Below are 68,776 nucleotides of genomic sequence, written 5' to 3'. Positions count from 1 at the left end.
AGCGGAGTGGAGTGGGGGGGAGCACATGCTAAGGCTTTGGCTCGGATTCACAGCCTCATCTGGGGGAGATAGACCAGGGACCAACAAACTGAGAGAATGTACTCCTCGTTTGAAATGGGGAGGAGGGGGGTTCTCCATATGAGGTGGTGGTGTAGGGTAGATCCCAACTCTCCCCACCACCACCTCCTTTTTCCAGGGGTGCCCCCTCTGCTTCGCCGTGCCACATGTCTTTTTCTGAAGGGCTTACATTAACCCAGCGGTGCGCCGCGCACAACCCCAACTGGTTTACCTGATTAGGGAGGACTCCCCCACCCCATCCCACCCCGCCCCTCATCGGAGGGGAGAACAAAGGCGCTGCGATGCCGTTACACGCTGCTGTTGAGATTAAGGGCAGATGTGTGCAGATGTGTGAGGCTTCTCACCCGGGCCCCACATCTCTCCCCTCTCCTTTTACGGCCACATAAATTCACCGCGCTCCGATCCGTTTGATGTCGATAGCGCTACGATATATATTTTCTTGTTTTTTTGCGCGCCAGTGTTTGACCTTTGAAGTCTGTCTGTGTGAGACGGCCACGTCGCTGTACTGGAGGAGGAACTGCAGCGTTATCGGATGTTTCTGTGAGCAGGTTTGCGTTGGGAATGTGCGGGGGCGATGAGGGGCTCGACGGTCACCGTGATACGACCGGGGGGGGGGGGGGGGGGGTGAATCCTCCCCGTCCCGTTATCCACCCAAGATCTGTTTTAAATGACTGACCCCTACGACCCCTGAGAGAGCGGCCCTTCTTTTACGAGAGGCCAAACTATACACTCACCACGTGCGTTTGGTTTGCGTGGGACGCTGACTCGCGTTGCTATGCTATAGCGCCCTCAACAGGGCGCTATAGGAGCCAAGGAAAATCGTATCAACATGAATGGAGTGAAATGACTGACGAGTGACTTGAGCGAAATCAAAATGTGTACTGTAAACCGATTAGGGATAAGAGGAAGGATAATTTATTACACAACGTATTTCCGTGACCCCTCATGTCGCGGTGTGTGCAACAAAAGGCCTTTGTGTGGCCTCACCATATGAAAAGTGTTTAGCGGGGGGGGGGGGGGCGGTTAAAGTTGTTCAGGGGTGGTCTTCCTTCATTAGGGTTTCAACGCCCCATGTAGATTTAGTGTGCTTCACACAAATCTCCCATGGCAGCAGACGAGGGCCCACAGGCCTGTGGTGCGGTGTAGTAGTGGGCAAGGTGAGTAGGAGACTAACACGGGTGGAAAGAAAGAAGGCTTTGGGTGGTGCATTCGATTTGCAGCAATCCAAACATCGATTTCTTGGGAGCAGGGGGCGGGGGTAGATGTTTCCCGCCTCTGATCTCATGTATTCCCTATTACAAGCCTTGGTTTGTTTTAAGACTCAAGTACTTTGACTGACAATGTGCAAGCTTTGGAGCGCCCTGCACATGCATTGGTTTAGACATTGAATGGACCGGCTGAAAATACAGATGATTACGATCACTCACAAGCTGCAGATAAGGTGTCCCTAGTAGAGCTGTTTTGGCGTCTGAATGTGTTAAAAACCCTTCAAAGCTGTCGTGCAGAGGGCAGGATAATAAAGTGGTTAGGGTCTTTGACTCATAGCCTCAAGGTTGTGAGTTTGAACCCCGACGTCCACAGTCTACTCAGCTGACACCTTTGAGCGAATGCTTAAAGGGTTTACACAACTTTGACCCCTGTTGCCGCTGACCTCTTGATGTTCGTCCAATCAGATGACAGCTTTGTTTGGCGTACTGAACAGGGTTTTAAAAGCCACGGCTTTCTACTTTTTCTAACAAATACACATTTTGTGAGTTCGATGCACTGTACTCCTGTCGGTTGGCTTGCTATACTCTGATCGCCTAACCTACCACTCAGCGCTTTGCTTCGCTTTTGCTCATCTTGTGTCGGCGGCTTATCCCCTAAGGCTCATTCTAAAAAATAAATCAGTGTAAATCCCTATGCATTAAAGTGTTCTGCTTGGAGGCGAAACGGTAAATAGTGCATAAAGCAGCGCAGAAGGGAACAATAACTCCTCCTCCTCCTCCTCCCCCCCCCACCCCCCAGAGAGGTAGGGAGGGGAGGGGCAGTCGCTCCCAGTCGCTCCGATGCTAAAACCCCGGTGGAAAACTTGCTGGTGAAGAAAAAAAAAAATGCTGGTGAAGCACAAATGGTACTGAGGCTCTTAGCCTGCACTCCGTAACCAACACCAGGAAATAGACATTTCAGAATAGAATAGGATAAAGAAATGTGCCAGTTGAGTTAAAATAACCCTGTGAGAAAAGTATACAATGTGGTGCTACGGAGTGGACTGACCCACGTTTACCAAGAATGCAGTAATGAACCAATTAAACGAAGGAACGCTGTTGAGCTCGACCAATTGACCTTGAACGAAACACAGTCATTAGAGACTGAAAATGACAATAAGAGTTGATAGTGTGAAGATGGATCCCACAATTGTTTTTGGGGGGCTTAGAGGTATGCAAACCAAGAAGAGAGTGAGCTGAACACAATCAGGGAACTATGCCACATTGCTTGATCACTTCTTTTATTTGACAAAATTGATTTTAGTGTTTGGTTTCCCATTCAACACTTAAAACACTACACAAAACACGTTTAAGTTTTAGATGTATATACATTTAGGTTTTTTAAAGATTCTGCACCTATCTTGTGTTTAGAATCTGGGTCAGAATAACAGAGCAGCATAAAGAGTATGCGTATCATCCATCTGCTCTACTCGTAATAAATTAAAGTTGTGCCATACATTATATGAGCAGAAATCTCCCACTAATCAGCCAGCCAATTAATTTTGCCCCTTCTCCCAAAAACCAACTATTTAATATCTATGATCTTAACTCTCTGGAAAGCTGAGCTAAGAAGCAGCAAACCGCCAATAAAATGCAAGACATTTAGGTTTGACCTTATTTTCCTCTCTCTCTCTCTCAAACCACGAAAAGGGTTTCTTGCAGACCTTAGAAGTAGATTGTATTAATGTATGGTACAGTGTCTGCATGATTTGTGTTTTCTTTTGTTTTTACACCTGCATTAGTCCTACTACTAGCAGGAGTGGGTGTAGTGGCAGCCCAGACCCCTTGGGTGAGCCATAAAATCTGGCCACAGTTTGCACTCATTGTACCGCAGGAAAAAGCCTGACACAGGGATTCCGTCGCAGTAAATGGGAAAAAGATGCAGGGTTTCAAAGAAAAAAAGAAAAGAAAAAAATCCAAATTAAAAAGAGGGTTTCTACGGTGACAACAAATGGTGTCAGAAATGTGCCCATATGGTTGATTGATTAAGACCAGCGACGGCACAAAGAGATGACATTGGATTTCTAGAAAGGTCTGTGCCTGAGGCGCAAAACCTGTGTTGTTAAAAAGGCCCAAGCAGAGAAGCAGTGGGGAAAGTCTTACGGTACCACATGAGCTCTCTGGTTCAAATTTACTCAGTGAATAAGACCATGCTCATCCCCTCAAACCCTGATTTGGGGGGCAGGTCTGCCACCTCACTAGGCCAGATTCGGCCGGCCGAGACGCGATAAGATGTTGCAAATGCATTATTGTGCCATTCATTAGCCTCCATCATAAATTCTGCACTGTCGAATATACACTGGATACTCCTATCCTTCTTAGCTTATGTTCTTATGTATTATTCTGAGCTTAACGGGGAGAAGAGCGTTGCTGTGTGGGAGTTTTGATAATGGCATCTCATTGGCTAAGGGCTAGGGGTCCATGTACACTGGGCATTGCGTTTGTTTCCTGATTTAGTCCTTGGCACATAGACAATGATCAGTTGGTTCAAGCATGATCTGGGATTTTCTTAATATCCTTACAATGTTCAGAGAAAGGCAATAGCCCCTGACCCTAAACAGGAAGGAAAGCGAGTTAAGCTACAATCTGTGTTTGGTATGGACTACAAAAACGATATATATTTTGTTTGGCGTAGACCTACCATCAAACAGGTTATCTTATAACAGAGGACCGAGGTTGGTGAGGGCAACAACACGATTATTTTCCTCATACCTCTGCAAGGGATTAGTAATTGATGCCTATTTATGGGCAAGGGGTGCCACAAGATAAACACAGATCACCATGATGAACCATTGTCTTCATGCTTCCTGTGATGCCTCCACCTACCTGGGCCTCCCTCGGGCCAACGCAACAAGGAAATGGTTACGTTTTTTAATAAAAATAACTAAAAATAATAACAATAAAAATAAATATAGTTGCAAGCAACCGTGACGGGGTCCTACTGTGTGACCGGTTGACTGTATGACCGACAGAATGACCGACAGTATGACCGTATGACTGACCGTATGACCGACAGTATGACCGACAGTATGACCGACAGTATGACCGTATGACTGACCGTATGACCGACAGTATGACCGTATGACCGACAGTATGACCGACAGTATGACCGTATGACTGACAGTATGACCATATGACCGACAGAATGACCGTATGACCGACAGTATGACCATATGACCGACAGTATGACAGTATGACTGACAGTATGACCGTATGACTGACAGTATGACCGACAGTATGACCGTATGACTGACAGTATGACCATATGACCGACAGAATGACCGTATGACCGACAGTATGACCATATGACCGACAGTATGACAGTATGACTGACAGTATGACCGTATGACTGACAGTATGACCGACAGTATGACCGTATGACTGACAGTATGACCGACAGTATGACCGTATGACCGACAGTATGACCGTATGACTGACAGTATGACCAAATGACCGACAGTATGACCATATGACCGACAGTATGACAGTATGACTGACAGTATGACCGTATGACCGACAGTATGACCGTCAGAATGACCGTATGACCAACAGTATGACAGTATGATAGACAGAATGAACGTATGACCGACAGTATGACAGTATGACCGACACTATGCCAGTATGACCGACAGTTTGACAAACAGTATCACCGCCTATCTGCGGTGATACTGCCAAGGGCAGACTGCCAAGGGCAGATTAGAGTATATTTTAAGAAATAGATGTCTTCCGTACGTGGAGGTATGGTGAGCTTGGTCGCTATGGTAATATGGCATTGGTATGCCTTAAAACCTAAACAATCACCAACCATGTTTCTAAAGCATACTGTGTCAAAATCCACTGTCAAACGGATGTTAGCAAAATTACGCGTGTACCGCTTAAAGGCCCAGCCTGCATTGTAGAGGGACGGGTTCAGAAGGGAGAACTTCAAAAAAATGTTTTGTTATTTTTTCAGATATAGTCTTCATGGCATGGGTACTCTATGGAATCTCCTCTTAATAGCCATATTCAACAACTGAGCCTACGTGTTTTGAATGCAATGTTAGAGCTGTTTAAACATCGGAGGTATGCATGTTTTTCACTTTAAAATGTATATCTCTGCCGTCTTTGGCCTTATTGCTATGAATTTAACACTATATAGTCCCACAGTCACCTGGTATATGTGTACTGAGTTTGCAGCTTTTACCACTTTCAGCACCAAATAAGTTAATGTGTGGGTGTTTGGTCAAGTTGTGGTCACTGCATTATATCCAAAAAGTCTGACCGTATGGGTTGCGGTGTGAAAGTTGTTCATCATGACAAATGGTGCATATACAACAAATTTAATGCAAATTACACCTTCCTAGTGGTAATGGCAGCCTGTTGAAATGCTGAACTTCAAGGCCTTGTTATAGCGCCACCTATGTGTTAGTCTTGCCCATCTTTTGATTCCATTATTAATTTGACGAGTTTTATGAGCCCGCCATTTCTATAACTTTAGAGCCAAAAAGTCAGGCAAATAATAATAATACTAACGTTTACAATAGGGTTCCTACGGATTTCATAGGACCCCTAATAATAATAATAGTCATCAAATAATCATTATGTTGAAATAAGTTTGACGATTGTTTTGCCTTGAGACATGAGAATGGAACTTGCCCGACAGCCCATTTTGCTCTGTACCAGAGTTACACAACATACACATGTCTAACTGGTCTAACTGACGTTGAATGCACAAAAACAGAATTAATGATTGCATATCTACGGGTAAGAGGTACGACATGTTAATTATCAGATCACTGATTGCAGGGATGTTTTCCTGCTTCAGGAGTCAATCACCGATGTACCACAAACTACGGCCAGATGCAGAAACTGAGTGGTGCCGTTTTGAACAATTCGGCCATGTCTTTATTAACATAATAATAATTATAACGACAATGTCAGTGAAGAATGGCATTGGTCCTTGTTGAATAATTTAAGTTCAATGCATTTCAGAACCACACCCCAACATAGAGACAGTATAACTATTGCAGTGTTGACTCTCAGGTCAACTCTTGTAATATATGCAACATTGCATTATCGATAAATAACATAAATATCTCATTCTAATCTCCACTCTATCCCACTGATGTCTTCTCTCTCTCTCTCTCCAGTGCCAGCGGTTATTAAAAAAACAACAGCTCAAACCTAAAGGCCCCCACACATCTGTTCAGCAGCTGCTCCATCATCATCCTCATAGTCATTTTTCGACTTCTAGTTTCTCATTGTCCTGTTGTTGATTTTACTATAACTGGGGAAAAGTTAAATCTGTGACCCAATAACCGTATATTAATACTATAATAATGAAGACAAAGTACTCAGTTCAGCATAATATTGAGACAGTGTGCTGTAACATGTAGTGCTGCTGTTACGCATTGGAACCGCAAAACTCTTTAAAATGGAGACTTGCGCACATCTGTGCAGACTTCAAATGATATGAATCTACGCTCTCCCCCCAACCCAGACATAGCTGACTAATCACAAGGTCAATACAACTGTGCAATGGAGAACACATGGAATTATGATGCATTATAACTGTAGGGTTCATAGCCGGAACAACAACATTTGACCAGGTATGGTCGTAACGAATACATAAAAAATGGAATTCTATAATCAAATGTGACGGCTATGTCTGTGGCTCAATGGATTATGGTCAGTTATTTAAAACAGAACGATTTGAATAATACAAAAATAATATATATAATCATAAATATATATATTATAAATATGAACAGTATCATGGCTTGTCATTATTTCAAATGTTTTCGTGCATTCCATTTCGTGTTTTCCATTGCAATGTTTTCCACTGATGTACCGTATTAAATTGGGTATGCTCAAAAACGTGGCATAGTGGGCACCACTGCCCTAGAGGGAAAACTTCCCAATGTTGAGGACCTTCCTCGAGAAGACAAGGACATTCACCAATGGTGGAAAGGTGAGAGAAGTTCCACAGCCAGCGTTGCCTCAGAGTGAAGCGTTAATTAAACGTTTGCTTCGTCTTTGATGAGATGGCGATGCCAAAGTTGACGGAAAAAGTTCTAACCCCAAGCCAACGAAGGGTTGGACTAAAGACTCGTTAAAATGCAGAGTGCAAAGGGAATCTCCCTGCCAACCGCATCGTTTTGTGCATGCACATTATCTCCGACCAGAAGGAAGTCAGAGTCGTTACAGAAACAAGTTGTTATATGCATTATATGTTGAGGAATGCTCAGCAAAACTGGTCTAACTGGTGGACCTGTCACATACATTGAAGGCACATAAGGAATTGACCTCTGAAGAATAAGTCCCACCTTCGAGTCTCCCGGTTCCATCGGTCAAAAGTCTATGGGGAATAACATGCCGTTTTTGAACGATCGCACATAAGAAACTCTGTAGGTGGCGAAGAATTAAAAGCTTCAGTCACGTTTTGAACTACACACTTTTTCCATTTAGTTTCCACTGGGGTTTTGGATTGTCGGTGCCGTTAAAGTAGTTAACTATTATGAAAAGCATTATGCTAAAGCTGATCTGCGCAGACTTAGGACGCCATGACTCTCCCAGTCAAGGTTGCATAGCAACAGCAATGTTTCATAGTTTGTCTTCACCGAAATGGAGTTCAGTGGCACCAGAGCCGGCCTACGGAGGTGGCACCAACGCTTCGCGTTCATGTGTGAAATCGATCAAAACGATCTAAATCTCAATAAAAGCCAACAAACTCTTATCACGGTCGAACCAAAAGGTTAAGTTGTGGAGAAAAGAGGCTGAACATTGCCAGCGTTTAAGTTTTATAGAACACTGAAATCACGCGTGAAATTACCATCATGTTAGGTTGTGACTGGTTGCACGCAAGGACATCTACTCCCGCCTCCCTAAGAAGTATGACGTATGATTGGTACCAGCTCCCGGTTAACATTAATAATCGTTTACTACTTTAACGGCAACAGAAATCCAAAACCCCAGTGGAAACTAGATGGAAAAAGTGTGTAGTTCAAAACATGAGGCAGCTTTTACTTCTTCGCCACCTAAAGAGTTTGTTATGTACGATCATTCAAAAACCCCATGTTATTTCCCATTAACATTTGACTGAGGGAACCGGGAGCCTCGGAGGCGGGACTTATTCTTCAGAGGTCTATCGGTAATCGTCGCCCTATTCACGGTAAGCGGTGCGACAAGTAATACATATCACACATCGACTGTCCTGACCTTGAGCTTCACTCAGGCCTACGCAACAAGAAAATGGTTGGCAAAAAAACAGCAATACGAAATTAAAGTGAAGTTAGAAGAAGTGCACAAACAGCTGCAATGTTAGAATCCCTCAAGAATGGTGTTGCACCCCATTTCGGTTCATTAATATAATGCATTTTGGCACCACACCCCAACACAGACCCAGTATCACTGATCCAGTGTTAACTCTCAGGTAAACTCTTGACAATAAATGACATCATGTCATTCCTGACAAACTGTTTCTCCTTATTAAACATAGCTCAAGTCATTGGGCATTTGAACAGCTTTCCTGTGTCTCTATGCACACATTGAATAAACCATGACAGGCTTTCCCGTTATTGAAAAATAATGGTTTCTGATCGATTGACCCAACGGCAAAATACATTATTTTCCAGTAACAGAAATAAGGAGTGGTTAATTATGTTTATACCAGTTACCCACAATGATTAAAATAAAAGTTATTTTCATAACTTAATTAAAATATTCTTCTGCAGCACTTCATGATAGATTTGTAACGAATGATTCAACACTGTTATTGTTCCGTAAACGTATACCATGTTAGAAAAATATTGCACTCCCATGGTACATCATTGACCGATGCAATAAATATGTACAAAAAATAGCCCCACAAAAACAGCCTGAAGGATGAGAGGGAGATCTAAATAAATCCCCAGTCTTTCACAGGTTAAAGGGGTCAACGGAAAAGCCAAAGAACATTTCTGCTGAATACTGAAAATATTCATGTCATCACTTCCATCTAGTGGTCAAATTTAACAATGACTTAATAGAGCTATGGCTCAGCTCAGGGGCCCATAGCCCGACCTACCAAAGTGGTTGATAAAGTGCTTCATTTATATAATGATTCCTCCATTGATCACTCCACCCAAGTTAAAGTATTGTAGTTTTTAGTAATGAATGCCTTGAACTATCAAAAGCTAGTTCATATATCAGGATCAACAATAGTTCTAAAACAATTTAAATCTTAATGTAAAAAAAATTTGTTGGTTAGGCAAAGAGGATCCAGATTTGGTTGGCCCTAGAATTTAATGTTTTATGACTGTATTATATATTATCTAAAAGTGAGAAAAGTAAAAGTATCTTTAAGTGAGAACACTGAAGAGAAGCATAGCCAGTAGCCATAAGTAAAAAAGTTAAGGTATAGTGCTTCAAACTTGAAACCACTCAATAATAAGTAGGCCTACCTCATTATGTACTTGAAGTGTTTGAGTACATTCATCCCGGAAAATCATTTGAAACTGAAATTGGATGTGCTAGCACGCATATCCCTGGGGTAGCGTTTCCCATATCATATTATCTCACACACAAAAAGTGCTGTTCTACTTGATGTTAAGCTCGCTTTGTTTGTGAAAGTGTATAATGTACAGTTTGAATGCAAATCATTGTCCAAATCCTTGCATTTTATTGTGCAATTATAAGGCCTTTATCACAGAGATGCAGTAGTAGAGGTGAACTTAGGTGTATCCCATGACTTTAACTAAAGCAATGGCCCCTTAATTTACGTAGTGAGCTACACGTCTTCGCCCTTAAAGGCATATTGGGTTACAAGGTGAGCACCACATTGTGAAGTTGCACAAGGGAACTTTATCTGTATAGTGTGTGTGGATGGTGGTTTAAGCAGCCTCACCTGGCCTGAATCAGACTTGACTGCAGGGCTGGGTGAGACTGCACACATGTGCACAGGTTAAACAAGCCATCACCACACACTGAGGAAGAGATCTCCTGCCTGGCAACATGGAGCACCGTTGTCATGGATCACTGTCTGCAAACTTTTCAATAAACCGGCTTTCCAAATCACCATCCGTCGTCCGGGTTATGGAGAAGCACAGAAGGGCCATCTAGGTGGCTTGTAGCACAGGCATTGCTACATAGTTTCTGCTGGGATCAATGTTAGAGGAACATGATCTGATTTATGTATCTATCGTAGACACATAAGGGTTAATGTCCTTACAATGTTCAGAGAAAGGTAAGTGCAAACACAGTGTTCTGAATGATTGGTGGCAAAAAAAGCAAATGGGGGGGGGGGAGGGTGGGCTTTTTATTTGGAAAGAACGTCTGTACCTTCGAGGTATATCATAGGGTAGGGGGCACAAAAAAACACATGAATGTCGCCAAAGAATACAGAAGTTTTCATTATCATGCATATTTTTTTGTACACTTTCAAGCAGGGCTTTCGCAGCACTGTTGAAGATTGGCCTTTTGAGCAACAATTGAACAACCCCGAAACGCTTGTGATGATAATAGAAATGCGTCTTGTGCCATGTTGTTAATGTCAAGTGCTGACGATGCTGTGGTATACCTGGTGGTAAGGTTACCCAACAAAGGAGTCCAGGCATATGCTTACGGCAAACAGTGAAATGAATTGCAGTTCAATCATAGTTTAGACCAATGTCGAGGGCCGCGACAAACAACACCAGATCATCAGACACACATCGCCTTTAGACTGAATAAAGCGATTATAAACCTTATGTTCATGTCATAGATGCAGGGAAGATATGTGAATTACTTCCAAGTGAACAAAGAAAAGTTACATTATGTCATTTGCATAGTACACAATATATTGTGTGTACCCCTTGAATCATGTTTTGTTTTTTTTGTGATCCAAAAAAGTTCTTTATTTGACTGGTTAACAGCAAGCTAGCATAATAGTGACCATTTCACATTTTTGTAGAGTTAAATGGTGGTACAATATTTGGGTGTCTAGCATGCTTCACAAGCCAGGTTTAATACGAGAAAACAGAGGTAGTATAGTTACGGCTCTTGTGAGAGGGTGCCAGTTCAGTCTTAAGCGTGGATGAAGCCATGTTCCCAAAGTCTGTGAATCCTACTGATGTCAAATCAGACCCCATCACCGAGGATCATCCTCTTTAAAATCACCCCATCATCTTTCCCATGAGCGGAAAGAAAACCAAACCCCAAACCAGCGTACATATGGACTTCGACCAAAAAAATAAATAAAAGTATACAAAGTGAATTCACAAGCAGGGCAGAAACTGCATCGTAGCGTGCAACATGAGCCTACAGAGAACGGCCGCCTTGGCTCAGGGCAGGGGGGGCGGGGAGCCGGCGTTCCTACGGTCCTTTGAGGAGCGTACCACACCCGCGGAGGCGGCACGGGTCGCGCCGGGGCCGTCCAGAGCGGAGCGGGCCCCCCGGTGAGTTCGTTTGGGGTGGGCTTTGGCGTTGTGATGGGTGTGGGTGTCGGCCGTGGCGTGGGGCGGTGCCCCGCGGCCAGCCGTACGGTGGTCCCTGGCGGGGTCAGAGTTCACCGCAGAGTTGTGTCCCGTGCGCTCGCCGCCGCCACCACGGCGGCGGTCGGCCGGGGGCAGCGTGGGCGGGGCTCGCGGGCGGGAGGCGGGGCGTGCGGGCGACTCCTCGGACACACATTTGGATCCCTGTGACACACCGGGGGGGGGTGATGAGACGGTGATGGGTGGCGATGGGAAGGTCGGAGTTGAGTGAGGAAACAGGAAGGGGAAAGAGAGAGCGAGGGAGAGGGTTACTTCCGTGCGAGGCAGCTGAAGCCGAAGTGAAAGGCCCCCCCCCCCCCCCCGCAGAGAGAGAGATCAGGGCGAGAGGGCCGGGCGAACGGCGTGTGCTGGGGAGACGACTGAGACACTGCCCAGATCACACACACACGCTCGGCGGGAGGTTGAACTTTGAAATGTGAACAACAACAAAGAAAAATAGAATAATAATGAATCGTCTTGTCTTCAAGGAAGATGTCTGGCCGGGGTGGAAGACTGAGAAGCAGGGGATCAGACACGGCCTGCACCGCTTATAACTTGGTGCTGAACAGCTCTGTTCCGGCCCAGATGAAAACACATTCCAACACTGTGAGCCGTACAAACAGACCGGACTTGAATAACATAGCAGAGATTCAAGACCTAAACTAATCGTTTACTTGCCAAGGACATGATGGATATGAAAATATCCATCGGACCTTGACATGCATGCAGAGAACAAAACGGCGAGCTTCTACCAACAAGCGGTTAACATGCCAGGGTTACGTCTGCCCAATGAGATGGGAGGATTGGTGTGGCGGTAAACACACTGATAGGCAGCCAGCCAAACACACATTCCATGAACAGCTCGTGCAGAAACAACTGCAGTCAAAGCACACGCACACACAGACAAAAACAAAGACACACTTTTTTTCCATCCTGTCTTAGAGATTTACTGGCTTGACTAAAAGCAGGCTCCTCAATCATACAGGACAGAGCAAAGTTCAGACATTCTCCTCGTAGTAGAGACGGATGGCAGGACATAGATATAGACACGCATGCATAGACAGACACACACACATAGACATACACAAGACACCAAAGGTCACCAGTGGTGGACAGGACTTTATTTTGACGACGTTACACATTTTGTCATGTAAATCAAGTGCATACACAACCAAAACCCACTGATTCTTCCCTGCTGTGTTTCCAGGTTATTTATGTTTGACTATTACTATAATCTAGCGATTACCAGAAGTCATTGACTTTTCACAAGAATGCAGAACCCTAAATGCAAGCACCGAGACCAACAGCCTAGCTATTCAACCCACGTTGAGTATAATTTTGATTTAAAGTGACATAGTTATATTGTGGTTCTATGGGTTGATTCTGGGCGAAACCATTACTTAAATGCAGCTTTAAAAACATAGAACAATATGGACAAATGCACCCACATTTCTTGAAAGATATTGCTTGTCCCCGTTACTGGTTGTTTGGGGTTAGCAGGTCAATAAAAAAAAAGAATAACATAGCCCTGCACTTAAATAAAAAAAGCTGTTTTTCAGAAGCTTTTGTTCTCATTTGATTGTGTGTTATGTTTTTCCTTAATGCAACACTGATGCCTGTCTGTTTCCTCTCAGGCCAATGGATGAAGAGACATGAACATCCTCCCCAGTCCCCCGATAGTGGGACCTGGCCTTCGTCGCGAGGACGCACATGATCGCTCATCTGCCCTTTCATCCTCTGCTCTCATTTGAATAACGGACTAACGGCCGTCTTTAGCTCATTAAGCACGTCTGGTGCACCTGTTGCTGGTTGGTCAGTGCGGTGCATGTTATTCCCCATACTGCATGGCGTCTTTAATCGCTCTCGCCCGTGTTTGCAGAACCTTCTGAGCTAAGGCGAGACCACGACGTTGCATTGGAACCATCAACCTCTCACCAAGTATATCGGAGTGTGAAACTGAAGTGTGGACTAAAGACTCTTAGCAGTGCATAGGGGTCAATTTAAACCAAGCTTTGATTCTAAGAATTCTTTTTAATAACCACATGGAGGCTCGGCAGGCCGCAGTCAAGAGGTCAGGATGGGGTCGGCTATGCTAGGGAACCAGGCTCTCCTTACGATGAAGACGTTTTTTTGCTGTGGATGGGGTTAGGGGGTTGTTCAAGCGAAAAGAGATTCCTGCAAACCATAAGCCACATTCCTACCACATTTATGTCCTTCTTGGAGGCCAGGACGGGCAGCTCCACCTCTCCGCCGGTAGCCTGTGCCGCCTCCTCCTCCGCTGATAGGAAGCCCCGCCTGTCAATCAGACTGTGAGAGCAGGGTACAGGAAGAAAGGTGTCTCAGAGGGGACGTCGTTACCAAGGAGACTCAGTGAGCATCGAGGCTGTTGTTCCTCGTGACAAAATCGTTAGTGACAGGTGGTCTCACACAGCCAGACCACATTCCCTTCATCGTGTCTGGGAGGTCTGCCGCAGCATTTACTGTGGAGAGTTCAGTTCAACCGACTTTGCAGCCGACTGGGCGAGCTTCAGCCAGGACCGCGCAAGGAAATAAGTGGTTTATTTCGACAGTGATCCCCACTTGCGAGCGTTACCGGTACCGTTTTAATTCTGAAGTAAAAAGATATCGTGTTCAAATAAAACAAATTACAAAAAGGAGCACTTTTATACACAAATAAAAATATATCATTATATTAATTCAGCCATTGTTGTCATCTACCAACTCACTGGTGTGTGCCTAATAATGACCAATGGTGAGTTTGCAGGATAAGACTGGCTTGTTGGGTGACTGCAGGTAGATGTCCCAATGTATTTCCTACCGTCTTCACAACACAAAATAAATACTTGTTTATTGACTTGTTTATTCAATATCAATTGATATCAGTGTTGCTTTGGAAAGCTGGCAGAAGGGGCTTCATAATAAAACATTCATTCTGTTGCCGCTTCTGCACACTCTAGTTTCCCTCAGTGTGCAGTAGGAAGAAACGACTACTACTAATACTGTTTATATATAAACATGCAGGTGACACCAACACAGACTCCCATTGAAATGTGTGTTGTGGACCCCATACCTAGGGGGCATGGGTCCACAGAGAACAGAGCAGCAGTTGACAAAGATGTTTCTGTGGCTGTATGGATTGGTGGCCGCCTCGGCACCACTCTTCCCCGTCCACGAGCCTTTGATCTGTCACACAGCCAATCAGGACGCAGGATTACGTTAATGTGGGTGACAGGGTCTCTGTCACCTTGAAGTGAGGATTTTTAGAGGCCAGTTCTTTGAATGTTATACCTTTAAAACAAATAAAGCAAAACAATGATTGGTGGAGTGACCCATCCAGGGGAGGGACCAGATACTCACGTCTTCGTTGGTGGTCAGATTGGAAGCAACCAGGTAGGTATGGAAGCCCGAGAGGCCCAGGATGGACCAGACGGAGAAGAAGCAGATGACCAGCTCCACCGCAGTGCAGAGGGACGTTAAGGCCACACACAGCATTTCACAAGACACACAGTATGCATTATCTCGACGCATTCACATACAACCCTATTGGATCCAGCAGTTGCAAGTTTCAGACTATTGCTAACAACAGCTTTTCAGGACTATGAATGATTTTTTTTTTTTTTTACAGACAGAGGAGGAATTTTGAAAGTGAACAATGTATATATAGATGATGACGAAATGCTGGTTAAGGGGATTGGAAGGAAGCCTCTGGCTGAAAGGATATCTGCCAGGACTCTCCTGAAGTGCGAACACCAGGCCTTTTCCATCCTGAGCCCCTTAAGCCAGAGAGAGACAAAACACACATAGGTCCATACACCATGAGACCTGTAAACACTGCTTAGGACCTGGAAACATATCAGAATAAAAGACGACTTTGAAAAGTTTGTTTCGCTTTATTTGCTTGAGCTAGCAACCCAATTGAGCACCTGAATAATAATCCCTTCTTGTTCACTTGCTGATACATTTGTCATGGGGAACTGCTTAGCCCGAGCGTGTGGGTTTTGTGGCGCGGTCTGACCGGGCCTGTTCTTTTGCAGTGCGGCTACAGTGTAGTAATTCCATGCAGAAGGAAGGGGGGGGGGAAGGCTTACTCAGTGCGAGGTGGGTGGTCACGCAGCCGAAGATGAACGCCGTCAGGAAGGAGAGCGACACGATGAAGGTGTAGAAGAAGCGGTAGTTGCGCTTGCCGACGCAGTTGCCCACCCAGGGGCAGTGGTGGTCGAAGCGCTCTGGCAGGGGGAACGGGCCCAGGTTAGGGGACACAAGTCTGAACGATGCCAGAGATTAATCAGCAATAAACATCGTTTTTATTATAGGTATTGAGCAATTCTTACATTTAGAAGTAATAGCAGTAGTAGTAGTAGTAGTAGTAGTATATTAATAATATTATTATTATTTATATAGCACCTTTCAATACAGGAAGAGGTGGGTGTTTGGTAAAAGTGCAAAGAATTATAATGTCCCTGGCTATATGAACAGTAGAAAAAACACTAGAGTCCATCTCCATCCAACGCCCGCTCAATGTGGCACCCGGTCTTTACAGAGGGTGGTGGCGTGGGGGGTCGTCTCTCATTACCACCACCACCGCCATCCACCGGGTTACGTGAGTTAATGATCCGGGCGGTTAAATGTCAGCCGTCACACCCACCTACGCAGTTGTCACACAGACTGCAGTGGGAGGTGCGCGGGGGCCGGAACATCTTGCAGGTGAAGCAGTACTTGAGCTTCACCGCCTGCTGGTTGATGAGCACCTCCCTGGTGCGCGGCGGCGGGCGGTAGGTGGTGTTGCCGGCGTCGTCTGCACCCAAGACAGAGAGAAGGGGAGAGAGAGAAGGGGTGAGAGAGAGAGGGAAGGGGTGAGAGAGAGAGGGAAGGGGTGAGAGAGAGAGAAGGGGTAAGAGAGAGAAGGGGTGAGAGAGAGAGAAGGGGAGAGAGAGAGAAGGGGTGAGAGAGAGAGGGAAGGGGTGAGAGAGAGAGAAGGGGTGAGAGAGAGAAGGGGTGAGAGAGAGAGAGAAGGGGAGAGAGAGAGCAGGGGTGAGAGAGAGAAGGGGAGAGAGAGAGAGAAGGGGAGAGAGAGAGAGAGAGAAGGGGAGAGAGAGAGAGGGGGTGAGAGAGAGAGAGAGAAGGGGGAAAGAGAGAGCGAGGAGGGGTGAGAGAGAGAGCAGGGGTGAGAGAGAGAGAAGGGGAGAGAGAGAGAGAGAGAGAAGGGGAGAGAGAGAGAAGGGGTGAGAGAGAGAGAGGAGGGGAGAGAGAGAAGGGGTTAGAGAGAGAGAGAAGGGGAGAGAAAGAGAGAAGGGGTGAGAGAGAGATAAGGGGTGAGAGAGAGAGAGAAGGGATGAGAGAGAGAGAGCGAGCGAGAACCAGAGCGGTATAACAGTGACTAGAAATATAATTGGATATATCGATGAGGGAAGTGTGACTGTCCCATTTAGTCAATAGTGGTCACTATTAGTCAATAGTGACCACGTTTTGTTTTTTTTTCAGGTGGCGTTGTTTAAAAAGTGACAGGCAAGGTGTTTGTTTATTTTGGACAAATATGGAGAGACATTGTTAGACATTTAGCGAGGCATCCTAACTCGTCATCACTTAAACAAAAAGTGCCTGGGGTTGTTTGGCTGGGCCTGACTTACCGATCTGCTTCTCCACATCAGCAGCTTCGTCAGGGGTGGCTCTGGGCAGGATGCCGGGGTCGCTGAAGCTGGTCTGCACCAGTGTGATGATCACGAACACAAACAGGGCTCCACCAATCACAGGGATGCACACGGTCAGGTGCTGGACCAGGAAGGGGCAACTGGAAAGGAAACACAGCCGCAGACAAAACTGAGTTCCACTTACAAACGTGAAAATAATTACATTTGTATTTAAAAGGGTGAAACTAGAGCTCTGTCAATGTAGCAATTCAGATTTCCTATGCTTTTCTTTGACTTTGAAGGACAAAAAGGGTTGTTTTTATACTAGATCCTCAAGTTTGATTTGATATATAAAATTGCAGTAGCTATTATAGACCTTTTTTCATTACCACGATGGACTACATGCACCTAATTTACATTTAGCAGATGCTTTAGTTCAAAGCGACTTCAAACCATCCATACACACATTCACACACCGACGGCGGTGTCAACCATTCAAGGCGACAGCAAGCTCGTCGGCAGCAGTTAGGGTCGCTTGCTCAGGGACTCAATAAATAAAGTAACAGGGTTATGTTTGAACCAAGTGTGGCAACAACAACAAAGAGGTGACATAATGGATGCAGTAACCACTTGTGTCCACAACGTTGCTCTACTGCATGTTTGACCCCTGAGGTCGAGGGTGGTTCTTCATTTAGTCAAGCCGCAACTTTGGCAAAGGAAGAAGCATTTAGCGTCATCTTAGCCATCCAATTACTAAATCTGTCTCACAGACCTAATGCGTTTCATTCCCAGCAGGGATCTGCTTTTAATCAAAGTTCAATAGCTGTAATCACCATCCTAATCCCTAGGCACCATGGGCCTATTCACTTACAGTGAAATTGAGAGTGGCAGACTTTGCTCCAAGACATTGCAGGAACACAGTTCATCGGTTAAGAATATCTAGGCTACGCAATGACCACATACCGTTACACATTTGTTCACCACATGTGGAACATGTCCCTTAACGTAGTAGGAATAGTAAATCAAAGAGAACAATAACAACTTACTCAAATATGAAGAATAACACACTGGTGAGTAGGATGAGGCCCAGGGTGAGGGGTAGCACCCCACTCTGCCGGGCCATAATGATCCTCCCATCGCAACAAAAGCGATTCTTCCCCTGGAAAACTTCCCACTTTCTTCGCTGTTTTTTCGCCGTCTTCTCCTCCTCCTTCCCATTGTCAGTGACGGGTTGGGGTGAAGGGGTGGGGGCGGGTGTTGACAGTGCCTCCAGATCGATTTGCTGGTATTCGCAATTTTTCATCATTTCTTCCGTAGGAGGGCCGATCTGCTACTTTGGGAAGCCAAAGCATCTGGACAGCAGCTGTCAGCATCACTGACACGCTCTTCGTGGAGGCTCAGCGAAGGCATCGGGTCCTCAGCACAGCGACCTGGCGTCCCCAGTCACACCCGTCTGGAGATAACGTTGCATCACTTCGCCTGGGTGCACCATCCATTAAGCTAAGCTTGAACCCGAGCCGCATCAGGTTGATTCTGCATCGTTTTATGTGCGGTGCATGTTTACCTCCAGCGTTAGCGGCTAACCCCCCAGCCAGCGACTCACTAGCTTGGTTAGCGGACTCAACACACTGCTTTGAGCAAGCACGTCAACGTTAAGCGTTATAAGGTTAAACCGTACCAGTGTGTATCGGTGTTTGGTCTATGACTTGGCGATAGTGTCTCTATCTCACTTTGATAATTCTGAAGCAATGAGCGACGACGCCAAAGCGCACGATGTGTCTGCAAGTAACGGTGTTTAGCCGGACAAACATACATTACCCGTTCTCTGTAGCCCAGCTATGCTAAGCTAACGCTGACAACAGCGACCCCCCCCCCCCCGTGGTGAATATGAATACAAAAGACGTCAGATCCCGTCGGTTAGCGGTTACATGCAGAGTGCACATATTTAGCCCAATACAATCTGAATCTTACACAATTGTGGATTACACTCCTTTAGTAAATATATGTTCCTCCTCTATGAGGTGGATGCTCGGAGCTTCACAGATGTGTGTGTGTGTGTGTGTGTGAGAGAGAGAGAGAATGTCGCCACCTACAATGAACTGTATTTGTTTAATTATAAACGAACGTCATTTAGAAAAGCGCAATGAAGCTCGATAATTCCTTTGTTCTTCTTGTGAACATTTGTTATATTTTTAGCCTAGCACATAAAAAATGAAAGGATATTGAAGGGATATCATGACAGGTTATACCAATCCTGAAGCCATGCAGGATAGGGTCAAAGAATAATTATCATGTTGACTTGGAAGACAGAGTTATTCTGTCTATCTACTTATAATTGTATTAACTTATTACATGTTACTATGGCATTGCATTAGGTATATATTGTACATCACAGTCACATACTAATATTCAAGTTATTCTTTAATCTATTGGAACAATGGAACATATTCAATCTCGTTTTACTATACTAGTGTTGGAAGTTACTGTTTTTAATTGTTATATTAATTTACTGCCTGTATGTAGCTGCTGACCAATCATGGGTCACGCAGGACCCGTTCACCGCGGTTGCTATGGTGATACTGACTTTCTCTGAATGACCACTAGAGGGCACAAGGAGCATTTGTAATTGCTAAACGTGTTGACGTCTAATTAATGAGTTCAGTTGCAAGGGTATTGTACCTATAACGCTTTTTCTTTGTAGGTTCATGAATGGGGATATAATATTGAAACCATTACTTCTGATCAGTGCTCCATATATGCTGGAAAGAGGTTGAAAGACTGATGAAAATGGACCTTTGAGTAATCACCTGCCCCTGTGAAAGGAATACCATTATTCAGGAAGATATTTGCCACCAAACTTCAGTTCTGCCTAAAAACAGGTTCAAAACAAACCTAGAAATCTGATCCATGTGTAGTAAATCGTGTTTGTCACGTTCGTATGGTTAACGGTTTCCCACTGGTCTATACAACATGCTCATAAATAATCAGCATTTGTGATCTGGCGGCAAGCTGATAAGCTACATTGTGGCAGGAAGTCAGTTGAATACGTTGGCTGTGCATGCGATAAGGAGAGCGCCTTCACCTCGGTACTTTCCATTATCAAGTCCATCCAGGTTTATGTGATGCAATCCACGGGGCTCGTTTGAGACGTGAACCGGATGATCGCAATTTTTCATAATGCAACTACCGTGATATCCGTGTGAATTATTTCAAACATTTAAGGACTTGATTGTGAGGTTTAATTTTTATGAATGGTGATTAGATGTAGACGTTTATGAATAAATCCACAGCAGACGTCTTAAGAAGATTTAATGTACATTTATTCTTAACACGTGGAACATATAGTATAAAGATTTCATACTGAATAAATGATATTCATTAAGCCAAAAAAGGAAAAAAGGAATTTACATCAAGTTTTAGCTACATCGTCTGAAATACAAATATGCAGAATCCGCATCACTGGAAAAAAAATAAAAATAAAGAATCAGTTTCTTTTCTCTCCGTCGGGGTAAGTGGGTTTCATTTTTCGCAGGAGCTCAACCGTTTACTATGGTATTTTCTGTTTGTTGTACGTTTGTTTATATTCTCTACAGCTTGGACCAGAGTCAAACAGAAACAGGGTTTGTGCATGGAGACGGTGAGGGGGGTGAGGGGAGAAATCGATGTCAAGTCATTCCTTGACGACGCCCGGGAAAGAGTGTAAGTAACGTTTTTCATTGTCACAGATAAAAAAAAAATAAAGGAAAAAAAACCTATAAAAAAAAGTGAAGAGTAACAGAGGTTTCGGGTTGGGGGGAGGAAGAAGGGTGAGGTGTGTGGTGGTGGGATGTTAGGAGAATAGGGGGAGTGTAATGTACAACATCTTAATATATATATACACGCTGCAGCTTCGACTGCAACCAGAGTCGAGGACCAGTCCTACAAGGAGGAAGGTAGGGGGAGGGAGGGTGACTTTCTTTTACAAAGGGTCAAGTCATTACAATCAAGAGGGACAAAGAGAAGAGGTCAAGGTGTTGTCGCTTCACCCTACTTTGGAGGGGCGGGAAGGTGGGTGGGTGGGGCTCGCTCTCTCGCTCGCTCTCTTTCTTTCGTTCATTCTTTCTCTCTCTCGCTCTCTCTCTCTTTCTCGCTCTCTCAACATTAGCTAAAATTTTTGCTTTTAAAAACTACAGTTTGCTGCCAAGCCAGCATTTTTATCTCAGTGTGAAACAGTATTATTACAGTATGTTTACAGTTTTGTCGTTTTTTTTTTTTTTACTTTTTCCAAAAAAGGTGTACAGTACAGAAAAGAAATAAAAAGAACCGTCCTACAAGTCTACTGCGCAGGGCCCCCTGTCGACGAGAAGACCGTCCTGGGGCTTGAGGAGCAGGCTCCTGCATGTAGGAAGAGGGGCTGGGCTGGGGGGGGGGGGGGGGGGGGGGTGAGTATATAATATCCAAGGTTACAGCAATTAGAACCACACTGCGAGTCTTATTTAGCTTCCAAAACATGAACTAACAAGACCTCCCCCCTGCGTCCCCACCCCCCTGCAAGGCCCCCCCTCTTCTGGAGGGGGAGGGGGGGGAACCCCGGGCACATGAATCCCCCAAACTCACTGTAAACGAGACAGCAACTTTGGTTACAGTTTACGTATTCATTTTTTATGTCTTTTTGTTTCATTTTCATTAAAAAACTGTTCATTTATTTCCTTTGAGAGGGGGAGGGGGAGGGGGGGGAACCCGTTCTCCTAGGCTCGGTTCTCCGCTTAGCCGCGGTTCTCGCGCTAGCATCTTTCTTCCTGCCTTTAGGTCTTCCAGACGTTTAAAATCCACAGCTTCTTCATGATAGTCCTTCCTTTAGTGAGAAGCGGGGGGGGGCGGGAGGGAGGGGACAGTGGAATCCGAGGTGATTTTTGCATAAATTAAAAAAAGAAAGAAAGAAATGAAAGGACAGTCCGTATTAGCTCTTTAAGTTCTCTGCACTCGCTCGCAACAGACACGCAAACACACAAAAAAATCTTGGTGGGGGGGGGGGGGGGGGGGGGGTGGGGGGAGGAGGAGGGAGGGAGGAGGAGGGGGGGAGGGGGGGGGCAAAGAGAAGAGAGTGGTGGCTTCAGCAGTCCCCCTCATGGCTGTCATAAGCGGCCGATCAGAAAGAGTACGTCGCAGATCACGTGCGACACCAGCGAGTTCATGAGCGGCGACACCGAGATGTCGAGCAGCCGCGACTCGTACAGCGTGAACTCGGCGTGGTTCTCCTCCACGCGGGCCATGGCGTGCAGCGCGCGCGCCGCCCGCCGCATCATGTCCACGCTGGTGGGCTCGAAGGGCGCCGCGCCGCCGCCCTGCATGTGGTGCAGCGGACCCTGGCTCTGCTGGTACTGCGTGGCCGCCAGGCTGTCCTCCAGGAAGCCCAGCAGGTTGCCCACGCTGGCCTTCTGCACGGCGATGGCGCGCGCCGCCAGCCCGTCGCCCTGCGCCAGGTTGGCCAGCAGCACCACCGCCATCTCCCGGCACACCGCCACCTTGCGCTCGCCCACCAGCCGCACCAGGGCGCCGTACAGCTTCTCCAGCCGGCCGAAGGGCGGCGTGGCCAGGATGAGGTCCACGTTGTTGTCCTGGATGCTCAGCTTGCTGAGGGTCTCCAGCACCAGCCGCTGCGGCGACAGCGAGCCGTGGGGCCCCAGCGTGGGGAAGGGGTCCAGGGCCTCGGCCGAGGGGCACACGGCCCAGTGGAGCAGGCCGTCCAGCAGCGGCAGGCAGATGCTCTCGGGGTAGAGCGAGAGGTCCAGCTGGCCCGAGATGTTGGCCAGCGTCACCAGGCAGTTCTCCCGCAGCGCCTCCAGGCAGTCCCACCACCACTCGTCGCGCTCGCAGCTCACGCCCTCGTCCTCCTCCTCCTCCTTCTCGTAGGTGACGGGCGCCTGCTTGCGCTCGGGGTGCCGGTGGTGCAGCAGCACCAGCCGGCCCAGCAGCAGCAACAGCCCCGGGTGCCGGGACATCTCCTGGTCGTTGCCCGGGACGAAGGAGAGGCTGCGCACGATGTTGGACACGCAGACGCAGCGGCGCGCCAGCGAGTCCTGCCAGTCCGACAGCGTGCTGAGCGGCGTCTCGTCCTTGCTGTGCGGCTCGTCCTCCAGGATCTTCAGGTGGCGCCGGCCCTGCAGGCCCAGCAGGAACTTGCCGCCGCCGTCCTTCTGGTCCGCCGGCACGGAGGCCGGCCGAGCCAACAGCACGTCATCGATGGTGGCCACGACGGGGCGGGCCGGGGATGCCGCCGCCGCCGCTGCCGTCTTCGTCGTCGTCGTCGTCGTCGTCGTCTCGCTCTTCTCTTCCGAGTCGCGGGGGGGCTCCGAGGAGGGCCGGGGCGAGGACTGCAGACTCCCCTCCTTGGCGCTCCGGGCCGTCTTGCTCTGGGGGGTTTCCGTCGTCGTCGTTGCCGTCGGCGTCGCGGCGTCCGTCGTCATGGTCACCTCCTCGACGGCCGTCTTCCTGCTCTGCGCCTTGACGGGCGTCCACTGGCGCGGCCGGTGGAGCAGATCCACCCGGCTCTCCAGGTGGGTCTGGATGTGTTCGGTGGTGTCTCCGCCGCCGATGCTCCAGTGTATGAGGCCGCTGTCGAAGCTCTGCCGCTGGCCCGAGCGGGCCGAGCGGTCGCGCAGGGGGTTCTTCTTGCGCACCACCTTGATGGGCAGCTTGTCAAACTTGCTGGCCTGCTTGGGCCGGTCGAACGAGGGCAGGGCCGGGGTTTCTTGGGCGGCGGCGGCGGTCGTTTCCGGTACAGAGGCTCCTCCGTCTTTGGTCGAGGCCATCCCTTCAACGTCCTTCTTCTCCTCCTTCACCTCCTCCACCTCCTCTTCTTCCTCCTCCGATGAAGGCCGGTCTTTCTGCGAGCACACCTCCTCCACCTCCTGCTTCACCCGGACCTCCGAGGAACTCTTCTTCTCCTTCTGCTCCTCCTCCTCCTCCTTGGGCTTCTCCTCCTCCTCCTCCTCCTCGTCTTCGTCCTCCTCCTCGTCTGTGTCCATGTTGTCCGTGTCGGTGGGGGGCAGGTCCTCGTCGCAGCTGTCCTCGGCGGCCGCGGGGTCGATCAGCGTGCGCTGGCCCGGGTCGCCCACCTCGTACTCCTTCAGGATGCCGAAGATCTCGATCAGGCACCGCCGGAAGTACTCCACCACCAGCTCCAGGAAGCCAGGCAGCTGGAGACACAAAAGGTTCAAGAAGGTTTATTTTTCGTTTCACGCAGTTAGAACTCTGAATCCAGCTGTTAACGGTAAACACCATCAACATAAATGACTACGATCAATTAATAGTTAGTGTCGGCCGTCTAGACTTTCCTATGCAAAGAAAACCCTCTGTGAGCGCGTGGTCTCGCTGGGCGTACCTGGCAGAGGTTGAAAGTAGAGATGCTGTTGTCGTCGTACAACAGAATGTTAATGGTGTCCAGGGCCCAGGTGCTCTCGGCTAGCAAACCCGACTTGAGCGACATCATCACCCTCCAAGCCTCGGGCGTGCCTGTCGTCAGAGAGAGCATCAAACAAGGGAAGGGGGTCAAGTGAGGGGGGGGGGGCAGAGGACCAAATGCGGTCAGTAAATCAGGCGAACGGACAAAGCAACAGCTCTAGGACACACTAAACAGAGAGAGAGGTGTGTGTGCGTACCGATGTCCTTCATGGTCAGTCTCCTCCGGGGTTTCAGGTGGGGCTGGCTGGCCTCGATGGAGCCAGGGGGGAAGGCAATGTCCCTCCTGATCAGGGGCGACTGCACGGGGGCCTGGCCGATATGGGAAGCGGGCACCGGAGGGCCGGCTTTCTGCATCTTGGTGCCCGAGTGCATAAAAGGGGACTTGCTGGGGGACGTGCGGATGTCCATGCGGGGCATGGGCGCTGGGCTGGGGACCTGCGGAATGTGGTTCTGGGAGTTCTGGTAGTTGGACGGCAGGGGCCTGGACATGGGGGGCCCCGAGGCGCCGGGGCCGTACGGCGGCTGCCTCTGGTTGACGTGGCCGGGCCAGGGGCCCTCGTGGTTCATGCGCTGGTCGGCCGGCAGCATCTCCTCCGAGCGGTTCATGGCGTGGTAGCCGGGCCCCTGGCCGGGGACCGGGGCCCCCTGCCGGTTGGGGTAGTTGGGGTAGCCCATCTCGTTGCGGCCCTGCCACATGGGCCCCTGGGGGCCGTCTGGACCCGAGGGCATGGCGCTGCCCATCAACTGGGGCGGCATGGGGGACTGGGAGTTGGGGCCCCCAGAGGTCGGGCCCCGCTCTCGGCCGAACCCGAAGGGGAACTGGCCCCCGGGGCCGGGCGGCCTGCGCTCACCGGGGCCCTGGTAGGCGTTGTACTGGTTGTACATGTCTGGCTGGCCCTGGGGGCCCGACGGCTGGGGCCCCGGCTGCTGGGGGCCGCTGTAGGGGACGTTGTACATCTCGCCCTCGTGGCGCTTGGCTGGGGGGCCGTAGGCTCCGTCCACAGGACGCTTGTAGTTCTGAACAGACAGGGAGGAGCAGGAGGGCCCGTCAGTGAAGGCCCCAGGCACTCAGGGGTTAACAAATGTCATTGGCGATGACAGACTTTGTGGATTTTCCTTTATCACTACATAAAAGCGTGTGTGAGTGTGAATTGGTATTTTTTATAAAGTGTGTGAGACTTGGAGAGCGAGCGGCGGCGGCGTGGCGGGAGGACCACGGTGTGCGTGCTCACCGGCTGCTGCTGGGGATACATTCCTGGCTGCTGGTTGGGGTACGGGCCACCAGGGGGAGCTCCTTGGCCGGGGTACTGATTAGCATAGGGCTCATGCCTGCGAACACAAAAGTCACCAGGGTTGGTTCGGCCGTCCTTCTACCTCCCACCAGAGTGTGCTTTCGCTCAGGAATGAAACGAGAACACCACGACGGACTTCAGAGTCCACGGGGGCGGGGTTTTATATTTACGCCGATGGTGAGGGGGGTGCTACTGACCGCTGCTGCTGCTGGGGGGGCCGGCTGGGCGAGTACATGCCTGCGTCGGCCCCCGAGGGCATGAGGCTGGGCTGGGGCGCTCCGGGGCCCATGCTCTCGGGACCCATGCCGGGCTCCGGCCTAAGGTCGGGGGGGAACATGGAGGGTGTGAGCTGGGGAAGCCGAATGTCTCTGAAGGACAACTGGGAGGACGATAGGACCATGTGTGTGGGGGGCTTTGGATTGCAGTTTATTTTTTATATATTCTTTTTATTTTAACTAAAAAAAATTCTTCTTAAGGCAGAAACATTGCGAGAGGTATGACTTTACTTCAAATTTAGGGCACACTACAAAAATCAATGAAGGCCATTCGCATTAGACGAGACAGAGTAAATATTCACACTTCAAATGAATACAATTCTACTTTGTTCTAGGAGCAGAGGGGAGGAGCTGGCAATCAGTTTTAATCATACTTCAAACGCCCAGCAAGCCCTCTTCCTACAGGGGGAGAGCGTGAACCCGGGGCGCGTACCTGCGGTCGTATCCCGGTCCGTAGGCGAACTGCTGCCTCTGGCCCATCTGCATGTTGCCCAGGGGCCCTGGGGGGCCTCGGTTGTACTGCTCCCCCATGCCGCTGTTGGGCCCCGGGCCGGGTGTCATGAACTGCTCTCCCGCTGGGGAAGGACACACGGGTTGTCAGGGCACTGCCAGGATCGATCGTATTTCATCATATAGCATCATAAATCATCACCACTCGCTGCATTTTGTCATATTTCCCCCCCCCCCGCCCCCCAGAAGGATCAAGATGAGGAAATGCTGAGCGTTTAGCTGCAACATCAGCGGCACAACCCGCTCTCACCGTGACGCCATTCACACACATACCCGTGTTTCAACATCTTTCATCAACGCTTCTCTCCATAGTTTGAATGAATAGAAAATGGGATTTATTATTAAGTGACGCCTCACCTCAAAACATACCACCATCCAGTAACGTCAAAACATAACATGTGATTACACGATAAAGTCAGAGGAGGCCGGTTCCCTTTACAGGAGGCCCAGGCACCAAACTGGTCGCCCGTTGCTCACCTTTCCTCATGCCGCCGAAGGGGTCCTTGTTGGGCTCGTAGGGGCCCATGCGGCCCATCATCTCGGGGCCGCCCATGCCGGGCTGGTAGCCCTGGGAGTTGGGGGTCATGGCGTTCCTCCGGGAGAAGGCCGGGTCACCGCCGTCCGCAAAGGGGTCCTGAAGGTTGACGCTGCTCCTGGTTGGACAGGAAGGCCCCGTTGTTAGGTAAACAAAGAGACAGACGTACCGATGCACGCACCAACGCAAGACCGCCGGCACTTTGTGATGACATCATTGGGATGATCAATAACAGTAAGTATAGTCAGCAAAGTTTCAATTGATTATCAATGTTTGCCTACAGTTGTCATTGACCCATAACTTTGCATTCTACGATGATGTGGTCCTTACTGTGATACAGGGATCTCTAGACTAGAGTACAGATTAAATACCAAGCCAATACCATTAACTATGGTACTATTTCTCCAGACAGAAAAAAGGACTCGGTATCATCATTCTGAATGAACATGCAGATAGTATCGCATTTGATCTTAGTTGGATAAGGTCTACCAGCCAAGCAGTTGTTTTAATAAAAAACCTTGGACCTTTGGGTGAACTGTGCACCTTCAATATTGTGTGTGTATGTGTGTGTGATAACCTCAAGGTTCACTATGGACACCGTGGCTCCGCTGGGAGGGGTACTCAGTGTGGTGGAAGGGGGGGTCGAGGGTCGTACCTGACGCCCGCGATGGGAGGCATCTGGCTGTGGGGGGTGGAGGCCGGGGTGGGAGGCTTCAGGTCGCCCCCCTCCGCCATGGAGCTACTGGTGGACTGGGGGGTCTGGGGCCCCTGGAGGGACCCTGAGCCGGCTGCAGGGCGGAGGAAGACGTGTGAATGGAGAAGCATGAGTATACAGACTGTGGGGAGGCGGAGAGCTTCCGCCTCAATGTTGACAACAGCAAGAAAGGATTCTTAATCAACGAGATTAAAGACAAAGGCAAAGACAAATATTCATTTTATTTCAATGAGGAACAACCCATATCTATCTGTCTATCTATCGTTATCTATTCACAATGTGTTTGGCAGACTGAGCACTTTTAACACTTTGCTCTGGATACACTAGATTTAAACACTATGCAGCTTTGCATCATCCAAACAGACAATTATGCAACATTAATAAAGTGTGGCACGTTGTGAACCGAATCATGAACATGATTCAGTTTTCAAAGAAATCAAGGTTCCCTTTAACGGTGAGGGAAGGATTTCTAAACACACCGGTCATGTGACACTGAGGTGGAGGGTCCACGTGGGAGTCTGGATACTACCAACAGGCGTGTGTGCCTGTGTCGGTGTGTGTGTGTGCGCGTGCCTGCGTGGCATGAATGTGTGCACTTGTGTTGGGAGAGCGGTCTGGGTGGGTTGGGTTTCCTCTTTGGAAACGCGTGCCACACTTCTAGCCGTTCCCAAATCCCATTGAGAAAAAAAATGTAGTGTTTTCTTTTTCTTTTTCCCTGAGCGCACAGCCAGCTGGGGGCGAATCCCTCGACTCATCACGGCATGCCAGCCTCCTATACCCCCCCCCAATCACACACCAGGAAACACTGATGGAAAACCTGCTACTCTTGACGAGATTACCGTGTGTCTGACTGACACACACACACACACACACACACACACAAAGTAGAGATGAGAGGGGTAGAATGACAATGAGTGATTAATTGTTGTTGTGTGCATGAACGGGTAAGTGTGTGTGTGCATGCGTGTGTGTGTGCGCTCCTCATCCTGAACCTCGGCTCAGGACTCGGGCCGGTCTGATGACTCACGGATTCCATTCATTAAAAAAAAAAAAAAAAAAGAAAACTGGCACACGAACACGCCGGGGTCACTGGCAGGTTACATTGACTCGCATTTTCTCACTCCCCCCTCCTCCTCCTCCCAGGCTGCCTCTCTGTCTCTGACACACACACCAGACTGACACCCCCCACACCCAGCCCCACCCCCCGGCTGGGATTTCCCTCTACTACAGACGGAGGGGGGAGGGGCTTCTTAAGAGAAAAAAAATAAAAAGCCCGCCAGCTAGAGAGAGAGAGAGAGAGAGAGAGAGAGAGAGAGAGAGAGAGAGAGAGAGAGAGAGAGAGAGAGAGAGAGAGAGAGAGAGAGAGAGAGAGAGAGAGAGAGAGAGAGAGAGAGAGAGAGAGAGATTGAATGGGCAGTGAGGCATGCACCATCTAAACACCCAGACATCCTCGTGTCTCTCTGCACACTGGTGTTGTCGCGATTACCGGCGCTACCAGTACTGGGTCCTCATTCACACCGTCTACCGCTGGCGTATTGCGGTCGTTATCTTTAGGTATATTTGTCTTTCATCGTTTGTGCTCTCTTCTATGGAAGCCGTGTCTGTTGGGTCCTTCAGGGTACACTGAAGCTCTACCGGGACAGAGTCAGACTCCGACCGGTGAGTCGATTCTGAACACCACGGACGTCTACGCAGCGATAAAGTACAATACGGGAAATTTGAGTTTCTCTTTTTTCCCCTTATTAAAATTAATAATTTGGTTTTAACGAATTTAACCTCCTTAGGAATCTGAAAAAATTGTATATATATATATCAGTTGATATAAACTTGATTCTGTAGCAGTGGTCTCTGCCGACCTCGATTCAGACAGGGAAAAATATGCACTATGAAATGCCTTCTTTTTTTTGGAAACCCCGATGTTCTCGGTCACACACACACACACACACACACACACACACACACACACACACACGAGGGGCAGTGGCATTTCGTAGGGCTTGAAGCGTGAACCAACATAAACGTCTTGCGTAAACGGCAAAAGGACAAGTCGATCGGCACAGCGCGAGCAAATGCCAGGGAGTATTCAAACAGGACACGTACACAGATCCCAAACACGGCCCTCCCCCGGAGGACACCCATGTAAACAAATGGGACTCAGGCTTTCTCCTATCGGTGCCAAACGTCTGTGTACGTTTACTCAGTGTAGGGCTGTGCAATTAATCCGATTTTATCGCAATTTAAATTTTTGGGTCAAACCATCTCCAAACTAAAATCATCAAGTTTTTTTTTTTTCTTTTTATGTTTTATAGAACAGCTGGATACATATTTGTACATTATGTTAGAATTGAACATTCTCTACTTGAAAATGGTGTGTCTTTTTTTAAGGGGTAATTTCAATCTAGTTACAAAGTGCTCTTTTGAAGAGAAAGGCTCAATAAATGCATCATGCTTTAAAACTCAAAAATAGTTGTTTGAATAATCGTTGACTCAATATTTTCCCAAAATAATCGTGATTATGATTTTTGTCCATAATCGAGCAGCTCTAACCCAGTGTGCCACACAGCGGTGGCCTCTGTACACCGAACTCTCGCCACGCGGTCTGCCCTGATCCAACAGCACACGTTGGGCCTCTTCAAACAGCGTCTCACGGATGAGGATCAAAAAATTGTCAATTGTCATTGTCGTCTTCGATCAAAACAACGGCACAGGCAGCAACACGCACACCAAAGCTAAATTGACTAACAAACGATCACGCCAACGCTAAGATGTTGTGACACACGAATCAGTGTGGACGGTTCATTAGACGACGCCTCCACTTGTGTTGGCTCTAGTTTGTGCCAAAGCAGTTGCAGTGCCGTCTCCGAGCCCATAGATTTATCACGGGTAACGGTGGCCCAAGGTATCCATGATAAATGGCTGCTTTGGATTGCCCTTTAACGTGGGAATGAATGGGACACACTGAAATGATCAGGTTGCTAATGTAGCTCTGGAGGAGGCAGGAGTATGAGGAGGAGAATGGTGACAGATGGCTCGGCGACCAGCAGCACCCAAGGGTGAAGGTGGTCATAAATGAAACTAAAATCAGAAACGGCGCGTTCAGCCCATCAGAAAGGTGTGAAGAATACAGCCTTTCTTATCAATGAGGGGAATAAAGAAGAGGCTTTGGGGAGGCTTTATCGCTGCTGCTCCCGCTGAAACCTTGCCGAAAAGGTTTCTGCTCCCATTGCTCATGTCTATAACGTGCAAGAGTGATGAAACATCATCCATCGGAACACATTTATTTTTAGAAGACGGATTTGGAACTGGCGTCGCATGCACCTCAAGGAAGTGCAGCTTTTCCACCACCAAACTAGCTCTCAAAGCCACTCCGACCCGAGGAGGGGTGTTAAGGACAGAGGCAGGATAAAACCACGGATTGGTTGGTAAGACGGCGACGTCTGCCTGCCCGTCTGTCTGTCTGCGTCTGTGTGTCTGTGTGCGTGTCAGTCCATCAGGGGGTTCCGACCTGGGCTGGGGGGCTGGACCTTGGGCTGGTTCTTCTTGACGTCCGTGTTGAAGAAGTCTGCGGGCGGGTCCTCTCCGCGCTCCACCTTGCACTCGAAGGCGTACAGACACTGGATGTACTGCTTCTTCAGCGAGCTGGCCGCGCTGCTCGACGTGCCCACGTTCAGGTTGGTAGCCAGCTCCCGCCACTTCTTGTTCTTGTTCACCTGGAGGGGCGGGTAAGTATGCGTTGTTCGTTGAGATGAAGCGGGGGGGGGACAAAGCAGCCCAAACAGAGCGGGACTGAACCTCCTCAACAGCAACAATGTGCTGATACATTCGTGTCTCTAAGTCTTATTTCATTTTCTATTATTATTATATTTGTTTTGTTTTTGTTGGTATGAGCTGACTGTACCTTCCATATTTCTAGACAGTAGGTTGTCACAGACAACAGGACACAGACACGACAGACTACAAGTCAGTCTTTGGCGTACCTGGGTGAGCCCCCCGATCTCCTTGACGGACACGTAGAGGCGGAAGAGGTCCAGGGGCTTGCGGCCCACGGCGGGCAGGTTGTTCATGCCCATGGCCTTCTCCTCTGCGAAGGCCAGGAAGCGGTCCACCCACATCTTCCTCTCCGGCTCGGGGCCCAGCTCGTACAGGCGGGTGATCTTCTCGTTGGTGATGGTGGACGAGCTCGACTTCTGGGGAGGAGGAAGGGAGGAAAGGGAGCGTCAAGACAAAGGCTGGAGGGATAGACTCTGACCTAGAAGCCTAGTGTTGATTACAGCAGTAGAGAATTGATTGAACTCAATTCACTGCTATTATAAATGTACTTAATTGGGTTTTGGTTGATTAGGTGATGGCGACCACAAGACGATTTGGACAATAACATAACAGGATGCGTGGAGACATGGGAGCATGTAACGCCAGATAAATAATTCAAATAAAATCGGATGCTCCAGTGTCTAACTGTGTGTGAGAGTCTGCATCAATCAAAGCAATCAATGATTTATGATTGAAAACAATCAATCCTAAACGGGGATTGTGATGACGCTGGCTGTTTGATTATCGTGTGACCTTGACTACCTTCTTGATATCAAGTGGAATGGGATCGACGGCATGCACGCTGACACACACACACACACAACATGCATCACTTTAGTGCCGGTGTGAAAGTGGCCCATTATCCCCTCTACTAAAGCTGGGGGCTCTCCAGCTGTAGTCTGCGCCGGTGGTGGCCAACGTGAGGCTAGCTGCAGCCCTGTTTGACCGGCAGGATTCTGGTAGTGAGGCTGGAGATGGTCCTCCATAACCAACTAACCCATTTTTTGATATTTTATCTGCTCAAATGGTTGTAATCCCTAAACGAATCACAGTTTATGCCCAAAAAAAAAGCATTACATAACACGAGGAGACCACTTGCTGTTTTAAAACGATGGCTTGTGTTTTGGGGGGTGAACTAGATATTTCGTTCAGATGGAAACCACCGTTATACCGGATATTGAAGTTTTATTTTAATTCAGGTCCACAGGCATTTTCCCACAACATCAGTGCCGACATATTAAATAATAACGACAACGCCTGTAAATCAGACGCTGTAAACCAAAAGCGCCTGATTTACAGGCGTTTGGGTTTACACTCAATAATTTCTTCTGTACCTTTTTAGATTCTTGCTTGGGGGGGCCGTCGATTTTGTTGTTCATCTTCTGGCCGGGGTTCATCTTGTCCATGCCAAACTCTGGACTGGGGGCCATGCCTGGTGCAAGGAAGGTGGGCGGGGGGGGTTAAAGACAGACCTGTGCGGCTCATCTCTTCCCGTGCAATACAGCGCGTCCCCTCCTCTTCCTTAGTCGACGTTCTAAATGAACCGCGAGCTGTTCAATAACGAGAGCTAACCATCAAAAGAAACAACGCTTTATCTACCTGTAGTATATCTGTAGTTATCTATATCACCTATACCAGCTCTCCATTCAATCAAGCGTCTACATATTCCAAGTATGTGGAATGTGAATAACACTACATAATACATAATACAGATATCATCCAGGTAGATACAGGTTCCACATCACTCATTAACATTAACCCACCGGGCACACACTCACTCTCTCACTCTCACCGAGTGAGAGTGAGAGAGTGAGTGAGTGCCCGGAGACCTTCTCTCGACGCCCCGGAGTCCTTCTCTCGCCGGGCCCCCCTTCGACGGAGACCCTACAGCCAGCCCAGTCCTCAGGGTCACTCACCGGGGGAGTTGTTGACCATGTTGCCCCCCATGGGGTACGGGCCTGGACCGCCTTGGTTCATCATGCCAGGCATGTTGTTCATGCCCGGGCCATACGGGGAGCCCGCGCCCATCATGCCCTGGGACATGTTGGGGTAACCGGGCGGCCTGGACAACCCGAGCAAGGGGGGGGAAAATAAGCAATCAGTGACAATTCTGCCAATCCACGTTCCACCTCCACGCGCCTTCCTCTGCCCTCCGCTCGGAGACGAGAGGAGGGCAGAGGAAGACAACACTGCAATGGACCTCAACTCTAGTTTGCGAATCCTACTGCACTTTAGACTCGGTCCCTCAAAGCTTAAGAAAGGCTCCATTGAGCGCCATTGAAACAGCAGGCAGCCAGAACACGGATAAAACTCGGTCCCCCTACCTGGCGTGTATGGAGTTGCCGGGGCCGTGGAGCATGGGGGGGCCGCCCTCCTTCCTGTTCATGCCCGGGGGCGGACACATCCCGGAGGCCACCTGGGGGGGCAAGCCGGGGCCCATGTTGGGGCCCATGCCGGCGGGGCCGTACGGCCGCGGGCCCATCTGCCCGGGGCCCATGCGGCCGGGGGGCATGCCGGGGTAGGGCGCCCCGCCGCCCTGGCCCGGCATGGGGTTCATGGAGCCGCTGATGCCGGGGCCTCCCGGGTAGTTGGAGTTGGGCATGTTGCTGTATCCGGGCTGCCTGGGGTAGCCTGGAGGACAAGGAGGGGGGAGAGAGGGTGAGAAAGTCCATCAGATGTTTTTATTAGGAAACAAATCAGCAGGTCTTTGAGAACCGTGGAACCCGTCGACCGTAAGGAACTAGATTAAAGCGGAGACGGTTGTAACCAGGGCTATATTTGGCCCAGCTGTTTTACAGCCACACTTTACGAGACCACATTAGCCTGGTGACTTATCTCTCTAGCCGAGAAGGGAGGACAGAATGGTTTAATCTTTCCCAGAGAAGCACGTCTGAGGCCCTACACAAAGTCTTATCCTCCAGCACGGACGCTTCAAAAGTAAGGAAGGGATAGTCATCATCACCTACGGACCGCTTAGAATAATCCTCTCTCACAGGCCGCGTCAACTTGCTTTGCCTCGTCCAAAAATATCATTTATGAAAGCTACGGCGAGGCGCACGGCCCACACACACAGCATGGGTGTACTTCTGTGCCTGGCGCTTTCAGGAACAGCTGGAGATGACAGATGCTACCTGGCGCTCACTGTTGACTAACTGTACTGACTCTCCGCCTATTTCACGGAGCCACGTCACAGGCTTCAAAAGAGGCGTGCCGCGCTCCAGTGAATAAGGAGAGGGAGCGCCGGTGGAGAGAATTCTTTAAAGCCTGCTGGAATCTGGGCTTCCTACCAGGATCTGGACGGCCCCGGGACTACTATTTGAAACGCTCTCTGAAAGAGGGGATATTTATAGAAACTCAAAACAGACACGCATAACAGCGGAGGGGGGGGGGGGGGGGTGCGAGCGTGCTTTTGTTCCGAGTCAACCGATTTTCACAAAATGAGGGTTGTCCGTGACAACCAGCGTGCCCTCAGCCCGCCCCAGCCCCCCTTCTCTCCTTGTTTTACCCAATCTCCTTCCCATGCTGGATCCCATATTGAACATAGTATTTGATACTCGCAGGTCCTGAGGCGTTTAAAGCAGCCTGCGTCAATGCCGGTTCAGTTGGCTCACCTTGAGGGCCGTACTGGGCCCCCTGGGGCCCGTAGTTGCCCATGGAGTTGTTCTGGGGATAGGGGCCCATGCCGGCGTGCATCTGGCCCCCAGAGGACTGGCGGGGCGATAAGGCGGAGCCGGGCTGACCGGGGGACCCGTAGGGGCCCATCTGAGGGTTCCTCATGTACACTGGAGGGGCAGGGAGGGAGAGAGGACGAGTGTGTTAGGTGAGATGCCAGACCTCCAGTCCCTGGGAAATCAGCCATGACCACAGCTCTGACGCCATGTGTTTCAGATTGAAAGCAATGTTGCGGGTAACGTAGCGCCATGGATTGATCCTGGCCCACATGGTTTGAAAACCGCAGCTCAGACGGGGTGTTTTTGTTTTGAAAGTCGAACACGCTGTCGAGTGGTGTTGCACTAGCCTGAGAGGGCGTCCCGTACTCACCCCGCTCCGGGCCCATGGCCGACTGGTTCATCGTAGAGTGCATGCCGTCCGACTGCACGCTGGGCGGCCGTGGGGGCATCTGGTTACCTGGGCAACAGCAGAAGAGAGAGGGGGGGGGGGGGGGGATCAGACACTATATGAACAACATACAAGTCTTGTATTTAAGTGATCCTGAATGGATGCCGACAAGAACAAACACGCCCTTTGACTGTAGGTCGACATCTGCAAGGCCTCGGTATGATTCTGCCTGGTTTTATGGATCCTTTCTCGCACTCGAATTAACCGTTTTCAGACGTCCACATCAGCCTTCCCAACAGGGCGTCATCACACCGAATGTACACTAGAGGGGGATTCATTACGCAGCTACGCGACTCCAATGTTTATCAGAATCAATGTGTACGCTGGGTTTGCTTTAGCGTGCCACCGTCGGTTCACAGCCCCTCGTCCGTAACCTCAGACTTTGAACCCAGGCAAGCGCGGCGGACGCCAGGTCGTGTGTTGGGGGGCGCTCCGGCTAGCTACCTGGCACAGCGGCCGGCGAGAGGGGCCCGGTCCTGGAGGTGGTGACGCTGGCGGGGGAGCCCACGGGGGAGGGCGAGGGCCCCCGGAGGCCCGGCAGGTGGGGGGAGGTGTGCGGGGAGAAGGGCGACTGGGCCGGGTTGCTCTGCTCTCCCTGGCTGCTGGACACCCCCGAGGTGCTCACGCCCGGGCTCAGGGCGCTCTCGGCGCCCGTGGGCAGGTCGTCGATGGAGCCCGACAGGTCCTGGAGGGGGGGGGAGGAGAGAGTCAGTTAGTACAAGTGGAAGCTGTGTACACCTTGTATGGGAAAAATGTGATCCGTTTATTTATTTACAGGTTGTAGAGTGGATGGGCTGAGTAAAATGGGAAGTCAGGTCTACTACAAGTGTGTGAGCGCACACACACACACACACACACACACACACACACACACACACACACACACACACACACACACACACAGACACACACGCCTCTCAGGGTGTATTTGCGGAATGTGGAGAAAAGAAGGAAAACCCACAAAAGGAGAATTCCTTTCAGGCCTATATGCCATCAAGGTCTGAAAGCATCTGTGATATTTTTTTTGGCGATGATACAAAGGCCAGTCATTAAGTCAGCCAGCGGTGCAGGAAGGAGAGCGAGGGAGGGAGGGAGAGGGGGAGAGAGGGCGGGAGGGGCACGGCCAGATGATTATTGCGCTCGCCAGGGGAAGGTGTGTGTTTACACACACTGGCCAGTGTCACGTGGATCCCATGTGCTGCTGAGAAATGCAAGCTCATCTGCCAGTCACACCGGGGGGAGGAGGAGGAGGGGGAGGGTGGGAAGTAAAGAAAAAAAAACACCACACACTGGAAGGGAGCCAGCCGTTCCCAAGGAAATCACACACACACATGTACGCACACTTAACAAGGGCTGGCTACAGCCCTGAAGCCGGTGGTTTTTGCACTTGAAACAGTCACAGTGTGTGTGTGTGTGTGTGTGTGTGTGCATTTTTTTGAGCGCTATTTTTGGGATTGTGACCTGCTGGAGGGAGAAGCCCAGAGAGCAAGAGAGCAAGGGAGTGAGTGAGTAAGGGCGGCAGGAGCTGAGTGCCAATTCAGTCAATAACCCAAATCCCGGGCCTGTGGGGTAACCCCCTGCCATCCCCCCGACAGACACACACCTCCTCCCCCCCGGCCCTCTGACGACGCCAGAGAAAGCCCGGAGCGGTGAGAATGACGACACAACTACACACAGACTGTGTGCTGTCAGACGCCGTATACCAGTGTGTGTGTGTGTCCGTCATGTGACTACACTACACCCCCTCTCGTGTGTCATGTGACTACGCGCCCCCACCCCCCGTCGATGAGGGGTCAGTAACGGCCCACAGAGGAGGAGGGGCTGATATTGGGGCGGGGGCGTGGCTATGAAACACCCAAGCTATGAAAGGCCTGGGAAATTAGCAACCCCCCTCCAATACACACAGTCACACATATGGATGGGGAGGGGAGGATTTGTAGGGGGGGGGCGGGGGGGGGCTAGGCGCACGCTTCCAGTCAAAAGATGAAGGGAGTGGGCACACAAAGGGCTCTGAAGAAGGCACAAAGGAGATCAAGTCCAGGCGAGCGGCTAACCGGGCTAGCTCCCATGCAAACGTTTACAGGTGATGTCTAAATATAAAAAACACAGCCACACAAACAGAAGGTGTGCGCACCCCACCAGGCTTACCCTGCTACTACTGATCTGAAGTCATTGATACAGGTTCTTCCTGCGTGCACAAACACACACACACACTAGTACAAATCCTACTGACTATAAAAGCCAGATGCAAAGAGAGAGAGTAAGAGTGTGAGCGAGCGAGCAAGCAACAATGTGAGCAGGAGAGAGAGAGAGAGAGAGAGAGAGAGAGAGAGAGAGAGAGAGAGAGAGAGAGAGAGGAGAGAGAGAGAGAGAGAGAGAGAGAGAAGGTGATGTTTGGCTACTCAGCAGAAAACTCACTTGTTATCCCACCACGCTTACAACATGAAATGAGGAAGCATTCTGTGGAAAAAGTGGGGTGTGTTTGTGTGGGCCATTCATTTGCAGAGTGGGCACAAGACTGACAAGGAAATTGCTGCACTGTAGAAACACTGCGCACAATTTCCCATCAGCCCGTGCATCGGGAGAGATCTGGAGGTTGTGGAGGAGATTGAATAAAAAAGGTAAGAGGAAAGAGGGATGCGAGCATATAGGCTCCAGCCCCTTCTCCCCCATAACTCAGCATCTCCTGCTATGGCGGCCATTTTGTGTGGGTTCCTTCCTAACAGTGCCCGACATGGAACTTCCTTGGAGCCTAGCCTCCCCAAATTCCTCTTAAATGACAGTGATGTCGCCACATACACAATAATATTTTACTTGCAGGATCGAGCATAAGAATAAGATTCCTAAATGAATTATACGAGACAAAAGTAGCCTACTATACACAACTACAAGCATACACGCACGCAAATCGCACTGCCCCGGGATTGATTGATTCTGATCAGCACCACTGTTGCTCTGACTAAGCCGGGGCCCTCTCTCTCTTCCCCTCTCCCCCTCCCTCCCTCCCTCCCTCCCTCCCCCCAACCCTCTCCCACGTTCCCAGTCGTCTGCACTCGTCCTTAATGTATTCCATTTGCAGATTACTTCACTCAATCAATCAGGGCCGGCCGACCCAGTCCCATTAGTCTGCGAGGCAGGACGGGCTTCAGGGCGTCCTCTCCTCTCCCTCCTCCTCCTCCTCCTTCTTATCCCTTCCCTGTATATTTTTCTAACTCCGTGAGAAGCAGCGCACACCCCCAGAAAAAATAGGCAAGAGAAGGAAAGTGGTACAGAGGTTAGGTGGCAGGAAGCCAGGACCCCTGCTTCCTGCAGGGGTCCCCCCCCCCCATCACCCGTTCTCCTCCATGAGACCATAGAAAAAGTGAAAGAAAAAGGGAAAAAAATAAATAAATAAATAAATAAATGTATATATATATATATATATATATATATATATATATATATATGGGGAATGTGGGAGCCAGGACGCAGCCTGCTAGTGAAACAGGATCTGGCATCCCAAGGTCTGGGGGTGGGCGGTGCAGAGTTCAGCTTTCAGTCACACACTCTCCATGACCCACTCTCTCTCTCTCTCTGTTTGTCTCTCTCTCCTTGTCAGTCTGGGGCTGCTCGCCTACTGGCTGGCAGGCTTCCTGTTCTCAGACCTCGGTGCAACACACACACACACACACACACACACACCTTTTGAAGCATCGTGGTCAGGGTAGTGGAGGGAGTGGGCGGTGGCTGGGGTGAGGAGGGAGGGTGTGGGGGGGAGGGGAAAAGAGCCAGGATAAAAATAAAAGAAAGCATTCAGCATCCCAGGCGCTGCCATGGTTACCGCAGCTCCACGTGCGTTGGTCGACACATTAGAGCAGACAGTCCCTCTCCTCTCCGCCCCCCCCCCTCCCCCTCAGCTCCATCTAGCCATCGCTCTCTTTTCAGCCTGTGTGTATGTGCGTCTCGTCTTTGTGTGTGTGTGCGTGTCTCCCTTGCCACTCTCAATTCTCTCCCTTGGCCTCCCTCAATGTGTGTGTGTGTGTGTGTGTGTGTGTGTGTGTGTGTGTGTGTGTGTGTGTGTGTGTGTGTGTGTGTGTGTGTGTGTGTGTGTGTGTGTGTGTGTGTGTGCGCGAGAGATAGACTGTTTGTGTGCATGTCTGATTGATAGAGAGATAGAGACATGTGCGGGCTTGCGTGCGGGTCACTGTGCAGACAGTGTTGCCACTACAACCACCATGTCTACTACTACTACAAAAAATAAAAAAAATAAACTGTCATTGTTGTGGATAACACCACCACCCCCTGCCCCCTCCCTCCCTCCCTCCCCCACCGCTTCAATTCACACTTATTCACCGGCAGACCTGAGCCGTTGAGGCCTGGAAGACACACACAACACACGGCAGTTTGAAAACCACACCACACACACACCTGAGTTGCAACAGGCCCCGGCCCCCAGGAGCCGCCAGGGCTGCATTAGCACGGGGGTAATAAGGGGGGGCAGGAATGCCGGAGTGTGCAGGCCCCGGCGTGCCTCTCCTGCAGCGGGAGATGGGGGGAAGAAGCTGCACGACAAGGGAAAACAGGCCCTGCAACACCCCCGGCCCTCACGGGTGGAGCTGGGCCAGAACCGCACGGCTCGACAAGAACACACCTCTCCAGACCGACAACCTCTCCCCCCCCCCTCTTACCGACACCCCTACTCCCACTGGTGCAGGGCTGCACTTCACCATCAGGGGGCACTACCACCCCACTGTGCAGAAAGAACCACAGAAAGAGAGAGAGAGAGAGAGAGAGAGAGAGAGAGAGAGAGAGAGAGAGAGAGAGAGAGAGAGAGAGAGAGAGAGAGAGAGAGAGAGAGAGAGAGAGAGAGAGAGAGAGAGAGAGAGAGAGAGAGAGCTTCCTCATACGGCAGCAGCCATTACAGGCTCCTCTCTCACACACACCACAGAGCATGGGCTGGGAGGGGGGGACTCTGGCATTGCTTCATGTTGATGACAATGACACGTGTAGAGGGTGATCTACAAAGCTCTGGAGATAGCGGTCAGCGGTCACCCCCCCCTCCCCCCCCATGACAGACGAACTACTGGCAGTAGGCCCCGCCCTTCCTGTGACAAGCAGAAGATACAAAAAGCCAACAACCGATGTGAGGGTTGTTCACATCGGTTGTCTCTCACCGAAAGTGGCGAGAGGACGCAAACAAAAAAAAGACTACGCTTCTATTTTGAAAAGGCCTCGTTAGTCAACCCCTCATTTTGTTAGTTTGTTTTAATCACTAGTGCACAAATATCCCAGCGCCTGCTGCTCCAAAACAGAGCTGAACCGTCAGAAACAAAAAGAACAAACTGATCCATTACTTGGAATTCCCATTGCTTAACCTTCCCCTCGGGTTGTGCCCTAATTGGGGTCACACAAACACACCCAAGCCCACACAAGCACACCCGAGGCCTTGCAGCCTACAGACTCTGACCACCCAACAATGGGTCTCAATCCGACGCGTCCCCTCTGCAGCTATAAACCCCCACCTAGGGCCCCCCCAGGAGTGTGTGTCTGTAGCGTGCCACGCCACGTCGAAAATCCTCACATGCGGTCGCATCGTCCAATGACGCCGGGCGAACTGGCCGGCTTGTGATGTTTGACGGCGGTTGAATGACGCCGTTATGTAAACTTCATACAACGGTGGTGTGCCACGAGCAAACAAGCACGGGTTCGGGGGTTTCAATTGTTGAATCGGGTCGAGTGACGAGATGGATGGCGGTTTCCATGACGACGACACAGACGATGGCGCAAAGTGACAAAGTGGTCAGGGACAATGCGGTCACAATACGTGTCCCCGGTCCCGGGCAGCTGTGAATACGACTCGGCGATGATCGGATTCTAATGTAGCCTGATTGAGGGTTGGATGTGTCCATACACACACACACACACACACACACACACACACACACACACACCTGAATTTTAAGTTGCATCCGGTTTGAATCAAATCCGTTGCATCCGGTTTGAATCAAATCCGGGTAAATAGACACCAGGGAAATTCACTGGTCCAGGTTGCTGTGAAACGGGGGGATGCGGGGGTAGTGTGTGTGTGTGTGTGTGGTAAGTGGGGGTTGGGGGGCCTGATTGCTCTGAATAATAGGGTGGTGGTGTGTTTGCCTGTCAGTGTGTGCGTGTGACTGAGTGGAAGGGGTGCTTTTGTATTGGTGACAATAGTCGTGTGTGTGGGGGGGTGGGGTCCCATGGCAGACAGATGCCCAAATGACGCATGCAGCTGCCCCAGCCTGGGGTTAAAAGGGCTGCTAGGATTCAGAGGGGTACTCTCTCTCTCTCTCTCTCACACACACACACACACACACACACACACACACACACACACACACACACACACACACACACACACACACACACACACACACACACACACACACACACACACACACAGATAGGGGGCGCTGCTGAGGGGCCTGGCACTGCTATATTATTCATTAAGAGAGATGTGGAACAGGAAGCAAACGGATCCATCTATATTATTATTATTAGGTTTATACATAATGGATATGGTTATTTAACGGCTTTGGCGTAAAACGCTTCCTTCACGTAGATTCAGCCAGTCTTTAATTAAGACCAAATCAGAGAGAGAGCAAGAGTTAGGAAATAAATAAAGGAAACGGGGAGAAGAAGGAAACAGAGAAGAGGGTGTGTGTGTGTGAGAGAGAGAGAGAGGGATGGATAAAGAAAGATAGGGAGCTAAAGAGATGTGGGAGGACAGTGCTGCAGTCAGCCACACAGGCTTTGTGCTGCTGCAAAACTAGCTCAGCCCAGCAGAAACTGAGGCAGGAGGGGAGGGGCACAGGAGTGTATGCGGGCAGGAGGGGTGTGTGTGTGTGTGTGTGTGTGTGTGTGTGTGTGTGTGTGTGTGTGTGTGTGTGTGTGTCAGAGAGAGAGAACGGCGGCTGCGTGCGCAGCGAGAGTGAGAGAGACGAGAGCAGAAGAGAGAGAAAAAAAAGAAAAAAGCGAGCTTGTGTTTTGCTGGTAGAAAGAAAAAAAAGGAAAAATGATATAGCCCAATTCAATGGAGCAAATGCAAAACAATACACTTTGTCAGCAGATTGAATGTTCTCAAGTACATTAATTAAAAATCATATACAGGAGGCAGTGGCGGCGGAGGGACAGGAAAGGGAAAGAGAGCAGAGGAGAGACGGCACAGAGCCGAACAGGGAGGAGGAGGAGGAGGAGGAGGAGTGAGAGTGATCTTGTGAGCGAGAGCGGGCGACCGAGCGAGCGCGCGGGAGAGAGAGTGAGGGAGAGAGCGAACGAGAGAGGCCGAGGCACCCGGGAATCTGAATGCACCAGCACACGCACACACACACACGCAGGCAGGAAGCAAACGGCCCCCCAGAATAGCAACAGGAAACCGGCCCCGGACTCTGAATAACGAAAGCCGCTCCGCAGAGCCCTCGCAAAACAAGGCTGAGCCGAGCTGCGTTACCAAAGCTGATTTACAGAGAGGGAGAGAGAACAAGAGAGAGAGGAGAGATGGCTGTGAGAGAGATAGAGAGCATTAAAGAGAGGGAGAGAGGGAGATAGCTGTGAGAGATAGAGAGAGAGCACTAGAGAGAGGGAGATAGGGAGAGGGAGAGATAGCTGTGAGAGAGATAGAGAGCGTTAAAGAGAGGGAGAGGGAGAGATAGCTGTGAGAGATAGAGAGCACAGGCTGTACGAGAGACGGCACAGCAAGAGCGAAAGAGAGAGAGGAGTGAGAGAGGGGAGACAGAGAGACGGAGAGAGAGAGAGCAAGATAGAGCAAAAGAGTGTGCAGCTGATTTAAAGAGAACGGGAGGGAGAAGAGAGAAAAAAAAGGGGGGGAGGGAGAGAGAGGAGCCGAGGGAGAGAAAGAGAGTGAACGCGAGGGGGGGGAGGGAAGAGGCACAGGCATGAGGAAGAGCAGAAAGCAGGCGAACGGAGAGAGACAGAGAGAGAGAACATGAATATAGATTTGAAAAAGAGGAAGGATAGCGGGGAGCAGGCAGGCAGAGTCATCACAAAAAAAGTGAGAACACGAAAAAATGGAGAGAAAACACAAGTATAGTATTACAAGAAGGCACGGGGACGGAAGAACAATTCTCACATGGTGGTGTGAGCGTGGGAGTGTGTAGAGGGAGAATAGTATGGGGTGGGTGTGTGAGAGAAAAAGGGTGGTGGTGGTTTTGGTGGTGGGTAAAAGTGGGCTCGGCCTAGAAGGCCAACCACTCCAGTGTCGTCTCTGAACGTGGCTACAACAGTCAGATCTACGAGCTACGGCTAGGCTAGGCTAAGCTACAGCCACCAGCAATTGCTGTGCGGTTTGGTTAAACTAGGCTAGGCTAAGCTACAGCCACCAGCAATTGCTGTGCGGTTTGGTTAAACTAGGCCAGGCTAGGCTGTAGTCAAGAGCGATTGCCATGTGGTTTGGTTAAACTAGGCCAGGCTAGGCTATAGTCAAGAGCGATTGCCATGTGGTTTGGTTAAACTAGGCCAGGCTAGGCTATAGTCAAGAGCGATTGCCATGTGGTTTGGTTAAACTAGGCCAGGCTAGGCTACAGTCAACAGCGATTGCCGTGTGGTTTGGTTAAACTAGGCTAGGCTAGGGATAGAATGTGACTGCAGAGGGGATCAGAACAGTTTTGGGCCTAATATGCAGGCATCCCTGGCGCTAAAAGGACGAGTTCGTAGGTACGAGAAGGTCGGGGTTGGTCTAGGAGAGTGGTGGACTGCAGGAGCGTCTGGGTGTTCGCCAACAAGTTGAGAATGGGCGTTCCTCCATGTCCACAACACACAAGCTAGTGCTGAGTGATTCTCGTTTTCCCTGATAATTCCGATTGATTGTCAAATTTGAAAATGAGATAGCAATGCATGGATAGTTGGGGGATGATTGCAGCAGAGTGGTCTCCAGGTAACGTTTGTCAAGCATCAATGGTTTGTCCACTGTAGTTCACCAATACCGTCGTGTGAAGCAGGAATATTGTAATGTTTTGCTGTAGTCGTTACGTTTTAAGACGTATTCTTCCGCTTCATGTTAACATATATTTGCTTGTGTCGGGCGTCGTGTTGGCTAAAACCCGACACATCCTTCACAACCTAGATGTAAGGGCTTTGAAAGGTCAAGTCCTGGGGGTTCAAAGGAGTCTCGTTGAGGTGGGGGCACTGAAGCAGCCAACGTCAACAAGGGAGTATCATCAGCCAAAGACATTGGGTGGCCTATATGAACGCATTTGGCTCAGCAGTAGTCTATATAAACACATTTGACTCAACAGCAGCCTATATGAACGCATTATGCTCAACATAACCTACATGAAACGCATTCGGCTCAACAGTTCATCATCGTCTTTGTTCTGCTCTCAAGCTCCAGACTCTGGCTTCGACCAATATTATTTGCTGTTCGCTGTTCTGGGTGCAATTTCAGTTCTACGCTGGGCAATTCTGAAGCCTCTAAGCCTATATAGCCTCAGTGGGTGCTCAAGCAGCCTCTGAGCAACTCTAAGCTCTGACCAGGCCCTCCTAGCTTCGACCAAGCCCTCCCAGCTAACAGACCCTACCTACAGACGATGCCCGCGGAGCTCATCACCACAACATTGTGCTCCAGGGGGGGAGACAATGGACACGCTTGGGGGCCGTGCTGGGAGGGGAAGTGGGAGGTGGCAATATGTCCGCAGGGAAGGGGAAGGGGGGTTAGTGTGTGGGGGTGGCAGGGGGGGTTGAGGAAGAGTGTGTGTGACCAACATGTGACCCTCGACTCCAGTCCAGACGCATTCAGACAGCTCCTCCACATCTAAGGAGGGGAGGGGCGCTCAGGATTAACCCCCGCCACCCCCCCTCACACCCACGAAAGGGCTCCACAAAAAGACCTGGTGGAGCACAAGAGAAGATGAAAAAAAAACAGGAGAGTGTGTGTGTGTGTGTGTGTGTGTGTGTGTGTGTGTGTGTGTGTGTGTGTGTGTGTGTGTGTGTGTGTGTGTAACCCTGTTCCCACGGGGCTGATGGCGACAGGAAAGTGTCACTTCCAGGGAGAGTTCAGTCACATGGGGTAGGCTGCTAGTGACAGGAGCGGGACAGACCAGCCCCCCCCCCCCAGGACCACGAGCTTCGACACCACCACCCACCACTGCGCCCTGAGCCCAACCCTCAGAGGAACCCATGTCCAAGTGACCATTCCAACGAGAAAAGGCACCTTTAGGGTGGCTTTGCGTTATTTCTCTCATTGTTATTAGTATTGCCCATCTCCCTCGAAGAAACGATCATGATGTTCGTCTCCTGCTCACGGTGCCCAGGCTGTAGGCTTGACTTCCGCAAAGCACAGGCTTTCACTGTTGCCCACACACAAGCCTCCACGACGTAAGCCCAGCCGACCGTGCGGCCTACCATGCGTTTGGTAGGCCAGTGAGCAACTGGCCCTGATACGGTCCTGTTGCTACACCAAAGCCTACAAACATGTAGGCAAGAGTCAATCAGCGGTACAGCACACACACACACACGCACACACACCTGAAACACCCTGGCCTTCACCGTTATATGAGCACATCCGGCGCTTTGAGGGACAAACAAAATGTGCAAACTGCAACAGAGTCAAAGAAGTCACTAGGTTTGCGAGACAGCACTGCCGTTGCAAAGCAGATAAGTAGCATGTGTGTGTGTGTGTGTGTGTGTGTGTGTAGTATCCGTGTGTGTGTGTCTGGTATCCTGGAGTCTGTTTGGGGTTGGGAAAATAACCCGCTTGACCTGCTTGGCAGGCTCTGTGCCTGCCGGCTGTTATTTGCCTTCCCTCCCCTGTCGTCTCATGTGTGTGCTTGCCACCAAGGCTCTGGCCCCACGGCAGCGCTGGTCGGATCGAATGGTGGTGGAGGTGGGGAACCTCTGGTACATTCAAACACGGCTCTCCAAACATATACACCCTCCCTGCCGGCCGCCTGCCCGAGCCCAGCCTCTACCAGCCCCGGTTTGTTTAAACATGCATTAGGTGCAGCCTCTCCAATGAGGAGCCACTTCATGGAGGAAGCAGGATACAGGTGGGTGAATGTTTGTATTGTGGGTTGGGGGCTGGAGGGCTGGTTTGGGGGGGGGGGGGTCCACATCTACAGACGTCTGCTGGTTCTGTCCACCGTCACCAGGTGACCCAGTCTCCTTTCCCTCCAGGTCTCACAAAATGTCATTAGCCAAAGCGTGTGTGTGCGTGCGTGCGTGTCTAAAGTTCACAGTGTCTAATCAGTACCGTGTCATGTGCTCTGTATGTATGTGTCTATGTGTGTGTGCGTGTGTTTGTGCGTGTGTGTCTGCGTGTGCTCGTGTGTTTGTGCCTGTGTGTGTGGTGTGTTCCTGTGCGTGTGCGTGCTCCTGTGTGTGTGTAAAGTGCACAGAGGGACAGTGAGGGAGACAGATAGGGCCGTCCAGCCCTCAGACAGATTAAGGTCTCACACGGCCAATCGCAACCGAGCCGACAGGGGGAATCCCCAGAAGAGCGGGAAGAAAAAAAATAAACATGCCGAGCCCTCGCCTCGACCAACGGCAGACGTACCTCTAGGCCTCTCAACCCCCCCCCCCCCTCTCCCCTCCATCCGCTTCTCCCCCTTTCCCGTCCTCCCTCGCTCACTCTCTCCCCCTCCAGGCGTCTCCCACACACAAGCAGCAATCACTCAGACGAAGATTCCCCCTCACTGCACTGGTGTCCACACGCAAAGGGAAATGTCCACCCAAACCCCCCGCACCAGACCCATTTCTCACTGTCCTTAGCCAACGCAGCTTCCATGACAAGGGTTTACACCTTCAGCCACCCGACCCCGGGAAACGCCACCATGGCAACCGCCTCCTTTTCAGGCCTCGTCGATACCAGAAACCGGTTTTCTCGGTAAATGTATAATCAACGTCGGTTAAGCAGGAATGGTCGTGGGGAGAAAGCCTTCCTGTTTTTTGTTAGGCCTGCCATAATCGGAGAGGGGTCTTTAAGATGACAGTAGCCAGGGTTCAAACAAAGCAATCAAGCCTCCATAACGGACTGTTAGATTTAGGTTGAGTTAACAGGGAAGAATTCACCAGAGGGAAAGACATCGCTTTTGCTGTTTCCTCAGGTTTCCGTAAATTAGCATCAACCAAAAGGGTAGTAAAGAATGGCTGAAATTACTATTAGGAAAGCATTTACGCAAGAGCGCCTCTCCTTTACGCCCGCGAACCGCACGCCTCGGTTTGGACAAGTGTAGCCGAGGGGAAGTTGAAAGCCACGTTGTGTAAAGGTGTCACGGTTAGTTAACAGACCACCATCAGCGTTTAGCTTTGATTTTATGGATGCCTAGTTCTGGGAAAGTATCACTGAACTCCCTGCATGCTCCGACGGCCTCGGGGCAAAAATAAATTTAAAAAGGGGAAATAATTAGGGAAATAAACGCCGAATGCCAGCCAAAAATGGTGGTTGGCTGGTCGCTGGTCAGTTTGTGTACCAGCTATGATTTTTGTGCTGTCTATAAATAGCACACAGGGGCTGTTGAACGTGATGAAGGAGCTGGCACCAGCGAGCGGCGGTGACCCGCGGTGAGTGCATTCCCTACCCTTCGCCACATCACATTACATGCAATCAAATGGAAATGGAAGTGAATGAAGGATGTGCTCACCGGCAGACTGGAAGGCCGCCCTTGCATGCTGTCCTCCTGGCTGCTCTTGCTGGAGGCCATGGGCTGGTTGGAGGGGGGGGCACTGGACTGCGAGCTAAAGGAATCCTGGGAGAGCTCCTGGGTTCAACGGAGAGGAGGAGGAGGAGGAGGACAGAGGACCGGAGCGGTCAATCATCTACCGGATAAATCATTGAAGCCACTCTCCCTCTTGCTCACACTTTCAACCCCCTTCTCTGAAATGCTACCTGGCCGCGGTTTCCTCGAAAGGGGTTCTTGCACCTCGTTCTAGCGGGGTGTGACACCGGTCGCAACGGGAGGTGGGTGGGTGGGTGGGTGGGAGGGGAGTATGTGGGGGGGGGTTGTGAAGGTGATCAGAGGGTGGGTTACCTGTGGTGGAGGCGGGAACCTCTGGAAGGGGGACTGCTGCTGCTGGGGGGGTGTCTGGGAGTAGGGCGAGCGCTGGCCCTGCTGCGAGTGGCCCGGGGGCTGCTGGGACTGAGGAGACGGACCCCCAGGCTCCCGCTGCTGCTGCTGTGGAGGTTGTTGCTGTTGGTCACGTTGTTCACGCTGTTGTTGGTCACGTTGTTGTTCACGCTGTTGTTGTTGTTGTTCCCGTTGTTGTTGTTGTTCACGCTGCTGCTGCTGCTGCTGCTCACGCTGTTGCTGTTGTTCACGTTGTTGCTGCTGCTCACGCTGTTGCTGCGAAGGCCCTTGTTGTTGTTGCTGCTGTGGCTGTTGTTGTGGTGGTGTTTGTTGTTGCTGCTGCTGTTGTTGTTGTGGGGGCTGCCCGGGTCCTTCCCTCTGGGGGTAGCCAGGCTGGCCCTGAGGCCCCTGCTGGCTCTGGGGACCTGGACCCTGCTGCTGCTGCTGCTGTTGTTGTTGGGGGGTCGGCGGTTGTTGTTGTTGTTGTTGTTGTTGTTGAGGCTGCGCCGGTGGCTGCTGTTGCTGAGAAGGAGGGGTGTACGGCGGCTGGCCCGGCTGGGATTGGTTGTAGGGGGGCTGTGGACCCTGAGGCGGGCCCTGGGACTGAGGGTAGGGCGCTCCAGGCTGCCCGTGCTGACCCGGCGGCTGCGAGGGGTGGCCTGGCTGTGGGTAGGGGCCCGTGGAGCCGCCCTGGGCCTGGCTGGGGTAGGGGCCAGGCTGTTGGCCCGGGTGCGATGGGGGGCCGTGCTGGCCGTAGTAGCCCTGGCTCTGCTGCCCGTAGGCCCCAGGACCTTGCTGGCCGTAGGCAGACATCTGGACGGACGCAGAAGCTCAAGGTTAACCAAAAGGGTCAAGCATCCGATGCATCATGGGCCCTGTTCAACACATCCCTGACACGACACGGTTTAGTGTTTGTTTTACCGACCAAACCAAAAAAATAAACCATAGGGTTTATTTAAAGTCAGGTGGCTCTAGAGGCCCAGTCTACTGCACAGTGCATGTTACAGATGCCTACATTTTTAGGGTGACTTATTTGAGGTCCATTTGCTGATCCTCCTATGCCAGCCAGAAAACTCTAGCCGGGCTGAAGGCTGAGATATCAGCCCAATAATCCATCGGTTTATGAGGCTAATATCTGCATTTACTCCCGCTCAATGGAGAGTAGTGGCTCAACCGCCTTAAGGAAGCTTGAGCGATCACAAAGAGGTGCAAAACAATAGCTCATTAAGATCACTGAAGATGTCAACACATTTTGTAACACCTACAAATCCCTTGTGCGTGTATATTGCAAATGGTACATATATATTGTACGACTATTTCATTAGCAGCAGAAAACCATCTCCGTCGTATAAACAAGAACTAAAATCGAGGGGTGTTACACCGGATCACTTCAGATCCAACCCAAACACTTTCAACCTAGCGTTGCATCCTTTTTCCATCCCTCCGCGAGTTGACCTTGCGCGGGATGTACAGCGTAAAAAATAACCAAACACACACACACACACACACACACACACACACACACACACACACACACACACACACACACCACGGAAGAAAAGAAAAAAGGTCAACAGCCACATGTTGTGTGAGGAGGAACACAGCCAAGCATACTCTCAAAGACGACAAGATGATTCGCAACCACTTCAAGTGGATGCATTGTGCCCGCCTGACAAAGGCAGGAGAGAGGGTCACGGGGAAGGCATTACCCTCCTCTTCGCACTTCCTTTTGTCGGGCGTTTATAAAGCGCGCAAGCTCACCTATGCCACGACATAGGAATGATCTTCCCCCCCGGTCCCCCGCCCTTAACGGTGCGCTCAAGTTATTCAGCACTGCACTCCGTGAGCTGCCTCACCGAGCTGCCTGGTTCACAGCCCGGAGCAAGGTGCTCGGGTTATAGCACGGAGCGAGCAGCCGAGTGCCACAGCCCATTCAGGACCTAGTCGGGACACATTAAGTCTACGCACTACGTCACGTTCGGCACAATTATCTTTAGCAATTATCAAATGGGCGACTCAGTCTTGGGTTTATTCCCATATTTCGCCCTAACCGATCCGTCCACTTTGCGGGTGTCTGATTCTCGTCGGCCGTTTGTTCAGTTGATGTGCGGGGGATGAAACAATGCGCTCAAACCAGCCACTGACCTGCTGTCCGTACTGCATGCCAGCCATGGCGCCAGGGGTGCGCCCCTGCATCCCCATGGGGTACCTCTGTGGGCCCGCTGGCCCGTAACCCTGCCCCGGGTAGGGGCCACCTTGCTGGGCCCCGGGGCCCGACGGTGGCCCCTGCTGCTGCTGTTGCTGCTGCTGCTGTTGTTGCTGCTGCTGCTGCTGGGAGTAGGGGTTGGCCCCGCCGTATTGTTGGCCCCTCATCTTCCCCGCCGGATCCATGGCAGCCGGAGGCTAGAGGGGAACGAACACAGACCGGCGTGAGAAGAACCTCCAGGGTCAGAACGTGTGCGGACCGGGTTTGGTGGAGATAAGCGTTGGCCAAAACAAATCTAATAAGAAATGTCAACGCAATCCTTTTCCTTTTTTTGGGGTGGGGGGTTTACTCGAGAGTGAGACACAAAAAACAACAAAACGCAGGATGAAAAGAGCTCTGGGTTTACTTTCAGACTGGATTAACTCTTAGAATGAAAAGGAAAGGCAGAGAGAAGAAGGAGGAAAAAAAACTGGGCATGAATGAATGAGGGGATAAGTCTACTATGCAAGCATTTCTACGCCAGGAGCGATTTTCTTCCCTGCCTGGAGATCATTGTGCCAGTGAGGGGATAGGGTTTCACTCAAGTCATCTGGGAGGTGTGTGTGTGTGTGTGTGTGTGTGTGTGTGTGTGTGTGTGTCCCTCTCCAATAAGCGTTCAAGGAAGTGGATGTGTCTGGCTGTGGTGGCTGGATACCCAGCCGGGCCCCCCCCCAACAGCTGGGGGGACGTCACCAGGGAGACTGATGGGTGGTGGGAGGCTGGGTGAGGTGAGGGTGGGAATGGGGAGGGGCGCTTGACCTTGGCAGAGCCCTGTGGCTTGGAAGTAGCATGTAAGCAGTTAGCGCCAATCCACCGCACTGGAGGAAACCAGAGAAAAAAATAATAAATGCAAGTTCACAATAGGAAGGCTTTGCAAATCAGCAACTGAAGCCAAGGTCAGCGCTTGTGAGCGCGCGTGTGTGTGTGCGTGCATGCTGCGAGCTTGAACTACCCCTTACTTAGAAGGGAAACACAGCGGCGGAGGGGACGCCGTGCATGTCTGAGTGGCCTCTAACCGGTGCCGTTCGCGGGTCATTTAACGCGCGCTGTATCCCCGCGGCACTTTAGCCGACGAGCAGACGAGCGCATCCAGACGACGGCGGCGGTGGTAGTGGAGCGGGGTGGGGGGGGGGGGGGGGGGGGGGGGGGGGGGGGGGGGGGGGGGGGGGGGGGGAAGGAAAGAAGAACGGCAGCCACTGCTTTCTGAAGCGCAAACACCTCAAGGCCAGCTGACCTCGGGCGAGCATTCACACCGCTCCCATCTCTTCCCACGGTTATTAATCTGTGTGTGTGTGTGTTTTTTTCTCCCCTTCCCTTTTCCATCCCTCGCTCGCTCGGGGGAGGGAGAAAAAATAAAAAAAACCTCTTCCCCTGGTTAAGGGAAGACAACCACCGCCGCGCTATTTATAGCCGGGCGAGACGAAGAGTGAGGGCAGTGTGCCGAAAATGTAACAGGTCCCAGCTGCACGGCTGTTTGAACCCCGGCCAGCGCTCCGCTCGGCCTTCAGTAAAGCAGCAGGGCTTTGGCACTCCATGAATGACAGCGCAGCGCATGGGAAGGAGGTGCGGGGGGTGGGGGCGGTTTGGGGAATGTGGACATGTGTTTGCGTGTGTACACACACACACGCGCACACACGCACACACACACACACAAACGCACATGCCATTGTTGGGATGCAACAGGTCTAATGTTGTTGTTACTGGGGATTCCGATGCCGTCTTCTGGAGCCTTAAGAACATAATGGACGCCGCCACTCGCGGATGCACGCGGTTTAGAGTCTGAGGTGCCACATTCGCAAGAGTACACACACACACACACACACACACACACACAACCAAACCATTTTCTTGGTAAATTCGCAGCCAAATAGGGATCTGGAGCGGGGCAACACTGTGGCCCCCATCCCGATCACATGCTCATGACGGAGAGGAACTCAACGCCGGGACTATGAGGGCATTCCAGCTCCACTACTGGTTTTACCTCTAACTGATCTCCCTCCCCCCCCCCCCCCCCCCCCCCTCCACAGACTCACCTCCCACCGCAGCTCCTTGGACATGGTATTAGTGTTGCGGCCCGTGTGTGTCTGTGGGCGGGAAGAGGTGTTACTATACTCCCCAGGGTGCTTTACCGCCGGCACCGCAGGGGGTTGAGTTGGGGTGACAGCAGTGGCAGGCCCCAGTAGACACAGACAGACACTCTGGTGACCTTTAATGCACTCCTAACCCCGGTCTGCCTGTGGGTGCACGTTTGTGCGAAGGATCTGGGCCAGAGCCATATGATACCTCAGAGTACCTTCAGCCTGCTCCCAACACCCCTGAACTGACACACACACACACACACACACACACACACACACACACACACACACAGACCCCTGCCAGAAATACAGCTAGGTCGTGGTTTGTTGACACAACCCACAGCTCTGCGCCTCCCCAACACGGGGCATCACGTTGTCCCTTTGTGAAATCCGGCCAAGCTTGTCCAAACGGGAGGTAGAACATGGAAAACGTGTAGGGGGTGTGGGGGGTGGTCTACTTTCAGGGCCTCCGCTAATGAGCTAATTGAGCGGTTACGCTGTCTTTTGACGGGGCCCATAAAAGGGCCCAGCACGTGGCTAAGCGATCTCTTGGAGATCATGCGGTCCTCACGGACGCCACCGCCGCTCTGATGCAGCGAGAGTCCATGTGGGCTCTGAAACATTAATCATCCTGTCCCTCCATTCACCCGTCCGCTAAGGAGTTGGCTGAACCTTAAAGGGAAAGCAGGAGAGTACTTTTAATAGCACATGGAGGCCATGCTGATTAACTACAGTTGGCATTAATGATGGGGAGAAACGATCAGTGGATAGAGTGATAAGCCAATTTACATAACGCTGTTGACTAATCGTTAAATGACGGGTTTTTTGTTCAAGAAGGGAAAAAGTAAACATGGTATTCACACCTCTATTTTGAGCCGGGAGATGCATGACCTGAGATGCTTTTTAATGGCAAGACACGGTAACTGACATTTAGAAAGGGGCATTTCCACACAGGATGTAGAAGTGAATGAAAAGTTCCCCACCACTACTACTACGACTATCGTTTCACCATATTTGTTCAACTGGGAGGGGTTTCAGACTTAAAGACTATGAGCTTGAGTTAGTCTTCTGCTCAAACTGGTCTTGTGCTCCTACTAGACTTCTGCTGGTGAAAAAAACAACCAGTGAAAGGAGTAAGAAGTTCTGGTCCAGCGCCGTTATGGGGTGGAAGAAGAACCACATCAAAGAGTAATTGGTAATCGAACCGACATTACCTAACACCATTGTCAGAATGATTTGTGATTAGATTGACAACACCTTTAATAATACAAATATTCCCCATTCATCCATGGCCAACAGAGGACTATGCTTGTGTTTCTTTCCATCACAAACATGTGGGCTTCTGAGAAAACTGTTGGTTTGTGGTGCAGGGAGATTCCTTGCCACACTTGATATCATAGCAAGCAGGACAGTTGTGGTTTCCTCTACTATAAAGAAAACTGAAACTACCAATACCACTTGATGCTAATCTGCAAGGCGCCCCAATTAATAGAAGAACTCAAAGCGTGGATTAGCTCATGATATAGGTTATATGGTAACTGGAGGGGTACCGGGTCGATTCCTAAGCTCGCGAGATGACCCGGCCTGTGCCGGACACCCCGATGCCCATGTGCTTCCGTTGAGCCACCACAAGTGAATTGCTGGCGAGGGTTCTTTTTGCCCTGATCAGGCAATACAACAATGCAGTTTAACCTTAGCCAAGATGATACACCCACAAATAAGACCCCAGGAAAAGGAAGGGGTGTTTTGGGGTGAAAAGCTGAGTTTGGTAAACCTACAGGTCCCACGAAAGCCGAAGAGGCGATTAAGGTAAATCGTTGTCATCCATCAAAACGAGCGTTTGTGCCACTAATGCTCCGTCCCTCTCGCTCTCCCTCTTGCCCATTCATCTGATCAATTTGCCAGAGGAAACTCCTCCCCACGGCCACTCACCACGCAGTCATGCTCCCTTAAATAAATATATAAACACATGCAATTAGCACATGGCTAATCTGCATAGAGGAAAGCCAGGGCACTCCTTGGCAGCCTCTGTTTCCTCAGAGTGTATTGTCTCACGACCGAGACACTGGTAAGGCTGAGTGGGGTGTGTAAGTGTATTTGATGTGCACGTGAGCACGTGGCTTCTGATCCAGGTTTGTTTAAGCCTAAGTATACACTGTGTACAAAAGGAGTGCGCCTGTGTGTGTGTGTGTGTGTATGGATGGTGAGGGGTGGGGGGGTGGGGGGGGTTGGAGTGATGCCTGATCGCAGAGATCGCGCTTAGTGGGCCGAGTCAAGCAGATGGACGGTTGGAGGGGTGGGACGTAAACAACTGCTGCTAATTTAATCCGCCACATGGCTTCACCCGCGCCCCGCGTGCGCACACACCATTGTCCTCGCTCAACACTCCTTGTGTGCGCGCACGCACGTGGAGTAAAGGCCACCCTCAGATGTTGTGTTCCTAACACGTCACTAGTGTTGGCCTCCGAGTCTGTTTGGTCAGGGCCAGACACCAGAAGCCTTACTGTAACAAGAGAGCCGCTTTCTCACTGGGAATAAGGGCAAGGATCACATAGTTTCCAACCACTCTGAAAGGATGAAAAGACATCCCTGGCCAGACACTGTTTAACAAAGCTGGTTGAAGAGCCCAGCATGACAAAGAAGGAACAGTTGCAAATGTGGACACATGTGGGCACATGCTGACGAAGTCAAACTGTTTCTTACAAACCATGAATGTAAATATTGCAGCCTCATCTCATAGCACACACACACATACAAAGGTTGGAAAAGGGTTTAAAAGGAAGTAGGGAAGGGGAAAAAGCTGTGCAATAACAAATGTAAACAAAGCATTGGGTTAGAGAGAGGGAGCGGAAAAGGCAAATGACAAAAGGCAATTAAGGCAATCAAGAGTCCCATCCAACCACATCCCTCTGTGGATCCAGCTTTCAGCGGACCGCCGCATGACTCCACAAAAGTAAAGTATTGCGAGCGAGAGAGCGAGAGAGAGAGAACAGCATGCCACTAACACCAGTCACACAGATGTTTCCCCAGCTGTTCCGTGGAATGCTAAAAGATTTTTTTTTCTACGAGGGGATGGCGGCGGCATAAGCCTACTTGATTTCTCTCGTTTGTTTGTTTGTCTTTGTTGTCAGTGTTGGTAGTTGAGCGTGATGCTCCCTGTAAACAACAAAGACAGGGAAGAGACACGGGTTCCACGAGGGGGTACTCTTGCGTTGTGGAGGGCAAGGTGGGTGAGAGCATGGGCCAATAGAGTAATGGAGGGATCAAAGCGGAGACAGGGTGCCAGCGTGAGATAGAGCTGCAGAGAGGAGGGGGAGGAGAGAGGGAGTCAGGAGAGGGTTGGATATGGGGCAGCGTGGGTCGGGGCAACGAGGAAAATGTATTTTTTTCACCATCAGCATGGGGAATCTTTTGCACAATTTAATAAATAGCACGAAATGTTTGTAAATTAGCAAGTTGTTATTTAAAGTATGGTATCACACTAAAACGAGTTTTCCTTTCTCTGTCATTTCAAAACATATTTGTATTATTTATATCACCCAGCCTGACATTACCAAATGGCTGTTGCTGGGCCGGGCATGGTCTGACTGTCTCGCGCATGCTGTTGGCCGACAGCAGTGCTCTGGGGGAGCGGGAAAGCACCTGAGCAGCCAGCGTTGCACATTGAACCCTAGCCGTTCTCTCTGGCAGACAACCAACAGACAATCAAACCGCTCGTTGGATAACAGCAGGTGCCGGGCGAACTTGATGGCATGCAGTCGGGTACAACTTGGGGTTGTAAAAGTCCCTGGGGTGGATTATGGTGAAAAATACTGCCATTTATTTATTTATTTATATATATATATATATATATATATATATATATATAATTTGAATACATGGCAGAACACCACACCACTAATAATCACACCAACCTTCAAAAGTGTGTGTGTGGTGTGTGTGTTTGCGCACACACAGGGAACAGTTACACCTGGGCCCAGAGCAATGCAAATCGGCAGGTGACGGGAAGAAAGGAGCGCTATGGGATGACAGTTACAACAGCCATAGCGGGGACACGCCCATGTTTATCAAACCCCACTGACGCGGCAGTTGTAGACAATGGCAGAACTGTACGGTAGGGCAGTGATGTGTGCGGGAAACCAACGGTATTACTTTCATAACGTACTGCCTTGGTGGATGTTTGATATAGAAACAATATGAGTTGTTGAACTTGATCAAGAAAACTAATTGCCATTTTCTTGGGATCATTTTGGAACTCCTCTTTAAGTTCATCAGCCATAAGGCCTGGTGTGAAAGGCCAAATTGGGAGAGTGGATGAGAGAAGAACCACACATGGTTATGGTTGTTTGCATAAGCAAACGTATTGCATTTCATTACTGCTTATTGTGCTTTGTGAAAAAAAGGTTGAGCCATCCAATTGGGCATTAGCGACAATGCTGACAATAAATAGTGATGAATATAATTCATTCATCGTTAAATAGGAGTCAATTAATTATTGGGTAATTATGCACATCGAGGCAATGGCGCCGTAATCAGAGAAATGAAAGGCTGGGGGGTGGGGGGGGGGGGAGAGAGCACCATTGGCATGCAGGGTTCACATGCCCCTCCCTTCATCTCGCTCAGTCACCTGGAAGGCTTTTGGATTCTGTGCAGGTATAGAAGCCCCTTGTCGTGAGCTTCTCCGGTATAAACACATATCAGCACATATTTGAAAAGGTTACCTTTTACACAAGGAAACCGATATATACATACACAAACACCAGGCACGCACGCATACACACACACACACACACACACACACACACACACAAGCACACACACACACACACACACACACACACACACACACACACCATGTAAATGAATGCGAACACATGGTGCTGTATTTCAGAACGGGGATATTACTATGCTAATCTGGAGCATTTCCAAAAAGGTAAATGTCAAAAGAAATGAATTACCTTCATATTCGACGTAGCCCAAATGCAACAGCCAGAGTGTGACATTTGTCCATGGCGGAGGTAATTTTAGTATTTCCATTTTTTTGCCAGTGCATTCACAATGTGCAAGAGTGGGCGTGCTTTTTTTCCCGGGTCCTTTCGTGAAAAGGTAATGTGCCACAGCAAGTCGTTCGCTACAATGGGGGCTGAGGAATAACAAGGCCTCGCTCTGGTCATCGGGTCTGAACCAGAATTACGGAGGCCACTTCACCCTTGTTCAGCTATTCCAGAAGTGCCATGTAGAGTGGACCGCATCAGGCCAAATGTGCCGTGCTCTGTACAGCACGACACAGAAGCTGTGCACTGCTACACTGACTACACTGGAGAATGACAAAGAAGTAAACCAAACACAAGGCCGACAGGAGGAGGGAACGGATATCTCGTATTGTTTTGAGGAAGCTTATGATCACAGTCATATCAAAACCAGGCTGCACAATAAAGAGATGTCGTTTGGTGAACTTTTCAGACTTTCATAGGTCGGTCAAATGAAAGACATTTTGTAGCTTGCGCTTTGTCGATTATTGAGCCTTGCTTACATTTGGGTCTTTTTGCATTATATTGGGGAGGTCGGAAATATTATATATGATCATCTAAAAATGGACCAGCCTTACGGTTTACAGAAGGAGAAGACGGGTAGGGAGGGAGCGAGAGAAGGGGAGCGGGGAGAGAGAGGGAGAGAGAGATGGATGGCTCAGTGGCACGTGGAGCACAGACCAGTCAGAGAGGGTCCTGAGGCAGCCAACAGAGATTCACTCACACTCACACACACACACACACACACACACACACACACACACACACACACACACACACACACACGAGTGAGCATTGCACTTTATACATAAATATACTCACAGCTGTCAAGAGTGTGTGGGGGGGGGGGGGGGGGGGGTAGGCGGGGGTGGAATTGAGCTAGGAAGATCATTCACAAAATACAGCACTCACACACTCGCCCCCGTCTCCTCCTCCTCCCTTGAGTATCACTGACACCGATTTTGTTTGGTCAAACACACAGTAAGAGACTATATGCATGTGTGCCCACGTGGAGAGAGCACACACACACACACACACACACACACACACACACACACACACACACACACACACACACCTGAGGCGGGGGAATCATTACTCAGCACTGACGAGCGTGGAGGGTGAACTCCAGAGTTCACTCCTCTTTTTCCACCCTGGTGCCAAACCACAAGCCGGCCGCAGAGAGAAAATAAAAAGGGACACGACTGCCGAAATGAGAGCAAGCAGGTGGTAGAAAATAACACGTAAAAACATTAAGACAGGGTTGTGCTTTAGCACACTTTGAATGAATAAAATAAAAAACGTGTATGATATGGTGTGTTGCAATTTGAAATGGCATCACGTCTAGGCCAGTGTCTCCTTTGCACTGACGCTGTTGTCTGAAAACACAGTAAGCAGTCCATATCACCATGCCAGTGCATTGGAATCAGCAATTAAACTACCAATCACATTGTTTAAAAATCACAGATTCAAAAATGGGAAACTATAGATTTACAGAATCTGACTATAATAAGATATTGACCAGCAATAGGGAAGGAGAAGGCAATGGTAATGGTAACATGATAGAAAATCCTTCATTGTGTCCTTTAAACCTCATCCAACTGCTGTAGAAGGCAATACGTTACAGCAAGTAAAAGACTTGACGATCAAAATATACATTTTTATTGAAATGACAAATGTGTGTGCAGTAATAAACCATCAGGTGGGACCGTTGGAGGATATCACACCTTTTAAATAGTAGCACCTCTCCTGCCGGAGAAACAAATTGTTTGACAATACAAAGTTGTTTGGTGTTTTTCTTCATAATGACAATTCCCAAGGCTTATGCTCCAAAATCCATCATAGTGATATGAATCTTACAACAAAGATATAAACACAGGTTTTAGGGGAAAACTGTTTATGCAGTTACATTTATTGCAACTCTTCCATCGGTGTAGTGCTCAAGCGTTTTTTTCTTACATACAGCAATTTCGTTTTTTAATATACAATTTTTTTTAAACTAGACGTACATTTTTGGTTTATGACTTCATTCAGTCAATTTAGTCGAAGGCTGCCGGAAAGGGCCTCAGGGCTTCCACAAGAAGGCTACCCTCCACCTCGGCTTTCCAGCGGGGAACCCCCCCCCCCCCCCCACAATCATAACACCTAAAGCTACCACCAGCATGCCATACTTCATCATCAGAACACTTGTTTTGTGCATGAGGCATGACAAACTACCCCAATATAAGCACCGAGGCATCACTCAATTAACATATTCTAGGGCTGGAGATTCATCTGGGGCTGACAGACCGGTTTCCCTCTGAGCCAAAGAGTCCTTCGAGTGCTTGACGCCTACAGTCATCTTAAACCAAAAGAAGTCTTTCGTAACAGCCGCCATTGGGTCGTAACAAAACGATGGCCAACCGCGGACCAAGGGCGGATGGCGAAATCAATTGCTAACAAAGCGCGGGCTGTGCTGCAAGACGCCCCCAAACTGTCTTGTTGCCGCAAGGCCGGTCAGAAGCATGCAAATGTGAAGTTTGAACTTTGATCGGCTGGCTGCCACATCGAGTTAGCCAGTCAATCCGCAAAAACAGACACGCTAAACCGTCTCGACAGACCCAGAACGCTAGGTGATACGTAACACTCCTAGTTGACACGGACTTAAGCAACTCCAAATGCATTCTTTCTGTCACGCATATGGGATGATTGAAGGTTCATTGGCTGGTGGCAGGCATTCATTTTGGACCCTGAGCATGTGCAATACTCAAGACGAGACAATTATGTACACAAACTCTACTGATGCAAACAACTCAATGGCAGTCAATGGATTTTGACATCGAGGAACAACAACAGGTTAACATGACTCAAAAATGCTCTCTGACAAACCCAACCGCAAAACGATACCCTGAACAAATGCCCTTCACCCGCTACCCGTTTAACACCACTAGAGTAGGAGTTAATTCTAACCGTACGGCCAGAGCGATTGGCGTACTAGCGGCAAGACAAGCAAGGCTTGCTCTTCTCTGGGATTGTACCAGTCAACAACAGATATGGGTATACAACCGTTCTGAGGGCACAAAACCTAAAATGTTTAGGTTGATGCCTTTTATTTTTTTTGGTACATCAATTTCTGAGGATGGGCACAGCTGGATGGCAAAGGAACACAAAAAGGGCTAGTGATAATTACAGTTGATCTGTATAGGTTTTTATTTGTATGCGTTAAATGAGATATGTTTTTTGGGTTGCGTTTTGACTTTGCTGATTATACCTAACAAAAAAGAAGCCTGTGATGTTCACCTGCTGCTTAAATTTTACAGGAAACAATGTTTTACTTTAATAATGATGAATGGGGAATAAAGTGTCAACATCCCAAGTATGGATTTGAAACATCAAGGAAAGAAATAAAGAAAATACAATTGCCAGGTTTGATTTGGCAATTACTTCAGAGGTACTAAACCATCAACAGAGTGGGGTACATAAAGATGTCCCCAGGTAACCGATCAATGTGTTGAATAGTCAGGTCTACAAACACCGAAACACAGACTCTCATTAGCAGTCTTCCCAGAATTTCAGATGGCTACTCACTAAATGTAGGTCATGGTTACGGCTGATTCTCAAGACACAACTGCAATGGAAAATGCCCCCTAGACCATTCTCCCAAATTAGATGAGGGAAATTAAGAAAAAATGCAATTACAAATGTTGCATTTCCAAAGATAAATACAAAGCATATAGCGGCTCTTGTATCCAGTTTGTACCCAATGATTTGTTGTTGGGTTGTTCGGAAATCACCGCTGTATCCACAGTACTATTCTTCCATAATTGGAGATGGCATGCTGAATCAACGGTTGCCACTTTACCCAACCCATCAAATAAAAAGCTTTTTAAAAACGACTTGATAACAAAAATGGCATATTAAAACGCAGCCTTGACCAAAACATAAAGTCTTTGATATTTTTCCTGACGTCTAGTATTATAACATTAAGTGCATCCACATCCTTGTTTTAGTTATTGGGATTGTTTTTTTTTGGGGGGGGGGGGGGATCTCTACTGTGCATAGCACCTCAGATAGAAACATTACCATATGAGAATCCAGCTCAATTGCATAGATTAGAGCATTGTGTGCAGAACATGGTCACTGCAGAAAATATCATCATTCCTCATTCTCCCTCATGTTTTTGTTTACAGGTTACCATCTCAGTGTCCAATGGTGATTGGACAGGGAGTAATTGAGCAGTGCACATCTTGGTTCTACCTGTTGTGCATGTGACCAGCAACTGTCGAGGAAAACACAAAGAAAAAGTAGAAACAACAATCAGGGAGCTTTCTCCGATTCTCATTGCAATCATCCCCGCAGTAGAGAGGACTGCATGTTGGTCGTGTTGACCTGGCTATACAGTATTCATTTGGCTATGTAAACCAAAGACCAACAAACTAAAAATGACATAGTACCATAGGACTGCTTTGTAAACAGCCAAACTATTTTGATGGTCATCATGTTCCAACCTCTAACATGGCCAGAGCCAGCTTATCCTAAACTTCAACCTAGCTGATCTGAAAGTAGTGGTTAGAAAAGGCTGAGAGAGGTTAAAAAGACCACACCTAGCACCTATACCGTAACAGGGTCAGTTAGGGGTACAAGTCATCCACAGTTGTCCCCCCTAATTAATCTGGTTTAGCCAATATTTCTCTTACTAAAAAAAGAAATCTGCACAGAGACGAGATAAAGGAGAGGAAATAAAAACATGAGACTTAAACGGTGTCAACATGCAAATTACTGCAGTGGGGAGCCAAAGAACACGATGTTTTAACGTTTAAAAAAACAAACGTATTCAAACATTAACCGTTTATTCATATTACATATAGTCGTGACAGTGTCGTTTAGTTTATCAATTAAACTCGAAAAAACAAAACGTTACATCGAACACATAAATACCTATATCGATACATAAATGCATACAAATGCATTTACATTTACATGCATTTAGTCATACCAATAGGCTCGAAATGCCTTATTGTGAAAGCGTGAAATAACAGGAGCCGGGCGGAGCTGCTCTCGCAGCGTTGCATTAGATGCAATTATAAATGGCCAGGAGCGGAGGATTGGGAGCCAATCAGATCTCGACTCGCATGTCAACCTAAGACCAACTGTCTCCTGGCTCTGACAGCAGGATTTTACCTCCATAATTCAAATCCCAGAGCAAAGCAATCTGCACTTTGCCAGCACAAAATCACTGGCCGTGTTTACAAGCGGCACATGGGAAGAACGGCGAGAGAAATTCCCGGACAAATACACCTCCCTTGATTAGGAGAGCCGCCTCGATCGAAATCAGACTTTGATACGATGTAAACACCTCCACAGATATACATTTTGCGATTCGCTGCTCTCTCAATCACCACACTTTCACCGTAAGGTAGCATTTTAGAGAAAACACGTTTAAACGTCACGGTGACTTATGCATATGCAAATGTGTTTAACAGTCATCGTTATCGTTGGCATCTTCTTGTTATCCTTGTGTCACGGCAGTCTCTTACAAAACTTTGGATCACAGGGTGCACTTCATGAAGCCCACTTTAACGTGGATCCCGAGACAAAATCAGTCGGACATCGCTTTAAAACTACATGTGGAGTGAAACAGACCGAGCATGACAAGGAAATGTCAGTTCACCCACCCAAATTTCTTGCGACAAACTCTACCCTACCTCACACTGGACGTATCTTCGAGTCACACCGACACCCCAGTCACTACAAAGTTGTTTACAACAGTAACTGATGCTTATTCTATGTCATATAAACATTATTGCAGGGGGTGGTACTGATAGAAAGAGAGAGGCAGCCATTTTAGAGATCTTGCTACATGGACAATGGCTGTTCCATTGCAATATGAAAGACTATGGTCCCTTTGGAGAGTCGTTGAGTAACTTTAACTAACTCAAAGTAGGTCAGTACTGTAAGTAAAGTTTACCTGATTTCGGTTAAGAGGTTGTCCAGTGTTTCCCGGGCTCATGGGAGGAGGATGATGGCTTCTTTGTTGCCAACTCGGATGGCCCCCACCATACTGACTGCTTCCCATATCTGCTGGTCCCTTGCTGGCCCCTTCCTGATTGTTATAGTCTCCTTGAGGGTAATTTTGATAGCTCCTCGCAGAGCTTGGAGAGGTCAGCAGCTGATTTAAAGTTGGTGTAGATGTAGGTTGCTGATTTCCCATGTTATACCTCTGATTATTGTAAGAGGCAGCCATAGCAGCGGTTCCTCCTGCTGGCTGTTGCTTGCCTGGCTGCCCCCCAGCCGCCGGAGGCTGGTTATTACGCGGGGAATTCATGGCCCCGTATCCTTGGCCCTGGTAAGAAGTCCTATTTGGGAATGGGCTGTAGTTGTTGTAATGGTTTGGGTAGCCGTGCTCGTGTGAATTAGGAGGGTAAGAGTCCATCATACTGCCTGGTTGCACTGCCGGCCCCGATGCAGCTGCCATGCCAGGGCTTTGTTGTCCGCCATGTTGATGAAAAGGGGCCCGGCTGTAGTGCTGGTTGTAACCGTAAGGAGGTGGAGGAAAGGGGCCCGAGTGGTGGTGTCCCATCCCGGGATGGTTATTTCCTTCGGGCCCCCCTGTATCATTCTGGTTGCTGCTGTTATTATTTACCCTTGGTAAATTCCCGTTCCCGTTCTTCATGTCAGAATCCCCTCCTCCCCCAGAATTTCCAGCATCGCTCCCGTCCTGCAGCTCCTTCTGGCCCGGTGATCCGCTGTCAGATCCCGGTTCCTTATTTTCATGTTGTTTCTCTCCCGGTACCGACTCCTCCTGCGGGTCCCGATCCGGCTTTTTGAGTTCCGATGGCGGGCTAGTGTTGAGAGTGGCGGCGCTGGCGACCTGAGCGGCCATGATATTCCTCTCTCCCTCTCTCTCAGCACTGCGAGTCACTCAGAATCAAACTCTGAATAGCATTGAACATAAATACAATTATTTAAACAATGTACCCGTGCCCCGGTTCATTCCCCCTACCTCCGGACCGAATCCGGTATCCACGGCGACTCCGTTTCAACTAAAAGTTTAAGGGAGAATATAAATAGAGAGCCAGGGAATTAAATTCACCGACACAAATGTGGGGGGGCTTCTGTTACAGAACGAGAGAGTGAGCTAGAAACCAACCAAACCAGCACGAGGCTCCGCGAGACACAGCCATTTTACTGAAACGCTGAGCTAGAAGTAAACTCTGGAGCGGAGCAGCCACTTACTGGAGCCGGACTGTATGTATTGCGCTATTAAGAGCGTTTGTTATGCTTCTAATGAGAAGTACACTGAGGTGCTTCACAGACTGAAATATTTGAGTTTGATTTGCAATTTATTTTAAGAGTGATCGAATCACCCATGCACATATTCCTTATAGATTCAGCTCTGCTAAATCTATATTTTTTACATCTTTTAAAGACACATATCCATATGTTGGATAATAAGACACACTAAGAGTGTTGCCTTTCATGGAAGAAACTCCTTGAAATAGCACATGTTCAACTATTCAGCCAACCAATGGGAATTACTTCATGCATGAGCTGTGTTCCTCGTGTTATGCTCATTTGTGCACTTAATCGTATCAGCTTGCTACAGAATTGGAGCAACATGGGCAGCTAGGTTATTTCTTGGAGAGAATAAGCTAACCAACGTGTAGTCGCGCACACGTGTTGCAATGAACAAAACGAAAGGAGCAGAGAGGAAAGGAAAGTAGAGGCAAGCATAAAATTACACCCTTTGTGTGTGTGTGCGTGTGTGTGTGTGTGTGTGTGTAATAGAGAATTGGAGAGCAGCAAAAGGGAAGGGAAGATAGGAAGGAGGATGGGGGATGGACTGAGCCGGTCGCAGAGCAGGAAGTGAAGACACACAAAAAAGAGAAACAGGAGTAGTGAGGGCTGTGTGTGTGTGTGTGTGTGTGTGTGTGTGTGTGTGTGTGTGTTTTGGGGGGGACCGTATGGACAAATGGTATGTTATTCAACACAGAATGCTATAGATTCAACGTTTAATTAATCCTAAAAACATGAAGAGCGAGGGTTTAGGTTTTAATAGAATGCATAAAGTGGCTAACACAATTAATGGGAACACACACGCACGCTCTCTCGCTCTCTCTCTCTCTGCCTCCCCTCCTCCCTCTTGCTCTCTCACTACCCCCCCCTCTCTCTCTCTCTCTCTCTCTCACACACACACTCCAACCCTCTCTCTCGCTCTCTCTCTCTCACTCCCACCCTCTCTCTTTCTCTCTCTCTCACTCCCACCCTCTCTCTTTCTCTCTCTCTCACTCCCACCCTCTCTCGGTCTCTCTCTCGCTGTCTCCCCACCCCCTCTCCCATTCTCTCTGCCTGCCTGCCTGCCTGCTCGCTCTCCTAGCAGCAGCAGCAACCTCGCTGCTTGCAGAAGCAGCAGAACTTTGCTATCTGAACGTGGGGGATGGGCGGCACAGCACAGCACAGCACAGCACAGCCTCTCGCTTTTCTCCTCTACAATGCAGGGCTTTCTGGCAGCGAGCTAGCGAGCTAGCGACGCCGGGCCCAGGCTGACATTTCTCACTCAGAGGACAGGGGTGTGGAGAGAAGGGATTTTTTATTGTTAAAGTTTTTTTTTGTTTTAGGTAACAAAATAAATAAATAGATGATTTGAGGGCTATGAAGAAGCAGCGTGTATGTGTTTGAATGGAGAGGTGTATTGGGGGTGGGGTCCTCTTTCTGCCTGCACGAATAGGCTGAGGGATGTGTGTGTGTGTGTGTGTGTGTGTGTGTGTGTGTGTGTGTGTGCGTGTGCGTGTGTGTGTGTGTGTGTGTGATTGCGTGAGAGGGAGTGTGTGAGAGAGAGTGCATGCTAACAGAATGAAGCGCAGACAGGCAGTGAAGGGGGTTGGGAAATGCTTTCGTTTTAGCATAAACTTGGTAAACATAGGCAACCAGGGTGTTGTATGATGTGTTTGGGCCTTTTCCCTTTGGGGCCTCCCCATGCATCCCCACAACATGCACAGTTTGTATATGGGCTATTATTGCGAACCCAATACATGTATTTGTGGTCCCTGTGGTAAAGAATATTGTTACAGACAATTCCCTGTTTTGAAACATACTTTCGATTCAGATTCCTCATTGTTCGCCTGAGGAGGTCAGCATAAATGAGGCACAAAATATAAGAAAATATAAGATTTCTGTAGTCATTTAAGGAATTATCGACTCTTGAATGCCACAGAGCAAGTCTGCACAATTAGAAAGCCCATTTCAGGACTTGTTTTCCGAGGAACAGCACTGCCACCTGTGATGCCTGTGTCGACTTGGATTCAACCAGGAGATTGTGTTTTAGCCTACTTAGCCTAAATCAATGTGGGATGATAGACTAATTTGAAGAAGAGCCCAGGGCCGATACTATGAAGACTGTCTTCTCAGGCAATTATTGTTGCTTCAAATATCAACACATAAAGGAAGGAGTAGATGGAAGCATTACCACGAAAACCTGCCTCATTGTATGTGCTAATCCTTCTTGGCGCCATAGGCTAAGATTCACACCTCCTACACGCTCCTGCGTTTATCCCACGCCTTGTTGAGTTGGCATTTGAAAAATAGAGCGTTTCCAGCAGACAGCGGAAAATACACTATAAAAGCTATGGTTTCAGCAAGCCGCTGACGACAAAGCTCCGGGTAGGGAGTCTGTGAGGGTGTATGCAGGACACCAACCCACCACCACCGCCACCACCACCTCCAACTTTGGTTACGTGCACACACAGACACACACACACAGACACACACCATCTGTCCCAGGACGATGATTCAGGGGTGTTTATGCTATGTCCCGGTCGAGGCTGAGATGACCATGATGCATTGCTCCAGCACTAGTGGCTTCTTACCGGTTGCCATGGCAGCAGCCTGGATCCCAGCCTAAGGGATCCCCGGATCACATGACCACAGCCCCAACCTCTGTCTCATTCAAACAAAGTTTTTGTTTTTTTGGTAAGTTGATGAATGGGCTATGATAAGGAAGAGCAGGAAGGAATTCCCTTCTGCAGTGGCAAAGATGATACAAAAGTAGGAATTCAATAACATACTAATGGAGACATAAACCACATCAAAGGATTTTGATAACTTGTATCGCAACAAATAAAATGCGCTGAACCAATTCATGATATCAAATATGACAGGAAAAGATGGAGGAAATAATAGTTAAATATGAAACCAAAACAACCAAAGATAAATGTCAGATTTATGTAACTTTATTTCAGCCTGTAATGCTGCTAAATGAAGTTTCATTTTTTTTCCCATATATATATTGAATTG

At 49.5% G+C, this 68,776-nt stretch overlaps 2 protein-coding genes across 3 annotated transcripts; both read right to left on the bottom strand.

The window, feature by feature from the left end:
• Positions 1 to 10,800: 10,800 nt before the first annotated feature.
• On the bottom strand, positions 10,801 to 19,148 carry LOC307085233 (palmitoyltransferase ZDHHC18-B-like). The gene is made up of 9 exons (XM_079749930.1): positions 18,465 to 19,148; positions 17,419 to 17,579; positions 16,437 to 16,586; positions 15,880 to 16,017; positions 15,513 to 15,564; positions 15,149 to 15,251; positions 14,862 to 14,974; positions 13,993 to 14,098; positions 10,801 to 11,956 (listed from the first exon to the last, which is right to left on the bottom strand). The coding sequence occupies exons 1-9, from the start codon at positions 18,722 to 18,724 to the stop codon at positions 11,603 to 11,605; spliced, it is 1,437 nt and encodes a 478-aa protein (XP_079606056.1). The 5' UTR covers positions 18,725 to 19,148; the 3' UTR covers positions 10,801 to 11,602.
• A 1,562-nt stretch (positions 19,149 to 20,710) lies between these two features.
• Positions 20,711 to 65,636, bottom strand: arid1ab (AT-rich interactive domain 1Ab). Of its 2 annotated transcripts, none has more exons than XM_079749532.1 (20): positions 64,452 to 65,636; positions 51,297 to 51,554; positions 49,116 to 49,964; positions 48,729 to 48,845; positions 36,562 to 36,802; positions 36,040 to 36,126; positions 35,610 to 35,780; positions 34,323 to 34,629; positions 33,915 to 34,060; positions 33,333 to 33,430; positions 32,166 to 32,375; positions 31,694 to 31,898; positions 28,129 to 28,261; positions 27,416 to 27,591; positions 26,862 to 27,003; positions 26,351 to 26,470; positions 26,094 to 26,190; positions 25,059 to 25,878; positions 24,782 to 24,912; positions 20,711 to 24,596 (listed from the first exon to the last, which is right to left on the bottom strand). In XM_079749532.1, exons 1-20 carry the CDS (start codon positions 65,364 to 65,366, stop codon positions 22,533 to 22,535), a joined length of 7,287 nt encoding a protein of 2,428 aa, XP_079605658.1. In that variant the 5' UTR covers positions 65,367 to 65,636; the 3' UTR covers positions 20,711 to 22,532. The 2 variants fall into 2 exon arrangements, with proteins under 2 accessions (XP_079605658.1, XP_079605659.1); XM_079749533.1 differs by having other exon boundaries at positions 27,416 to 27,585; positions 64,452 to 65,635.
• Between the last annotated feature and the right edge of the window lie 3,140 nt (positions 65,637 to 68,776).

The sequence above is a fragment of the Pollachius pollachius genome, assembly GCF_949987615.1.
Source record: "Pollachius pollachius genome assembly, chromosome: 13".
In the NCBI taxonomy this organism is placed as follows: Eukaryota; Metazoa; Chordata; class Actinopteri; order Gadiformes; family Gadidae; genus Pollachius; species Pollachius pollachius.
This window is presented reverse-complemented; position numbering and strand designations above follow the sequence as displayed.

Bases quoted from the DNA above. Each gene is read 5' to 3' on its own strand.
- arid1ab (XM_079749532.1), bottom strand. From the start codon at position 65,366: ATGGCCGCTCAGGTCGCCAGCGCCGCCACTCTCAACACTAGCCCGCCA. The intron at 36,127-36,561 runs GTAGCTAGCCGG...GCTGTTGCCCAG, and splicing joins CTCGCCGGCCGCTGTGCCAG to GTAACCAGATGCCCCCACGG. The intron at 33,431-33,914 runs GTGAGTGACCCT...TCCTTGCACCAG, and splicing joins CATGGTCAACAACTCCCCCG to GCATGGCCCCCAGTCCAGAG.
- LOC307085233 (XM_079749930.1), bottom strand. From the start codon at position 18,724: ATGATGAAAAATTGCGAATACCAGCAAATCGATCTGGAGGCACTGTCA. The intron at 15,565-15,879 runs GTAAGCCTTCCC...CTCTGGCTTAAG, and splicing joins GACCACCCACCTCGCACTGA to GGGCTCAGGATGGAAAAGGC. The intron at 14,099-14,861 runs GTATGGGGTCCA...CTGCTCTCACAG, and splicing joins TGTGGACCCATGCCCCCTAG to TCTGATTGACAGGCGGGGCT.